The sequence below is a fragment of the Leopardus geoffroyi genome, chromosome B2 (assembly GCF_018350155.1).
Source record: "Leopardus geoffroyi isolate Oge1 chromosome B2, O.geoffroyi_Oge1_pat1.0, whole genome shotgun sequence".
NCBI lineage: Eukaryota > Metazoa > Chordata > Mammalia > Carnivora > Felidae > Leopardus > Leopardus geoffroyi.
In genome coordinates, this window is record NC_059332.1 from 20,615,296 (window position 1) to 20,677,369 (window position 62,074).

Below are 62,074 nucleotides of genomic sequence, written 5' to 3' on the forward strand. Positions count from 1 at the left end.
TCTTAGTTGTTATAAACTTATCAGCAACATCTCCAGGAGTATTTCACAGGCATCTATCATGGTATTGTGCTAGATCGCCTGGAAAAAAAAAAAAAAATCCATCCGGATTTTACAGCACTCCATTCTTTTAATATATGGATAGGTTTGTTTTTATATGTTGGTTATTTAAATCCCCCAAAGAGAAGAAGCTCAGTAACAGCCATGTGTTGTTTTTTGTTTGTTTGTTTGTTTGTTTGTTTGTTTTGGCTATCTTACAACAGATTTTCAGTAAGACTTTGGCAAGTGAAGGCTATGTTTAGCTATCGATTGTTTAGGCATGAGCAAGGACCACACACTGCCGAGTTTTATCCTTAGTCTCTCGGTCTAATTAAGATTGTGATTGGACATCTGATCTCAATAGTAGCTAATTTCTTACAGTGGGTGGCTCATTAATTTAATATAGATAACTCAAAGAAATTCTAAGGCCAGAAAGGCATAAACTTGACCTACCTGTTAGGAAGGGATATTAATGCCCAGAGCCCTAAAAATAGGATTGTGAATTTTGTGCATTTGCCTCCCTTGGGCTGGCCATCTGGAGGGCAGGTGGGAAACAACACAGCGATCCAGAAGCCCTAGGGTTGACTTCTGAATCATCTTCTCCATATAGAAAAACAGATCCTCATGGGAGAATAATACCTGGTCCTCTCCACAGAAGGCCTACACTTTATATGTATATATGAGACAAAACTGATTTTGGTCAGTGTAGAGTGTATTGTGTGATTAGTGAAGAATTGTTTTCCAAAATTCAGTTAATGTGGAAAGTCAAATATTTTTTTCTTTGCAGAATGTACTATGAACAGTTATGCTTTGGGACAATAATATTTGAGAACAGAAAAGTGATTAAGGAAAAAAGTGATTACATTGAACACATTTAGGGCAAATCATCTGTTAAAGAGGAGCAAAAGCACTCTTAATTACTATATCGTATTTTCTCAAATCTAAGGTGCACTTTATTATTATTACATGTTACCATTTCTGCAGTGGACAGATCATTTCTTACAGTGCATATCTGTATTTAATGTGGTAGTGTTACATTCCTTCCCCACCACCCCCAAAGTCTGTCATTCACTCATCATCTTAAAAATCAGTAGCATTGTGGTGCCTGGGTGGCTCAGTCGGTTAAGTGTCTGACTCTTGATCTTGGCTCAGGTCATGATCTCGTGGTTCATGAGTTTGAGCCCCGCATCGGGCTCCGCGCTGAAAACACGGAGTCTGCTTGGGATTCTCTCTCTCCTTCTCTCTCTGCCCCTCCCCTGCTCATGCACACACATTCTCTCTCTGTCTCTCTCTCTCTCTCTCTCTCTCTCTCTCTCCCTCTTTCTCAAAATAAATAAGTACACTTAAAAAAATTCAATGGCATCTTAGAATTTTTTTTTTTAATGTTTATTTTTGAGAGAGAGAGAGAGAGAGCACAAGTGGGGAGGGGCGGAGAGAGAGGGAGACACAGAATCCAAAGCGGGCTCCAGGCTCTGAGCTGTCAGCACAGAGCCTGACGCGGGGCTCGAACCCACGAACTGTGAGTTCATGACCTGAGCTGAAGTCAGACACTTAACTACTGAGCCACCCAGGCACCCCTAGAATTTTTTAGAAAATAAAGAAGCCAAGAATTAAGCAAAGATAAATTTTCCCACCTTTCTGCAGAGTCTAATTTTACATATTAAAGTTTAAAGATTAAGTATTTTCCTATCTGACTAAGTGGATGTCCTTAAAAGAGTATCCCAAATGAGGGTGATCATTCTACTCTGTATTTCTTTGATGAAGTCATCATCCATCATAACATTTAGAATTTTTTAATTATTTTCAGTTAGTAACTAATAATAGTGGCAAACAGAATATAAAATTCATTCAAAATGTTCCCATTTGGAGCCAGGCCTCTAAAAATCCCTGTTTACCTTCCTTAGCGACTGTCCTATAATGCATGCATGCATAGTGCAGGCATTTATGCATGTAAATGCTCTGTTTCCACCCCAACTGGGTGTCCTATCACATAATTCCCACACCAGCTACCTGATTAGCATCATACTCCACAGTTTTCTGTCTCTCTTTTTTTTTTTTTTAATGTTTTTTTATTCATTTTTGAGAGATAGAGAAAGAGCGTGAGCAGGGCAGGGACAGAGAATGAGACAGAGAATCCAAAGCAGGCTCCAGGCTCTGAGCTATCAGCACAGGGCCTGACATGGCACCCGAACTCACAAACTGCAAGATCACGACCTGAGGCGAAGTTGGATGCTTAACTGACTGAACCACCCAGGCGCCCCATCACACTCCACAGGTTTAAGGGCTCAGTCTTAGAAGACTTCCCTCACTTCAGACACCAGGTGAAAGCCCCATAACTTAAGGGTTCCCATGAGTCCCCCAGGTTCAATAACCCACTGGAGTAACTCCTAGAACTCAGGAAAACACTATACTTATCACTATAGTTTTAGCATAATGGATACAAATCATGGCCAGCCAGTTGGAAGACATGCTCAGTGCAAGGTCTGGGAGGGTCCAGAGCATCCCTACCAATCCTTGTGGCATCTAGGTGTACCACACATCAATGTGTACACCAATCAGGAAGGTCCACTGAGCCTGTGTCCAGAGTTTTTACTGGGGCTTCATTAAGTAGGCATGACTAATTAAATCATGGGCTGCATGATTGAGCTCAATCTCCTGGAGGTAGGGCTGGTCCAAATTCCAACTCTCCAGATACATGGTTGGTCTTTCTGGGGACCAGTCCACACCCTGAAGTTATGGGGTGGAGTGGGATGGGGGAGGGCACCTTGAGTCGTCTCATTACCGTTATCAGTAGCACCACAGCACTCTGGAAATACCAAGGGTTTCTGAACCTCTGTGCCAGGAAAGGGGGACAAGGATCAGATGTATATTCTCGATTATACTACAGGGTATAATCCAGATTTTGTGTAAGGCTCTCCTTTGTGTCTCTAATTCTGACCTTTCTACTGGCTTACTCACAGGCTACTGCAAGTCATTGGAAGCTGTCTTGCTTCCATCTAGCTCAGCAAACTCAAAATCATGCTTATCTGCCAAATTAACTTGTCCCAAATTCCCTGTAATGGTTGATAGAAACCACTGTTCTCCTGGACGTGAAGACTCCAAATTTTAGATTCATCCTTGACTCTCTCTTGTGATTAAGATTTCCTGTAAATCTTTGTCTGATTACATTATTTAGATCACTTTTCCAACCTTGTTGAACTAGGCCCCCTGATAGTAAGTGTTAAAAATCCAAACGCAAACAAAGCAAGTCAAATTCCACACACTTCACTTTGTCCTTTGTCCCATAGATTCTGATATGTCCCCTCTGGTTGAGAGTTTCTGGGCTGGATTATAGTCACATCACAAATATGACTTTAGACATTTTCAACTCTTCCAAATCAAAGATCATCAATAATGTTTCAAGGGAACTTTCTCCCTGTGCCTTTGAATACACTGCCAGTAGATATCAATTGATGGTAATACAATCATAGTAGAGGACTTTAACACTCCACTTCATTGATGGACTTCATCATCTACACAGAAAATGAATAAGGAAACAATGTCTTTGAATGACACATTGGACCAGATGGACATAACAGACATACACAGAACATTCCATCTTGCAGAGCACTTTTTTGAATTTAAACAAGGGTAGGGCTGGCATGGGTAGCTCGAGAGTGGCCAGAAGGTTGCAACACAAACTAATCTCATTTTTCCTTTTCTTCCCTCTTCCTTGTTATTCTATGTTATACATCCCACAAATGAAAATTTCCTGACCCACTTTTTTCCGGCATCCATTTGCTCATTTCATCCTTCATTTATTCGTTCATCCCGTGTCTCTTGAGCACCTCTAGGCCAGGCACTGTTCTAGTATCGGGACAGAGCGGTGTTCAATACCCAGCCCCCTGCCCTCCAGGAGATCCCAGTCTCACGGCAGGGGCAACAGGTAGGTGAACAGAGATACAGGATAACTTCAGAGTGTGGTAAGTGCTATGAGAACAATATTAAAACAGGCTCAGATGGTAGAGATTGATGGGGGGCAGTGTGCAGCTTAGGTTGGGTGTTCAGAGAAGGCCTTTCTGTAGGGGCAGCATTTGATCCCAAACCTGAATGACCTAGATCTTGTCTCTTCACCCCTGTTATACCCTATGTAAAAGAGAGGGGAAGAGAGAATCCTAGGATCACACTGCATGGAAACCACGGTACATAGTAATTGAGAACACGGGGTCTATTTGGAGACAAACAGACTTGCCTTAGTCCTTAGATCACAAAGGACTCTTTGATCTTAACTCTGAAATTAGGGAAATTGGGCCCAAATTTGTTTAGCTTGAGCTTGCTCTTAGTTCCCATCTGAGAAACTCTGGGCTCAGATAGCCCTAGCATTCTTTCCTGGAAGCAGAGTGTGATAAAACCACACACTCAAGCTGCCGTGGCGTCCTACATTGCTTCCCTTAGTGTCCCCAAAAGAGCCTCGAGGGGTCCATATGGGTTTCCTACTAAAGCGAGAGCTCAGGAGTGAGCCACTCTGCTTCTGCTCTTTTAGATTCCGTAGCACTCTCCTTCTCTCTCCCACTCCCCGCTCCTCTCTCCATAAATAAACCTGCCTTCTGTTTATTTAGGGTGGTGAGCGAGTTTCTACTTTCACAGCACACAAGGTCACACACAGTCAGCCTAAGGGCCCTCCTTGAGGTATTCTGCATTCAGGAATCTTTAGGGGGGGGGGGCACACCTCTGGGGATTAATAGGAACAGGCAGGGCAGTGACAGTGAAATGTGAAGAATCTGGGGGGGGGGGGCTGGGCATCACCGTGCAGGCATACGGTGCTTTTTCCTGGATGACTGAATGCCTTATTATTAAGTCACACAGAGGGGGAAAAGTCGCTTTTGGACTGGAACCAAATACGGGAAATTTCAACACCAGAGGCGGCTTTCTCCGAGTATTTTATAAGGACCTCTGTTTCACACTTTGAGCCAATGTAATGTCAGGCTTACAGATATGCTTTTGTTGTAGTTCTTAATTGTAACTCATTTGAAATACAGGTACATCGCTTTGCAACTGCTTTAATGCATCAGGACAACACTGTGTTTCATCCAAATTAATGTAACATTTTCAAACACTTTTTGTGGGGCACCTGGCCGACTTCAGCTCAGGTCATGATCTCACGGTTCGTGGGTTTGAGCCCCGCGTTGGACTCTGTACTGACAGCTCAGAGCCTGGGGCCTGCTTCGGAGTCTGTGTCTCCCTCTCTCTCTGCCCCTTCCCCACTCTCACTCTGTCTCTGTCTCTCAAAAACAAATAAACATTAAAACAAAAATAAAACACTTTTTGTACCTGTTTATGCCTCCAAGCTCAGGAATTTCATTCTGGTTTCCTATTCTTTTCCGTCTACCCAGCTCATTCTCACTCTGCTCCCACACCACACTGGACCTTCACTGTCTGGCCTGGCAGCGATTTCTCTCCCTCTCTCCCGGTCTCATTCCCTAAGAAACAGAAATGGAAACAAACAAATTAAAAGAGGTGCCGTCTCCGAGGGATGAGCTGGGTTTCTTTTCAGGTGTTTTCCCTTCTATGTCCTGCTAAACTGATGGTTATACCCAGTGTGAATCCACAGAGAAGGAGAAAGTCAACAGAGGAAGTGAATCCAAATCAGAACACTATCCTGGCTGTACTGCAGCAGATTTTGTAAAGATTTCATTAAATATCAGTCATAGCCTGCTCATGGATAATTAAAAGTTGCCTGTGGAGAGCATATTACATTTAAGAGAGTAAGTAGTATCGGTGCTAGAGGGAGAAACAAGCCAGCAGTCCCCAAGACCTCCCATCGACAGTGCCTTCAGCCCTCAAGAACCTGGAGGCCTCTGGGGTTCGTTCATTCCTGAAGCTCTGTCCCAGTACTGGCCAGCTCTGACTATTAGATAGTTCTTTCCTTTACTAAGCTGACATTTCTCTCTCCTCACTGGAAATAGTTCTGTGTCTGGTGGGGGGCACGCATACAAAAATAGGTCCAGTTTTTCTTTTGGGTGAAAACATCAGCCTGCCTTATCTCTAGGTTAAACACATTTGATTTAAGTGAATAATATTGATAATGTTCCTTCAAGTCCCCTCAACAGGCTGCTTTTTTTCCTGAACTCTTTCTGATTAGTCTCTATCCCTTTTATACTGACTGTTGTGTCCTAAACCTCTTCTTTTAGTGTTTTCTCACTGCACCTTTTTGGCCCCCTTTCCTCTGATAATACATTGGAGTGCTATCCACCAGCAGCTACCCCCACCCTTTACATTTGCTTTTAGAGATCTACTCCTTTTATTTAAAAAAAAAAAAACAACTACACATATTCCTAAAACCATAGATGATGTGAATAGGAATATATAGTCTTGGTGTGATTGGTAATTCATACGTATTTCTCTCTGGGTTTGGAATCCCCCAGGAAAGGCAGACCATTGGGAGAATCTGTCTTTCCAGATAGAACTCCTCCAAATGCCCCATGATACTGAAAATAGCATTTTGTATTTATATTGCATGCTATTTGGTAATAACCACTGTTCTAAAAGCTTTACGTGGGTATTCTCATATAATTTAATTCTCATAAATTCACAAGGTAGGTGCAGCTAAGGCTTAGGAGGATCACGTGGCTTGCACAAGGCTCTGCAGTTTACATGTTAGAGCCAGGATTATAACCCACCTCCCACAGTGATACCCTGCGGCGACTTCTGTGGTCTTTGTCATAATGCCTCGTACAAGTACTTGTTGTTTTCCTGATGATCAAGCTGACAGAAACCTAACTTTGTCTTCCAATGTTTCCCATCTTGACGGTTCATCTGAATGGCTTGAAGAAACTCCAAGTGTTCTTGAAGTTCCTGGATAACGATCCGTGGATTTGGCTCTTTTAGGACATGCATTTACTTCCTCATGCTTGTTCTCTTTTTTTTTCTTTTTTTTTTTTTTTTCTTTTTTTTTCAACGTTTATTTATTTTTGGGACAGAGAGAGACAGAGCATGAACGGGGGAGGGGCAGAGAGAGAGGGAGACACAGAATCGGAAACAGGCTCCAGGCTCTGAGCCATCAGCCCAGAGCCCGACGCGGGGCTCGAACTCACGGACCGCGAGATCGTGACCTGGCTGAAGTCAGACGCTTAACCGACTGCGCCACCCAGGCGCCCCTCATGCTTGTTCTCTTAACAAGGTTTGCAGTGCAGTTATCACAAACACATCAAAATTATGTAAATGTCTTTCCTACTAGATGAACTGTAATTGAATGACTGCTTTTTGTGTGTTTTTTTTATGTTTATTTATTTTTGAGAGAGAGAGAGAGAGAGAGAGAGAGCGCACAGTGGAGGGGTAGAGAAAGAGAGAGACAAAGGATTCTGAAGCTGGCTTGTCAGCACAGAGCCCGATGTGGGGCTTGAACTCACGAGCTGTGAGATCATGACCTGAACTGAAGTCAGACACTTAACCCACTGAGCCACCCAGGTGCCCCACTTTTTGTGTGTGTGTGTGTTTTTTAAATAAGCTATTGAGGTTCACTTTACATGCAATAAAACGTGTACACTTAACAGTTCAATGAGTATTGACAAATATATATATCCATGTAATACCACCCTAATCGAGGTACAGAGCATTTCCGTTAATCCAGAAAGTTGCCTTGTGCCCCTTTTTGTAGCAGATCTTCCCTCCACCCACCCAAAGGCAACCAGTAATCTAGTTTTATCACTAGATCTGATTCCTATCACTACACCATCACAAAGTAGAATCATACATACATAAATGGGATCTTCTATTTCTGGCTTCTTTCACTCAGCCTGATGTTTTTGAGACCATTTGTGCATTGTTCTATTCCTTTTTATTGTGGAGTGGCATTTCATTAGATAAACATACCACAGTGTTTATCCACTCACTCAGTGACAGACATTGGAATTGTTTGTTTTGTGTCTAATATGAATAAAGCTGCTAAAATATAGACAAGTTTTTTGTCTACAATGTCATTATCCTCTTGTAAAACCCTGGTTGCAAGTTAAGTGTATGTTTAACTCCAAAACGATTGTATCATTTTATATTCCCAGCAGCAGTGTATGAGGGTTTCAATTGTTCCACATCTTTGCCAACACTTGGTTTTGGTAGATTTTTTTTTTTTTTAACTCTTAGCCTTTTTAGGAGGTGAGTAGTGGTATCTCTTTGTAGTTTTCAGTTGCATTTCTCAGATTCCTAAATGTGTTGATATCTTTTCTTGTTATTTTTGGCCATCTGGTTATTTCTGGTCATTTTTGGTTATTTTTGTACATCTCTTTTGGGAAGTATCTGTTTCTGTAGTTTTAGATCTTTTTGTTTTTTGGTGGGGTTTATCTCATTAGTAATAAGAGATCTTTATATATCCTAGATAGAAGTCCTTTGTCAGATTCATTTATTACATTATTTTCTCTTGGCTTGTGACTTGCCTTTGTATCTTCTCAACAATGTACTTTAATTTTAATTTAATTTATTTTTGCATTAACAGTTTTATTTGAAATGAAAAGCAAAGTCAGACTTTTAAAAACAAAACGAGTCTCATTTGACAGTCTTTTTTTTTTTTTTTTTTTAAACAAATAGGATGCACTCTGCTGATTGGATTATATGGTGGGCATTTTCCATAAATTGAATGAACTTAATGTTTGTTTATTTATATATTTATATATTTATTTATTCATTTATTTATTTAGATAGACCCTGAGCAGTGGAGGGACACAGAGAGAGGGAGACACAGAATCTGAAGCAGGCTTCAGGCTCTGAGCTGTCAGCATAGAGCTCGATGCAGGGCTTGAACCCAGTAACCACAAGATCATGACCTGAGTCAAAGTCAGACGCTTAACTGACTGAGCTAACCCAGTTGGTGAATTATTTATTTCATAAATTGAATGAACTTAAATCAGCAGCTCAAGAGGTTGTTTTTCCAGCTTTGAGATATAATTATCACATGATCTTAGGTAAGTTTAAGGTGTACAAAGTGTTGATTTAATACATTTATAAATTGTAAAATGATTATCATTGTAGTATCACCTCCATCCTGTCACATAGTAACCATTTTGGGGGGCAATGAGAACATTTAAGATCTACTGTCTTAGCAACTTTCAGATATATGATAGAGTATTATTAGCTCTAATAACTACACTGTATATTAGATCTCTAAACTTGTTTATCTTATAACTGAAAGCTTGTACCCTTTGACCAACATCTTCCCATTTATGCCATCCCCACCCTTGATAACTGCCACTCTACTTTTTCTCCAACTTTGTCTTTTTTAGATTCAATGTATAAGTGATACCTTACAGTATTTGTCTCTTTCTGTCTGACATATTTCACTTAGCATAATGCCCTCAAGTTCCATCCAAATTGTTGCAAACTGCAGGATTTCCTTCCTTCTCATGGCTGAATAATATTTCATTGAATATATACATATAGACTATATCTTCTGCTAAGGTACTTACCATCTGTTGATTGGTACTTAGGTTGTTTCCATATCTTGGCTATTGTGAGTAATGTTACAATAAACATGGGGGTGCAGATATCTCTATGAGATCCTATTTTTACTTCCTTTGTGTATATATATATATATATATATATATATATATATATATATATATACACACACACACCCAGTAGTGGGACTGCTGGATCATATAGTAGTTTTATTTTTAATTTTTTGAGGAACCTCCACACAGTTTTCCATAATGGCTGCACCAATCTGCATTCCCACCAACAGTGCACAAAGATTCTATTTTGTCTACCTCTTTGCCATCACTTGTTGTCTCTTGTTTTTTGTTTTGTTTTGTTTTGTTTTTGTTTTTATATATGCTAGTAATTCTAGCAGGTGAGAAGTGATCATCTCATTGTGGTTTTGATTTGCATTTTCCTGATGATCAGTGATGTTGAACACCTTTTCATGTGCCTGATGGTCATTTGTGTCTTCTTTGTGAAACTCTATTCAGTTCCTCTGCCCATTTTTAAAAAGAGTTGTTAGGTTTTTTTTTTCTTTTTTGCTACTCACTTGTATGAATTTTTTTTTATGTTTGGGATATTAACCCCCTATCAGATATATGATTTGCAAATATTGTACAGTTATACAGTTTCAGGTCTTAAATTTAAGTCTTCAATTCATTTTGAGTTCATTTTTGAGTGGTGTAAGTTGGGGGTTGAAGTATAATTGGCATTAAATAAACTACATATGTTTAAACTGTACAGTTTGATGAGTTTTGACATATATACACCATTGAAACTATTATCATTATCAAGATAATAAACATTTCCATGAGCCCCTAAAAGAACAGTTTCTTTCAAAAACTTTTAGTTTTGAACGAGTTGCATTCAAGGGGGCCGGGATAAGTGTCAAAAAATGAGGTTCAAAAAAATAAATAAAAATAAAATTAGAATTTTTAGTTTTGAAGTTCAATTTACCAAAATTTTCTTTTGTGGTGATTTTTCTTTGTTAATTTTTTTAAAGAAAATCTGTGATAAAATGTTGCCTAACAGAGCAAAAGTTCTATACCATGTTTTCTTCTAGAAAATTTTTATTTTTAGCCTGTACACCTAGGTCAAAGAACCATCTTAAATTAATTTTTGAGAACAAGGAAATAAGATTCAAGGTTCATTTTTTCCTGTGTGGATATGTAATTGTTTAAATAACAATTGTTGAAAATGTTCTGTTCCCCCATGGAACTACCTCTGTGACTTTGTCAAAATTGACCATATGTATGTGGATATATTTCTGGATTTTGTATTTTATTCCACTGATCTACATGTCTGTCCTTTTAGCAATACCACACTGCCTTAACTACTGTAGCTTTATGGTAAGTCTTGAGATCAGATAGTATAAATTGTCCAACTTTTTCAAAATTACTTTAACTCTTCATTCTTTCATTTCTGTGTATATTTTAGAAATAGCCCATAAATTTCACACACACACACACACACACACACACACAAAACCCAGTGGAATCTTGCTTTGTATTGTGTTGACTCTATGGATATTTGGGGAGGATTGACATCTTAATATCCTATGAGCATGGTATATTTCTTTTATTTAAACCTTCTCATTTACGTAAGTCTTTTATTTCTCTTAGTAGTGTTTTTTGTATTTCAGAGGTCTTACATATCTTTTTGTTGAATTTATTCCTAACTATTTTTATCATTTTTGATGCTATTTTAAACAGTATTGTTTAAAAATTCAGTTTCTAATTATTTGTTGCTAGTGTATAGAAAGATAATTCATGTTTATATACTGACCTTATATCCTATGACCTTGCTAAATTTACTTATTAATTCTAGTATTGTTTTCATATTTGTTAGGATTTAAAAACTTTTATCATCTGCAAATACAGATAGTTTTACTTCTTCCTGTCCAATCTGTATGCTTCCTCTTCCTCTTTATTTTTTTATTTTTATTTTTGTTTTTTGCCATGTTCCACTGGCTAGGATCTCCCATACAGAATAGAAAAGAAGTGGTGATATTGGGCATCCTTGCTCAGTAACTGATCTTTGGAGAAATGTATTCAATATTTCACCATTGAATATGCTGCTTGCTATGGGTTTCTCACCAATGCCCTTTATAAAAATGAGGAAGTTTCTTCAGTTCCTTGTGTGCTTAGAGTTTGTGTGTGTTGTTTTAATAATTAGTGGATGCTGACTTTTATAAATGACTTTTCTGCATATCTTGAGATCATATGATTTTTTTCCTCTTTATTTTACAGTGTGTTGAATTTTTGGACTGATTTTTTGGATGTAAAATCTTGCATCCCTGGAAAAACCCTCACTTCATCATGATGGATCACCCTTTTTGTATATCTCTGGATTTTAATTGTTTAATTGTTTTAAGTTTGTTGATTTATTTTTGAGAGACATAGAGAGACCTTGTGAGCAGGGGAGGGGCAGAGAGAGAGGGAGAGAGAAAATCCCAAGCAGGCTCTGCACTGTCAGCACAGAGCCTGATGTGGGGCTTGAATTCATAAACCATGAGAATAGGACCTAAGCCAAAATCAAGAGTCAGATGCTTAATCAACTGAGCCACCCAGGTGCACCAATTGTTAATTTTTTAAAAGAATTTTTGCATCTTTTTATGACAGATATTGTGTTCTGCAATCCTTTTGTATTATTTTTTTAAGTTTATTTATTTATTTTGAGAGAGAGAAACAGAGGGCACAGGCAGGGGAGGGGCATAGAGAGAGGGAAAGAGAGAGAGACAGAGAGAGAGAGAGAGACAGAGAGAGAGAGAGAATCCCAAGCAGGCTCTGCGCTGCCAGCACAGAGCCTGACGTGGGTCTCAAACCCACAAACCATGAGATCATGACCCGAGCCAAAGTCAAGAGCCAGTCACTTAACTGACTGAGCCACCCAGGTTCCCCTATTTGTATTATCTTTGTACATATTAGTAAACTTTCCTCCTTTTGTATTTTCTGGAAGAATTGGAGATTACTATTATTTGTCCTTTAATAGTTTGCTAGAATCCACCAGTGAAATATCTAGGCCTCCAGTTGTCTTTATGGGATGATGATGATGGTGATGATTAAACTTCTTTTATCGGTATAGGACTATTTAAAATTTCTAGTTTTCCTTGAGTCAATTTTGGTAAGTTGTATTGCTCAACCGTGTAACAGCTATTCTCTGCTGAGTCCTGTGTATTATAACCCTATATATGTGCAGCCCAGCATTTGGCAACCTGAAGGGAACTTTCACACAGATTTTTGCTCACATACCTCCCCCAATCCCTAAGCATCTCTGTCTTCTCTTGTGCTCTTCCCCTATAGATCCCGCCAAGTGTAACAGCTCTTAGTGCTGGTCTCTGCCTCCTCAGCTTAAGGGAACTGCCATGCACTGTTTGGGCTCCAGCTCCCTGCACCATGATCAGGAAATTGTCCCTGGAAAACAGCCAGAGCAATCAAAAGACACACCCCATGAGTTTTCCTTCTTTCATGGCTCACAGTCTTGTACTATGCCAATGCCAGAAAACATTTGCTTCCTACAGTTTGTCCAGTTTTGTAATTGTTTACAGTGGGAAGGCTAGTCTGATATGAGGCTTTCTATTATGGTGACAAATAGAGATCACTTTTTGTGTTTATTATTAGTATTAAGTATTAAGTAACAGTGTGAGTGGGGATGTCCAAACTTCTATATGTAGAATATGTGACCTCTTGTGACCCAGCTTGTCTACCCTGTATATTCATCTAATCTTATCTGTTGCCACACTGCCAAGTATTTTATGCTTCAGAAAAACTATGCTACTTACTGTTACTGTTTGCCATGCGTATGCACAAATGAGGCTGGTGTACTTGTTCCCGTGGATCCTTGGGTGTTTGGTATGTGCTATCTTTATTGCCCTGAATGTTTCCTTCTGTTTCTCCACAAGGTAACTTGTGTTTTTCCTTCAGAACTTATTCTGACCCCTATGGCTGGATCACAGAGCCCTATGCTTACTCCTATCATAGCACTCAGCATAGCAAATTAGCATTGTCTGTTCATTTTTTTTTTCTGCCTCTCACATTTGTGGACAGCAACTAATTCTTATTTGTCTCTAGATGAATAAATACCTAGAAAGTCCTTAATAAACATTTGAAGAATGACTGGCCTAACACCATTAATTGGTACTTTAACTTAAAGCGTGTGTTGTAGTGTTTCACTGCTTAAAATAATTAGCTTTGTTAATCTAGCTTAGTGTGCCAAACTAGAAATAAATCACAGTCTTTCAAGGCCAGCTCTTGCCCTTCAACCTTAGGATGGTGGTATCCCATAGGCCAGACCCCATAGCAGCCTGGAGTGAGACATTTCATGACTTTTCACTTTCATGTTCCTGGATCATTTGATTCATGATCTTGGGCCTGGTGGCTCTTTGCTCTGGTAGATGACCTGAGAATCTGGCCGCTGTTATTTCAGCAGGACTCCTGGTGCCCCAGGTCCCAAGGCAGCCCCACACTGCAGCTTCCATTGCTTTAAGCATTCTGCAATGGCTGGATTCCTTTGCTAGAGATTAGATATCTGGCATTTGAACATCAGGCTTTCATTTTCTGGGGACTTCTTCTGTTTGCATTCCATTTTAGTGTGCCCTAAATTTTCCTTGTTCTTCTATCGGAGAGGAGATGATTCCTTTCTTGGGTGCATTACTTTCTTATTTCCATGAGCATTCTACAAAGGTTTGAGTGTCTTATGTCTTAGAACTGCACTAAATATGACATTCTGAATATAGATTCTCATTCTGAGACTAAAACTTCCTTAGAAGTGTGACTTCTCCCTCAGAAGAGTGACTGGTTAATCAAAACTTCTGCTTGCTGAGGGATTTTTGACTCTCTAGAGCTTCAGAGTTGGGTCTTTACTACTTATAAGGACAGGGGCAGGAGACGGGGATGGGGAGAGAAAGAGAGAAAGAGAGAGAGAGAGAATACGAATGAATGAATCATAGGCAGGCCATGCTCAGTATGGAGCCCAACACAGGGCTCAATCTCTGGACCATTATATCATGAGCTGAGCTGAAATCAAGAGTCAGATGCTTAACCTTTAGCTGAGCCACCCAGCTGCCCCAAGAGAATACTTCTATACTACAGAGTTTTTTTCTTTATCAGTTGGAAGAAATGCACCAGTAGAAATGTCAGAGACAATTGGAAGGATTATGTGATGACGTTCTAAATTCTTTACATGATATTTATTCTTTTCAAAACTTCATCAATTTGGATCACCTTTTTTTCCAGAAATTTTTTCACTCTCAACAGGTTTATTGAACGTGTAAGCATGCAGTTATATAGAGACTCCTCTTATAATTTTAGAGGATTTTCTGGTTATTTTTAGAAATTGAGAAAAAAAACCAAGGCGTTGGTTTTTCTGATTGTTTTAATATGTTATTTGGCCAGGAAACCCAGAAATCTCCAAATCCGGTCTTGGCCTACCCGGTCCTCTTTTCTGAAGGGACTCCAAGGGAAATACAAGAACGGGCAACAATAGCAAAGTGACACAGAGAAAAGTCAAGTCTAGTTTCGGCTGGGACTTTACTTTGGCACTGCAGAGTTGAATGGCAGTAGGCTACATTGGGTCTGCGTTGCACAGTCAGGCCTCCTGGATCATCGAGAATGTGTAGGACCAGAACAAATAGCTCATCATCCTACTCCAGTGATCCAGAAGAAAAGGAGATGAAGACACAGCATTTTCCCCAGTAGCGAGCACTGCCCCAGGACATTTCTGGCAAACCAGTAATTTCCTGCCCAGTTGCCACATTGGAGAAAAGATAGAGGAGAAAAAGAGAAAAGAGATGGCCAGGGTCTCCTGATAGCCACAGCAAGGGACCTGTGTCTTGGGGGTGGGGGAGGGGAATGGGGAAGGAGTGTACAAGCAATAACTTGGGGGAAATAAGAATTCCCTGAATTGTGCATTTTAAGATTTTCATTTATTTCCAATTTATTATTATAAATTTTAATGTTGACACTAGAGTGGAAACACAATTGCTTCTCAGCCTTGTCAGCCACTGATTTGCTCCTGAGTGAATGCAATATGCATTTTCAAGACAAAACGGACACTCACTTTCAAATGAGGCCTGGAAAGAGACAGAGAGTTAGAGGGTTGCTCTGTTCTGGTCTAACACTCTCGTCTTCATTTTTTATATTCTTTAATATGTCTGGTTCAAATGTGGTTTAGTATGGATGATATTTTACATGATCTGGGTGTCTTTCCTCCTTGTGAAATTCTGAGGTGGCAAAGCGGACATTCACTGACAAGACGTGAAGAATTGCCAGATGGGGTTTTCTCTTGACTTATGACCTAAACAGAATGCAATATATATATGTTCTACTTCTTGTCTCTAGGAGTTTAATATTCTAAATACTAGTACAGCAAACAATTCTACAAAAAATAGGTTTATGATCTAATCTCCATCATTCTGCCTTATATTACTGAAGATTTTATAAAATAAGTTGGCTAAACAAGAATTAATGTTTTTCCTGAAGTTATCTTTAGGGTACGCTCTGCTTCAATTGTCAGTCTTTTTCACTATTTATTTAACTGAAAGCCCTGTTGTTTTTTGTACATAAATTAATAGTTTTTGCAGACATTTTACTCTTGCATAGCAAATACACATCTACATTTTAACTGACTGAATTTCAACCTATACAGTATATGGGCAGTTTCATCCATGTTTCATTAAGTATTAACAATAAATTAGACTGGCATGCCTTGTTGTAAACTGATGTCATGCTACTTAGAAATTTTGGTCACATGGTCATGGATCATTCTTAAGGAAGACTAAAAATGAAATAGAATTCAGCTATTTGACCTTCCATATGGCCATGAGCAAAACAGAAGCAGCTTTAGGCCAGTTGAAAGTTGCAGCTGAAATTTGGTGCATCTTAATATTGACTTACATTTTTTCCTATTTTTTTTCTAAATAATTATAATTAGGATGTTATATTCTGTTTAACCATTTGTTATTTGGGAGACTTTGGTGGGAGTTCTTTTAACCAAAATTTTCTTATTACTTTTTTAAAAAAATGTTTATTGATCTATTTTGAGAGAGAGAGAGAGAGTGAGAGAGAGAAAGAGAGCAGGGTCGGAGCAGAGAGAGAAGGAGAGAGAGAGAATTCCAAGAAGGCTCCACACTGTCACCACAGAGCCCAACACAGGGCTCAATCGCATGAACTGTGAAATCATGACCTGAGCCGAAACCAAGAGTTGGATGCTTAACCGACTGAGCCACCCACACACCCCTTATTACTTTTAAATTTTATTATATTATCACCAAATTACATATACTTTTAACATATGATTCATTTTTCTATTTTATTTATTTCTTATGTATTTGATCTGTTTTATGAACAGGTCAAAATAGGTGTGTTAAAATGGTCTTACAATGATTAGTTTTGCAAAATGATCTGTGCATTTTTTAAAGCAAATTTTCCTATGGGTGTTTTGATACCGTGTTATTCATGTATTAAAAGTTCACTCTAGGGGCACCTGGCTGTATCAGTCGGTGGAGCGTGCTACCCTTGATCTCAGGGTTGTAAGTTCAAGCCTGACACTGGGTGTAGAGATTATTTAAAAATAAAATCTTAAAAAAAAAAAAAAAAGTCCACTCTACTGTTTTCTACCTATGTGACCATGGCAAGTTGCTTAAATTTTCTGAGCTTCATTTCCCTCTTTGTAACCTAGGGTGGTAAGACTTACTTTTCTACAGTCTTTGTTGGAGGATTAGATGAACTAATTTGCACAGAGGGAAGGTATACATTTAATAGTAGTTATTATATGTTCTTTGTGTTTTATGCACTTCATCAATGGCACTTTTTATTCTGTTTGATCCATTTTCAGTTCTGCTTGGTGTCAAATTAGTACTGTCATACTCGTCTTCTTTGGGTTTCAGTATGCCTGAAATCTCATTCTCTATTTTTTTATTATAATAAAATACACATAACATAAAACTTACCATTTTAGCCATTTATAGGTATACAATTCATTGGCATTAAGTACATTCATAATGTTACTATCCATTTATAGAACTTTTTCATCATCCCAAGCAGAAAGTCTATACCCACTACTTAATGAAGTCTATACCCCATTCTCCCCTCCCTCTAGCCCCTTGTAACCTCTATTCTACTTCTGTCTCTCTGAATTTGCCTTTTCTTGGTATCTCATATAAGCAGAATCATAAAATATTTGTCCTTTTGTATCTATTTCACTTAGCATAATGTTTTCAGAGGTCATTCATGATGTGGCCTATATCAAAATCTCATTTATTTTTATTGCTGGATAATATTCCATTGTATATATATATCTGTGTTTTGTTTATCCATTTCTCTGTTAGTGGACACTTGGGATTGTTTCCACCTTTGTCTGTTATGAATGATGCTGCTATGAATATTGGCATATAAGTACGTGCTTGAGTCCCTGCTTTCAATTCTTTGAGTATGTGCCTAGAGGTGGAGTTGCTAGATCATATGGTAATTCTATGTTTAACTTTTTGAGGGGCTGCCAAACTGTTTTCCATAGTGATGTCCTATTTTTTTTTTTTAAGAGTTCTGTGTTAGGTGTATCTGTTTTAGGTGTATCTCTTGTGATATGGTTGGCTTTTACTTTTTTTCAAAATTTTACATATACTTTCATGTTATCCTCATAAAACACACATGAGATATGTGCAATTACTTTTAACTTACAAAGAAATAAATGTTCACTAATAGAATAAATAATTTCCCCAAGCCACACAACTGATGAATTTCAGGGAGTTTAAGTGATTCCAGACCTCTAACTATGGAGTGCTCTTTTTATATGATGGCTCCCATTTCTCTCCCAATAGATTTTTTTTTAATGTTCATTTATTTTTGAGAGAGAGAGAGACAGAGTGTGAGTGGGGGGAGGGACAGAGAGAGACACACACACACACACAGAATCAGAAGCAGGTTCCAGGCTCTGAGCTGTCAGCACAGAGCCCGACGCGGGGCTCGAACCCATGAACCGTGAGAACATGACCTGAGCCAAAGTCAGATGCTCTACTGACTGAGCCACCCCGGCACCCCCCAATATATTTTAAGTTACTAAAAATGGGCCGATGTCTGATGCATTTTTATGATCCTCTGTACTTTGATGAGTATCTTGCAAAAAACAGAAAAAAAAAAAAAAAAAAACACGTACTTATTGGTTGGCAAATTCATCATGCAGCTCTCCCTTCTAGAATATCCACATTTCTGGGGCGCCTGGGTCGCTCAGTTGGTTGAGTGTCCAACTTCAGCTCAGGTCATGATCTCATGGTTTGTGAGTTCGAGCCCTGCATCCGGCTCTGGTGCTGACAGCTCAGAGCCTGGATCCTGCTTTGGATTCTGTGTCCCTCTTCCTCTCTGCCCCACCCCTGCTTGTGCTCTGTCTCTGTCTCTCTCTGTCTTTCAAAAATGAATAAACACACACACACAAAATTAGAATATCCACATTTCTGACCAACCCTTAACTAAATCCTGTGCATCAGCCAAAGGAAATATCATACTTCACTTAATTTATTAGACCATGGCTGTATACAACATTTTGCTGAGTCGCTGTTCTCCTAATGCACTTGCTTTCTGTTGGGCACTTGATCCTATGACACCTTATTACCTGCTTCATATTTCATGTATCATATATTTTCTAAGTTCATTATTCAGTCATTCTTTCCTGTGCCCGGTCTGAGATAGTTAATACCTGCAAAGAGGCACAACTTTTCTTCTTCAAGATTTTCAATTAATCTTTGATTTTCTGCAGTTTGAGTGTGATATATATACCTAGGTATAGATGTTTTTGGTGTTTATTATGGTTAGTGTTTTCTGAGCTTGCTGCATCTGTGGTTTAGTGGCCATCATTAACTTTGGAAAATTCTCAGTCATTATTTCCTCAAATATTTCTTCTGTTTCTTTCTTATCTCTACACCTGTTATTCCCATTATAGTTTCAGCATAGTATGTTCCATCTTTTTCATTCTTTTTTTCTGTTTATATTTCAGGTTTGGAAGTTTTTACTCATTGATTGTTTCACTGGCCATATCCAGTCTCCTGATGACCTCATCAACTACATTTTTACATTTACGTGACAGTATTTTTTCTTTTTTAAAAAAAAATAAAAAAAATTTGTTTTAAATACAGTATTTTTTATTTCTAACATTTCCTTTTCTTTATTGGCATTCCCTTCACTCTATTACCTATCTGTTCTTTCATGTCATCTACTCTTTCCATTAAAACCCTTAGTATATTAATCATTTAAATTTTTTTTTTAATATTTATTTTGAGAGAGACAAACAGAGCATGAGCAGGGAATGGGCAGGAGAGAGGGAGACACAGAATCCAAGCAGGCTCCAGGCTCTGAGCTGTCAGCACAGAGCCCAATACAGGGCTCGAACCCACGAGTGAGATCATCACCTGAGCCGAAGTTGGACACTCAACCAACTGAGCCACCCAGGCACCCCTGATCATAGTTATTTTAAATCACCAGTCTTATAATTCTAAAATATCTTCCATATATGAATCTAGGTCTCAGGCTGGATTTGTCTCATCACATTATGTTTTTTGCCCTTTAGCATGCCTTGTAATTTTTTGTTGAAACCAGGTGTGATGCATCTGGTAAAAGGAACTGATGTTGATAGATCTTTAGTGTGAAGTTTTATGTTTATCTGATTAGGAGTTAGGTCATTTTGACCCTGCGATAGCTTTGGTCTTAGAGGCTAAACTCTTCTCTCATATCCTTGTTTTTGTCTCTTTTGTTGTTTTTTGGTGTCCCTAGAAACTTCTCAAGTCAGATCTGAAGCTCACAACTTGTTATTTGAATTTTTCTTAGTTGTAATCCCTTTTTTTTTTTTTTTTTTTTACAGGAACTCTACTGATGTGGTGGTAAGGCGAGTAGAGAGAAGAAGCCTTCTATAGTCCTATGATTAGGTCTGTGTCTTTTAGTGAACTTGAATTGGGTATCTCCCTTCCCCCACATGGAAGGCTAGAGGTGGCTGCAGTTGGGTGTTTTCCTATCTCCAGGTCAGTTTGGCTTTGGTATAACCCCAGTGGGTTAGGTAAAACAGTTTCCTTTCAAGGCAGGCTTTATTAAAGAGAACAGAGAGCTCTGAGCATATTTCAAAATGATTATATTTCCACACTTTCTATTAGAAGCACTAGGAGACCACTGTATGATCTTCACTGTAAGAACTGGTAGGACAAAATGTGGGAGCTCTTCGAGGACTGGGCCCCCTTAGAGACTTTTTTTTAATGTTTATTTATTTATTTTTTGAGAGAGAAAGAGATCACAAACAGGAAACGGGCAGAGAGAGAAGGGGAGAGAGAATCCAGAGCTGGAAGCAGGGCTCAAACACACAAACTGCAAGATCATGACCTGAGCCAAGCTGGCTCAAGAGTCAGACACTTGACCAACTGAGCCATCCAGGTGCCCCCTTCAGAGAAGTTTAATTCTCAAGATTGTCTACATCAAACCTCGAACAGTCATTTGTAGTTTAAAATGTTCCTGCTGATATTGTCTCCAGCTGTGGGTTTCTGCCTCTGATTTGTTCCTGGTATGCTCTGATTATCTGGGTCCATCTGTCTGACTCGTTTTCAGGGCAGTTTGCCCTGTGACCTCAATTCTGATGGATCTAAGAGTTGTTGTTTTTCAGTTTGTTCAGGTTTGTTTCTTGTTATGAGTACAGAAGCAATGACTTCCCAGCTCTTTACATGTCAGGCTGGAAACCAGAAGTCGTATTTGTAAATATCTTCCCAAGTGATGGGATCTTTGTTGCTCTCTCACTCACCTGCAACGTGTCTAGGGAGCCAAGACCAAAATGATTCATGAGTCAAATAATCTCAGGAGAATGGCTGAGCAATGTTTATGTTTTCATGATGTTAATTAGCATGCTTTTACTTCCACTCAAAGAATTCCCTTTAGCATTTCTTGTAAGATGGGTCTGGTGGTAATGAAATCCGTCAGCTTTTGTTGGTTCAGGAAAGACTTATCCCTGTTTTGTTTGCAAAGGATGGCTTTACTGAGGATAGAGGCTTGGTTGACAGTTTTTTTCTTTTACTCTTTTGAACATGTCATCCCATTCTCTCCTGGCCTAAAAAGTTTCTGTTGAGAAATCTGCTACTGGTCTTTTGGATGTCCCTTTGTATGTGTCTGTCCTTGTCTCTTGCTGCTCTTAAAATTCTTTGTCTTTGACATTTGACAATTTAATTATAGTGTGTCCCCGTGGCATTTTGGACATCATGCACCTGGACATCCATTTCTCTTCCCAGATTTGGGAAGTTTCCAGCCATTATTGTTTTAAATATACTTTCTATACCTTTCTCTTTTTTTTTTCTCCCTCTGGAATTCTCATAATGTGAATATTGTTTCTTTTCATGGTGTCCTATAATTCCTGTAGGCTTTCTTCACTCTTTTTCATTCTTTTTTCATTTTGTTTCTCTAAGTGAGTAATTTCCAATGTCCTGTCCTCCAGATCACTGACTCTTTTGTCTGCATGATCGAGTCTACTTTTGCAACTCTTGAATTCTTCAGTTCAGTTATTGTATTTTTCAATTCTAGGATTTCTGTTGGGTTTTTCTGTTTGTTTGTTTGTTAATGTTTATTTATTTTTGAGGGAGAGACAGAGCATGAGTGGGGGAGGGGCAGAGAGAGGGGAGGACACAGAATCCAAAGCAGGCCCGAGGCTCCGAGCTGTCAGCACAGAGCCCGATGAGGGACTTGAACTCACGAACTGCGAGGTCATGATCTGAGCCAAAGTCAGACATTCAACTGAGCCACCCAGGTGCCCCTTTTCTGGTTTTTTTTAATGGTTGTAATTTTTTTTGTCAAACTTCTCATTTTGTTCATGCATCGTTTTCCTAATTTCATTTAGCTGTCTGTTTTCTTGGAGTTCACTAAACTTCCTTAAGAGGATTATTCTGAATTCTTTTTCTGACAGTTCATGGAGTTCTATTTCTTTAGGATCAGTTATTGGAGCTTTATTAGTTTCCTTTGGTGGTCTTGTGTTTACCTTATTTTTTAAATGATCCTTGATTCCTCATGTTGGTATCTGCACATTTAACAGAGTTCCTCTTCCAGACTTTATAGCTTTGTTTTGGCAAACCTGTCAGCTTCACCAGTCAGCTCAGTTGGGGATTCTGGGTGGGTCTACTGGTAATATTCTTGCGCAGGTGGAACCTACTAATTTGGTCTGTTTGGGGACAAGGCAATGTTTGAGCTCTGAAAATAGGGAGAGGGGAGTGTGCCACCAGTTGAGAACAGTTGGATAGGATTACTGGCTTGGTTCACTACCCAAGTGAGGTCGTAGTATGGGTTTAGCAGTTGGTTAGATTTCCTGGTCTAGCTTACAAATGCTCAGCACTGGGTAGTATATTCAGTAGTAGTTGAGGCTATGAAAATTAGCTTTCCTGCCCTGGGAGGGCAGCAAGATAGGACCCAGAACCCATCTAGCTTTGGAGATCTGAATCAAGCCAGAGTGTGCACTGAATTGCTGGTTAGGCGAGGCTACCAGTTTCACTCTGCAGATGGGGGAAGCCATGGCTGTGCTCTCTGTTCAAGTGCCCTGTACAGAGGGGTGTTGAATGGGCTATGCAGCCTCCCATATGCTCTGGCCAGGTACCCTGGTGGGACAGCCTGAAGGCTGCAATGAGCAGGTCTATAAATAAGGTCCCCTGTCTGGGCACAGTGGGGAAAGGAGCTCTAAAGCCAGTAACACTGTTTGTTTATTGTCTTAACTCAAACCAACCTGCACCACACACTCCCAGATGACACAGGGCCAATTGGCTTTGTTCTGCAAACTGTCAGCCCTGCCTGCCACCCCTCAGACTGAGTACCGTGGGGTTGTCATGGCTCCCAGGAGTTATGTCCAGCCCTTCTGGTCTGATGAGTCCTGAAGACACTCTCCACAGTGTGCCGGGCTGTGTCTCAGCTCCATCGACTGAGTGGGAAGGTCAGGGCCACTCCAGGTTACTCTGTTTTCCCAGACAGGATCCCCCGTGGCTCCAGGCCAGGAATGAATTAATCCCCCTGCCTGTGTGTAGTATGGAGATGCTGCACACCTGTATTGGCTTTGCTTTGGGGGCCGTCAGCTCCGCCTGCCCACCTCTTGGTTCATGGGCCACACAGCCTCCAGGAGGCTTTGGTCAGAAGGGATTGGAATACACTTTCACAGCGGGTGGGGTATGATTCAGTTCCTTGCCCGGGTGTGGACAAACCAGGCTCTAGGGGCCGGCAGAACTCCTTGTGTTGAGGATCGAAACCAGGCAGATCTGTACCTCACTGAGTTCCCCGGCCAGAGCGCACCCCTGACTTGGTTCTGCAGATGAGCAAAGCCGCTGGTTGGGATTAAGCACTTGGGCACTGCAGGTGAGAACTCAGTCTGCCAAGATTCAAGTGCTGGTTCTTGCAATTCCTCTCCCCCCAACTTTTCTGTCACAGTCAGATTTCCAGTGGTTGAGCGCCCACCCCACCCCGAGACTCCCCTGCAGTCCCTGTAGGGCAAGATCATGGTGGGGCCTCCCACAAAGCAACCCACAATGCTGAGGCTGGGGGCGGCCCTGGTTGACTTTTCCCACTGGAGAAACTAGAGGCTCAGGGGAGACGTCTCCATGTGCTGGTGCCCTGTCCTGGGGGAGGGGCAATGGGGTCAATGCACAGCCACCTCTCTTACCCAGCTAATGCAGCCTGTCTTGGTCTCTGTGGTGAGAGATGCTTCAGCCTCATACCTGTTTTTTAGGATTCTTTCAGTGGTGTCTTATTCCTGAATAGCTGTTAGTTGTTCCTGTGAGGCAGTGTGAATTCGGGAAGAGCCCCTGTCACCATCTTGGTGATGTCCCTTAGCTTTACGTTTAACCCACAGCTTTCTTTAATCTTAACTATTCCTAACTATACCAGTATTTCATTAGGGTTTGCTCTTAATGGTTTTCAAAAATACTCTCCAGTCTCCATTTTCTTTTTTTTTGTTGTTGTTGTTGTTGTTGTTGTTTTTCAACGTTTATTTATTTTTGGGACAGAGAGAGACAGAGCATGAACGGGGGAGGGGCAGAGAGAGAGGGAGACACAGAATCGGAAACAGGCTCCAGGCTCTGAGCCATCAGCCCAGAGCCTGACGCGGGGCTCGAACTCCCGGACCGTGAGATCGTGACCTGGCTGAAGTCGGACGCTTAACCGACTGCGCCACCCAGGCGCCCCTTGTTGTTGTTGTTTTTAATGTTTCTGTACTTTTGAGAGAGAGAGAGAGACGGAGACAGAGCACGAGCAGGGGAGGGGTAGAGAGAGGGAGACAGGATCCGAAGCAGGCTCCAGGCTCTGAGCTGTGAGCACAGAGCCCAACGTGGGGCTCGAACCCACAAACCGGGGGATCATGACCTGAGCCGAGGTCAGGTGCTTAACCGACTGAGCCACCCAGATGGCCCAAAAACCAGAGTTTTAAATCTTTCTAGGAAGTACCCTATCTGGAATTCATGTGAGATCTTTTTATTCTTACAATTCAAAAGTTTTGCTAGACTATGTCACCCACACCCACCACCAATTCCTGCCCTGGGTATTTTCTTGTATTTGTCATTACCTCTGAATAATGGCTGTAAGAGAGCTGTGTGATGGGATACAGATGGAGGGCTTTATTCTGGTTGTTTGAGGTAGAATAACCAAAGCATAGATGGCCAGTTTGCATCCACATTTAGGTTCCAGGTTTCAGACAGTTGGGTAGGCACGATGTCTTTGGCCTATCATTTTCCAAATATGGAAGACATAATTTGTGGCAAGATCAGCCTATTTTTTTTTAATGTTTGTTTGTTTGTTTTGAGAGAGAGAGTGGAAGAGGGGCAGAGAGAGAGGGAGAGAGAGAGAGAATCCCAAGCAGGCTCTGCGGTGTCAGCACAGAGCCAAATGCGGGGCTTGATCTCAGGAACTGTGAGATCATGATCTGAGCTGAAATCAAGAGCCTGACGCTTAAACAACTGAGCCACCCAGGCACCCCAGCCTATTTTTTTAAGGAACAGTTTTATTGACATTATTCATATGCCATACGACGCCCATTTTTAAAGCATACAATTCAGTGGGTTGTTGTATAGTCACAGATACGTGCATAACCCATCACCTCAGAAAGAAAGCCCATGCCCCTTAGCTACACCTTCCCTCTACCCACTCATCCCTGCCAGCCCTAAGCAACCACTCATCTACTTTCTATTTCTATACATTCGCCTGTTTTGCACATTTTATATAAATGGTATCATGTAACATACAGTCTTTTGTGACTGACTTCTTTCTTTTAGCATAATGTTTTTAAGGGTCATCCATGTTGTAGTTTACAACAGTACTTTCTGGTCACATCACATTCCATTATATGAATATTACCACATTTTATGTATCCTTTCATTAGTCCATAGACATTTGGTTTGTTTCCACCTTTTGGCTATTATGAATAATGATGATGTAAGCATTTGTGTAAAAGTTTTTGTGGGCATACATTTTCATTCCTCTTGGATAGATACATAGGAGTGGGATTTCTGAGTCATATTCTAACTCTGTGTTTAATCACTTGAGGAATTACCACACTGTTTTCTAACGTAGCCACACCATTTTGCATTTGCAACAGCAGCTTAGGAAGTTTCTGATCTTTTCACGTCCTCATCAACACTGGCTTTTCATTTGTGGCAATTCTTGAGTGTGTGAAGCGGTATCTCATTATGGTTTTGACTTGCATTTCCCTGATAACTAATGATGCTCAGCATCTTTCCATGTGGTTATTGGACATCTGGATGTCTCTTTGGAGAAATGTCTATTCAGATACCTTGCCCTTTTTTAAGTTGATTATTTGTCTTTTTATTATTGAGTTGTAAGAGTTCTTTATATATTCTGGATATGGTCCCTTATTAAATATGCTACTTGCGGGGAGCCTGGGTGGTTCAGTCAGTTAAACTTCCAACTTCGGTTCAGGTCATGATCTCATCATTTGTGAGTTCGAACCCTGAGTTGGGCTCTGTGCTGACAGCTCAGAGCCTGGAGCCTTCTTCAGATTCTGTGTCTTCGGATTCTCTGCCCCTCTCCTGCTCATACTCTGTGTCTCTCTCTCTCAAAAATAAATAAACATTAAAAAAATGCTACTTGCAAATATTTTCTCTTCCGTGTGTCAGCTTTTCACCTTCTTGATATTGTCCTTTGACATTTTTTTATTTTGATGAAGTCCTATTTATTTATTTTTCTTTTGTTTTGGTGCTCTTGGTGTTGTATCTATGAACCATTACCTATTTCAAGGTTATGAAGATTTATGCCTATGCTTTCTTCTAAGAATTTTATCATTTTTAGCTCTTACATTTAGGTCTTTGATCCATTTTGAATAAGCTTTTTTATGTGGTGTGAGGTAAAGGTCTCGTTTCTTTTTTTCTTTCTTTTTCTTTTTTTTTTTTTTTTCTATGTGGAAATCCATTTGCCTCAGCACCATTTGTTGAAAAAACCTATTCTTGTCCTATTGAATTGTCTTGGAATCCTTGTCAAAAATCAACTGGCCTCAGATATAAGGGGTTATTTCTGGATTTTGTGTTCTCTTCCATTGATCTATATGTCTGACCTTATGCTGATTCCACATAGTATTGATTTTTGTAGCTATGCAATTTTCGAAACAAGAAAGTGTTAATCTACTAACTTTATTCTTCTTTCTTAACATTGTTCTGGCTATTTAGGGTCCCTTCCAATTTCATATGAATTTTAGGACCAGCTTGTCTATGTCTGCAGAAAAGCCAACTGCAGTTTTAATAGGGATTGCATTAAGTTTTTAGGTAATTTCAGGAGTATGACCATTTTATCAATATTAATTTTTCCAATCCATGAATGCATACGTCTTTCCATTCATTTAGGTATTTTCAAATTTCTTTCAGCAATGTTTTGTAGTTTTCAGTGTATAAGTCTTGCATTTTTTAAAAATCATTCCTAAGTATTTTAGTCTTTTTTATGCTATTGTAAATGTAATCTTTTACCTAATTTTATTTTCAGATTGTTCACTGATGGTTTATAGAAACACAGTTGGTTTTTGTATATCACTTGTGTATCCTACAACCTTGCTCAACCTGTTTATTCTAATTTTTCAAGATTATTTAGGATTTTCTGTATGGGAGATCATGCCATCTGCAAATAGAATTAGTTTTATCCCTTTCTTTCTATCTAAATGCCTGTTATACCTTTTTCTTGCCTAATTGCACTGTCTAGAACCTTCAGTTCAACACAGAATACAGGTGGTGAGAGCAGGCATGCTTGTCTTTTTCCTGACATTAGGGGGAAGCTTTCAGTCTTTTACCATTAAGTCTGATGTTTGCTGTGGGTTTTCACAGATGCCCTTTATTAGATTTCAGAAAGTTCCATCCATTCCTGGTTGATTGTGTGTTATTATCACGAAAAGGTGTTGGAATTTGTCAAGTGCCTTTTCTGGATCGACTGAGATGATCATGTGCTTTTGTTCTTTTTTCTGTTAAGATGGTGTATTGCATTGATTGATATTCATATGTTGAATCAGTCTTCCATCACTGGGATAAATCCCACCTTATTTTGGTGTATAATATGATTTATGTATTGCTGGCTGTATGTGCTAGTATGTTGAGTATTTTTGTGTTTATATTCCTAAGAGATATTAGTCTGTAGTTTTATTATGATATTACTGTAAAGGTCATACTTTTAGAATGAATTGAGAAGAATTCTCATTTATTTTTGAAGTGTTTGTGAAGGATTGGTATTAATTATTTAAACATTTGGCAGAATTCACCTGTGAAGACATCTCTTGAGCTTTTCTTTGGTGGTAGTTTACTTGATTATCAAACTAGTCAGATTTTCTATTTCTTCTTGAGTCAATTTCAATAGCTTGTATCTTTCTAGGAATTTGTGTGCATTTCATCTAAGCACACAGTTGTTTATAGTATTCCCTTATAATCCTTTTTATTATTGTCAGGTCAATAGTAATGCCTCACCTCTTTCATCTCTGATTTAATCATTTAAATATACTCACTTTTTGGGTTAATCTTTCTAAAGGCTTTATAATTTAGTTGATCTTTTCAGTAAAATGACTTTTGGCTTTAAAAGTCTTCTCTGATGTTTTCTATTCCTTATTTCATTAATTTCTGTTTTCATTTTTATTATCTCCTTTTTCTGATTTCCTTAGATTTAGTTTGTTTTTCTTTTTCTAGTCACTTAAAATGGAAGTTTAAATTATTGATGTGAGATCTTTCTTCTTTTTTAATACAGGAATTTACAACTATAAGTTTCCCTCTACACATGGTTTTAGTTATATCCCATAAATTTTGATATGTCTTCATTTTCATTTATATCGAAGTATCCCTTAATTTCTCTTGTAATTTCTTCTTCAGCTCATTTCTTATTTAAAAGTGTGATGTTTAATTTTCACATATTTGTGAGTTTCCCAAGTTTTTGTGATTTCTAATTTATTTCATTACAGTTAGTATTGACATACTTTGATGTCAATCCTTTTGAATTTATTGAAAGTTGTTTTATGACCTAATGTATTATTTACCCTGAATAATGTCCCATGTGGACCTGAGAAGAAAGTGTATTCTGTTGTTATTTTATGGCTATCTGTTAGGTCTAGTTGGTTTATAGTGTTGTTCAAGTCTTCTATTTCCTTGTTAATTTTTTGTCTTCTTTTATGCGTTATTTAAAGTGGAGTATCAAAGTCTTCAACTATTATTTGTTGGAATGTCTATTTCATTCTTTAGTTCTATCAGATGTTGCTTCGTGTATTTTGGGTCTCTTTTATTAGGTACATACTTATTTATAATTATTATATATTCTTAATACCTTGACCCTTTTATATTTTTTACATGTCCTTCTTTATCTCTGTCCTTCATGACTATTTTGTGTGATAGTAGGATAGTCAACACGAGTTTTTTTGTGTGTTTACTATTTGTATAGTATATTTTTCTCTACCCTCTTTCAACTGGTTTGTATCCTTGAATCTAAAGGATGCCTCTTTTTTTTTTATTTTTTTTTTAACGTTTATTTATTTTTGAGACAGAGACAGAGCATGAATGGGGGAGGGTCAGAGAGAGAGGGAGACACAGAATCTGAAACAGGCTCCAGGCTCTGAGCTTTCAGCACAGAGCCTGACACGGGGCTTGAGCTCATGGACCGCGAGATCATGACCTGAGTCGAAGTTGGACGCTTAACCGACTGAGCCACCCAGGAGCCCCTAAAGGATGTCTCTTATAGACAGCACATAGTTGAGTCATTAAAAAAATTTTTTTTTAAATGTTTATTAATTTTTGAGGGACAGAGTATGAGCAGGGGAGGGGCAGAGAGAGAAGGAGACACAGAATCCGAAGCAGGCTCCAGGCTCTGAGCTGTCAGGCAGAGCCCAACGTGGGGCTCGAACTCAGGAGCCGTGAGATCATAACCTGAGCCGAAGTCAGACCTTAACTGACTGAACCACCCAGGCGCCCCATAGTTGAGTCATTTTTTAAAAATTTCTTATCCATGGGGCACCTGGGTGGCTCAACTGATTAAGCACTGACTTTGGCTCAGGTCATGATCTGGCAGTTCACAAGTTCCAGCCCCACATCAGGCTCTGTGCTGACAGTTCAGAGCCTGGAGCCTACTTTTTGATTCTGTGTCTCCTTCTCTCTGCCCCTCCCCTGCTCACGCTCTGTCTCTCTCTGTCTCTCAGAAATAAATAAACATTAAAAATTTAAAAAAATTCCTATTAATTCTACCAATCTCTGAATTTTAAGTATTTAATTCATTTAATATAATTACCAGTAAGGTAAAAATTAGCTATGCCACTTTCTATTTTTCTTGTGTCTTTTTTATTCCTCTATTCCTCCATGACTGCCTCCTTTTGTGTTGAATAAATGTTTTCTAGCATACCACTTGTGGTCTTTTTTCTCATGTTTTACTATGTATTTTAGTCATTTTTTAGTGGTTGTTTGGTAGTTACAATTAACATCTTACCATAACAATTTTATTCAAATTAATACCAATTTAATTTTAATAGTATATAAAAACTTTACTTCTCTATAACTCCATTCCTGTCTTCCTATTTTGTGTTATTATTTTCATATAAATTACATCTTTATACATTATATGCCCATCCACACAGATATATGATTATTGCTTTATTCAGTTGTCTTTTAAGTTATATAAGGGGGAAAAAAGAGGTGTAAAAAATACGTTTATACTGTCTTTTATGTTTACCCATGTAGTTACCTTTACAGATACTCTCTATTTCTTCATGCGGATTCAAATTACTGTATAGTCTTCATTTCACCCTGAAAGACTCTCAATTTCTTTTTTCTTTTTCTTTCTTTCTTTCTTTCTTTCTTTCTTTCTTTCTTTCTTTCTTTTGAGAGAGTGCAAGCAGGAGAGAGGAGCAGAGGGAAAGTGAAAAAGAAAGAATCCTAAGCAGACTCCACACTCAGCATGGAGCCTGCCATGGGGCTCAATTCCACAACCGTGGGACCATGGCCTGAGCCAAAATCAAGAGTCAGATGCTCAACCAACTGAGCCACTCAATGCTCAACTGACTGAGCCACCCAGGTGTCCCAAGAGTCTCAATTTTTAATGTATTTCTTAGAGCCATTCTGCTAGTGACAGTTCTCATTTATCGTTTATCTAGGAATGTCTTAACTTTCTCCTTTTGAATGATAGTTTTGCTGGATATAGAATTCTTTGTTGACTATCTTTTTCTTTTAGTGCCTTAAATATAGCATTGGTTTTGATTTCAACAGTTTCATTGTGATGCATGTAGGTGTTCATTTTTCTTAGTTTTGTTGAAACTCTTGAATGTGTGTATTAATGTCTTTCCTCAAATTTGGGAAGTTTGGGGCCATTTTTTCTTCAGTTACTCTTTCTGCACCCACCTTTTCCTTCTGGGATTCCCATTATGCATGTGTTGATATACTTAATGATGTCCTAGGGGGTCTCTGAGGCTCTGGTCATTTTTCTTCTTCTTCTTCTTTTTTTTTTTTTTCTGTTCCTCAGGCTGGATAATCTCAGTTGAACTCAACTGACCTTAGAATTCTCAAATTCATGAATTCTTTCTTATGCCTGCTCAACTCTCCTGTTGAACCATCTAGACATTTAAAATTTTCATTTAATGTACATCTTAGTTTCAGAATTTCTATTTGGTCCTTTTTATAATCTAGATTCCTTTATTGACATTCTCTGTTTGGTGAGACAGTGAGATATCATTCACGTACTTTAGTTTTTCTTCTTTGATATATTCAAAATAGCTGACTTAACGTTCTTGTCTGGTAAGTTCAATATCTAGGCTTCTTCAGAAACAGTTTCTATTGATTACCTTTTTCCCTGTGTGTAGGCCACTTTCTTTTTCCTCTTCATGTTTTATAATTTTTGTTGGATATCAGCATCCTTAAAATGTTCCAAAGCTTCCCTTTCTGGTTCAAATCCCAATCCCTCAGTAGGGCCTGTTAGGTCCTGCATGAGTTTGTCCTCACTGCCCCTCTGATTTCACTGCCTATTACTCTTGTTTCTGTCATTATACAGCCTCTCTGTCCTTCTTTCCATTCTTTAAATATACTGATCACTCATGTCTCAGCTCATTGGTGCCTCCTCATAGAGGTTATGCCTTCCCCAGCCCACCCTCCATCACATATCCCTGGCTTATTTTATTTATAACATTTAGCACTACCTGAAAAGATATTGTTCTTTATTTCTTTATTGTATATGAGCCCGCCCCCTCACAAGACTGTAAACCCCCTAAGAGCAAATGCCTTGTCTTTTCTCTCTGCCATATCTTCATTGCTTAGAATGCTTCTTTGGCATATAGTTAGACATTCGTTGTTAAATGAATTAAAAGCTAAGGTCACAGTTTCACAGGTTCCAAAAAGAGACACACTCTAGTTCTTGAAGAGGATTAGAACTTTGTTTTTCTCCCCTAAAATTTCTCAAATCTGTGTTCTAGCTATGCAGATATAGTTAATAAACTTTTTCTTTAAAGGCAGTTTTTATAATTGTTTCATGAAACTAATTACTATCTATATTAATTATGCCCCATATACAATCTTAGTCTCTTTTCACTCTTGGCCTCATATCTTAAGACCTCTGTTTATTTTAGAATTCAACTTTGTATGTTAAATAACCCTTCCTTCCCTGAACACTAGGAAAAAAATAATCACAGGAAGTTCTGGAGAATTTCAGTCCCTAAAGTGGGAGACCATAAGATCTGAAAGGAAATTGAACAATTATAACCTGTAGGGGACAGGACCTATGGAAGTTTGAGTTGTAAATTAGGCTCTTCAGCATACAAATCTATTCTTCATGCTATTACTTAATATGCTTAGTGCTGCATTATCCCCACAGAGTAAACAAACCAAATCCGTATTTAATCTTAGAAAATTTTCTATCATTCCCTGCCACTCTTATGTTTAAGAACCACTTTTCCTCTTATGGCACTCCTTGCAGAGATGAAATCTGTGAAGTTATTGTGAGTCCTTTATTAGTGTCCTAGTGGTGAGCACACCGAGGTGTGGCATGATGACTCATTCTGTGTAACTAACTCCACTCTATCCAGGAACTGAGCCGTGTCCATAAGTGTAAGAGATCCAACCCCAGATGTCAAAAAGTCAATGTTTATTTAGGAAAGGAAATATGTCATTGCGTGATTAACTCCTAGAAGCAATAGTAAAAACTTTTGAATCATCTGAGTTCATTTTAAAGTGCCACTTTTCTTCTTTACTTTGTAGTTGGGATTATTTACTAAACACTAGGTTTTCAGTAAGAAAACAACCTGAACACTTGTCAATATCAAGAGTTTCCTTTTGATGGTTAGTCCATAAAATTAGCCTGGGAAATTCATAAGTTAATTATTTCCTGCTTTGAGAGGAGCTTTTGAACCTTATCAAGGTTGTACTTGGGTGGATTCCACTGAGGTGTATTCTCCTGGAGGCAGGGAGTAGCCTGTGTGCATGGAAGGATTCTGGAAACCAGAACCAAGTGGCAGTGAATGACCCAGGCACGTTATAAGAAAAGGTTCATTCAAGGACTATGTAATCCCCACAGCCCTTCCATTGTAGATGAGTTGCAGGATGTCTCCTTGACTTGGCACAGATCAGGCCAAGAGTCACTGGCAAGCATGTTCTGATGGTTCAGTCAGTTACAGCATGATACTAACAGGGTCCAAGGACATCCTCTGATTCCTCTCAGGTCAATTTGCTTGGTTCAGAGGAAGAGAGTCTAGCCCAAGGTCATAAACCTTACCCTTGGTTATTCAGCTAAACCCAAGCCATTTAAAATTCTGTTACACAGTTATGATCTTAGTTCTATAGAAGATCATGGTAAACAGCCTGCAGAAGTCACTTTCGAAATGCTATCCTCTTGGTTTGTCCATGCTCCAAGTTTGTTTTTAGAGAGAAATATTTCTTAATGCGAATGAATAGCTACATATGGGAGAATTATACAGATTGTACAAAACATATCTAGACATTTGTTAGCCTATTCATTTAACCATTTATGTTTTAGGACAAGGTCCTAAGAATACAAAGCCAGTAAGAAATAATTCCTGCTGTCAAGAAACTTACAATGTGCAGCACCTGCGTGGCTCAGTTGGTTGAGCATCCAACTCTTGATTTCAGCTCATGTCATGATCCCAGGGTCGTGGGAGCAAGCTCTGCATGACACTCCTCGCTGAGCATGGGACCTGCTTAAGTTCTCTCTCTCTATCCCTCTGCCTCTCTCCCCAGTTCACTTGCTGTCTCTCTAAAATTAAAAAAAAAAAAAAAACACAAAAAACCTTAGAGTATAATTAAATACCCAGTTTTGATTTTTTGGAATATACAAACTTTTGGGGATGAAAACAATAATATGAAGTTACATGAAAGTCAAATATTCTCATGCAGTTCTACAAGTAAGCCTTTATTTTTTCCTTCTAATTAAAATTAAGATAAAAATAGTGGGGGAGGCAAACCATAAGAGAATCTTAAATACAAAGAACAAACTGAGGGTGGCTGGAGGGAAGCGGGGGTAAAATGGGTGATGGGCATTAAGGAGGGTACTTTTGGGGATGAGCACTGGGTGGCATATGTAAGAGATGAATCAGTGAGTTCTACTCCTGAAGCCAAGAATACATTGTATGTTAACTACTTGAATTTAAATTTAAAAAATCTATTTCTCTTGATGTTGTAAAATAAATATTTGTTTAAATAATTAATATTTTAAAAACTATTTCTGATACACATAACATATACACATATTAACACATATAAATTAGTTACAGGTGCTTCAAAAAAGGAATCTAGCTTGAGTATTCTATTTAAGAATATAGTTCTGGAATGACTAAAATCAAAAACACAAGAAACAATAGGTGTTGGCAAGGATGTAGAGAAAGGGGAACCCTCAAGCACTGTTGATGGGAATGCAAACTGGTGCAGCCACTCTGGAAGACAGTATGGAGGTTTTTCAAAAAATTAAAAATAGAACTACCCTACAACCCAGCAATTCCACTACTAGGTATTTATCCAAATGATACAAAAAGGCTGATTCAGAGAGGCACATGCACCCCAATGTTTATAGCAGTGCTATCAATAATAGCCAAATTATGGAAACAGCCCAAATGTCAACGTACTGATGGATGGATACAGAGGATGTGGTATACATATGCAATGGAATACTACTTGGTGATCAAAAAGAATGAAATCTTGCCATTTGCAACAACATGGATGGACCTAGAGTATATTAAGCTAAGTGAAATAAGTCAGAGAAAGACAAACATCATATGATTTCACTCACGTGGAATTTAAGAAACAAAACAAATGAGGGGCACCTGGGTGGCTTAGTTGGTTAAGCGTCCGACTTCAGCTCAGGTCATAACCTCACGGTTTGTGGGTCTGAGCCTTGCATGGGGCTTTGCACTGAGGGTGTTGAGCCTGCTTGGGATTCTCATTCTCACCCTCTCTCTCTCAGGCTTTCACTCCATCTCAAAATAAATAAATAAACTTAAAAAAAAAGAAACAAAACAAATGAGCAAAGGGAAAGAGAGAGAGGGAGAGGCAAACTAAGAAATAGGCTCTTAACTGTAGAGAATAAACTAATGGTTACCAAAGGGGAGGGGGTGGGGGTGAGTGAAATAGGTGATGGGGATTAAGGAGGGTGCTTGTTGTGATGAGTCCTGGATGTTGTATGCAAGTGTTGAATTACTATATTGTACACCTGAAACTGATATTACACTATATGTTAACTAACTGGAATTTAAATAAAAACTTTAAAAAAAGAATATAGTTCTGGAGAGTAGTAATTTTTGTTCATTTTTTTTTCTTACACATTTATTGTGAGAAATTCAGAATGCACCAATCAAAAAGAAGAAAATAAAATTATCCATATTCCTGTCACTCAGATACAACAGATACCACTCAGATACCACTCATATTTCAGAATATGTTTTCTAGTCTTTTGTTATGTATATAATGATAGTTAACATTTATTGTATATTAAAAGTTTTGCATACTGCTAAGCTTATCACATGCAGTAACTCATTTAATAAAGTTCAGGTGCTGCATGTGTTTTTTTTCTTTCGATTAAAAAATTTTTTTTTAATGTTTTTATTTATTTTTGAGACAGAGAGAGACAGAGCATGAGCAGGGGAGAGGCAGAGAGAGACACACACACAAAATCCGAAGCAGGCTCCAGGCTCTGAGCTGTCAGCACAGAGCCCGACATGGGGCTCGAACTCACAGACTGTGAGATCGTGACCTAAACTGAAGTCGGACGCTCAACCGACTGAGCCACCCAGGCACCCCTTTTTTGGTTTTTAAAAATTGAAGTATAATTAACATACAGTATTCTATTAGTTTCATGTGTACAACATACTGATTCAACAATTCTATGCATTACTCCGTGCTCACCATGGTAAGTGTAGTCACCATACAACGTTATTACAATATTATCGACTCCATTCCTTAGGCTGTACTTTTAATCTCTGTGACTTATTTATTTTATACTGGAAGTTTGTACCTCTTAATCCCTGTTATCTATTTTGCCCACCCCCCACCCCACCTCTCATCTGGAACCACCAGTTTTTCTCTGTATTTAGGAGTGTGTTGGTTTTGTTTGTTGGATTCCACATATAAGTGAAATCATATGCTATTTGTCTTTCCCTGACTGATATTTTACTTAGCATAATACTCTCTAGCTTTATCCATGTTGTCACAAATGGCAAGATATCATTTTGTTTTGTGGCTGAGTACTATTCCAATGTGTTGTGTGTATGTTTGTGTGTGTGTGTATCATATCTTCTTTATTCATCTATTGATGGACACTAGGATTGTTTCCATATCCTGGCTATTGCTTCCATATCCTGGCTGCAGTAAACATAGGGGTTCATGTATCTTTTCAAATTAATGCTTTTGTATTCTTTGGGTAAATATCCAGTAGTGGAGTTGCTGGATCATATGGTATTTCTATTTTTAATTTTTTGAGGAACCTCCATACTGTTTCCACGGTGGCTGCACCAATTTACATTCCCTCCAATAGTACACAAGGGTTTCCTTTTCTCCACATCCTCCCCAACACTTGATATATTTGGCTTTTTTGATAGTAGCCATTTTGACTTGTGTAAGGTATATTTGATTGTGGTTTTGATTTGCATTTCCCTGATGATGAGTGATGTTGAGTATCTTTTCATGTGTCTGTTGGCCATCTGGATGTCTGTTTTAGAAAAATATCTATTCAGGTCCTGTGCCCATTTTTTAATTGTATTGTTTGTTTGCTTAATGTTGAGTTGTATAATTTCTTTTTTTTTTAACATTTATTTATTATTGAGAGACAGAGAGAGACAGAGCATGAGCAGGGGAGGGGCCGAGAGATGGGGAGACACAGAATCTGAAGCAGGCTCCAGGCTCTGAGCGGGCAGCACTGAGCCCTACATGGGGCTCAAACTCACAAGCCGATAGATCATGACCTGAGCTGAAGTCAGACGCTTAACCAACTGAGCCACCCAGGTGCCCCTGCATAATTTCTTTATATATTTTAGATATTAACCCCTTATCAGATATATCATTGGCAGATATATTCTCCCATTCATTAGGTTACCTTTTTGTTTTGGTGATGATTTCCTTCACTGTATAGTTCTAATAGTTTATTTTGGTATAGTTTACTTTGGTATAGTTCCAATAGTTTATTTTTGCTTTTGTATAGTATGGTTTGGTATAGTTCCAATAGCTTATTTTTGCTTTTGTTTTCCTTGCCTGAGGAGATATAACTTTTTTTAATGTTTATTTATTTTTGACAGGAGAGAGAGAGAGAGCAAGAGCAGGGGAGGGACAGAGAAAAAGAGGGAGACACAGAATCCGAAGCAAGTTCCAGGTTCCAAGCTGTCAGCACAGAGCTCAAACTCACAAACCCTGAAATCATGACCTGAGCCAAAGTCGGATGTTTAACTGACTGAGCCACCCAGGTGCCCCAAGGAGCTACGAATATGTTGCTAAGGGCAATGTCCAAGAGATTACTGTCTATGTTTTATTTAAGGAGTTTTATGGATGCAGATCTCACATTTAGGTCTTTAATCCATTTTGAATTTATTTTTGTGTATGATGTATTAAAATGGTCTGGTTTCATTCTTTTGCGTGTAGCTGCCCAATTTTCCAAACATCATTTATTGAAAAGACTGTCTTTTCCCCATTGTATAATTCAGGCCTCCTTTGTCATAGATTAATTGATATAGATGTGGGTTTATTTCTGGGGTCTCTACTCAATTCCATTGATCTGTGTGTCTGCTTTTGTGCCAGTACCATATTGTTTTCATTAATACAGGTTAGTAGGATATCATACAATCTAGAATTGTGATACCTCCAGCTTTGTTCTTTTTTTCTCAAGATTGCTTTGGTTGTTTTGTGGTTCCACACAAATTTTAGGATTATTTGTTCTAGTTATGTGAAAAAATACTACTGGTATTTTGATAGGGATTGCAATGAACTTATAGGTTGCTTTGGGTAGTATGGATATTTGAACATTATTAATTCTTCCAGTCTATGAGCATGGTATACCTTTCCATTTGTTTGCGTCATCTTCCTCAGCATGTGTTTTGTGGCAGTTTTTAATTTAATATATTGTGTGTGACTTTCCATTTAATTAAATATTCTACTGAGGCATCATTTTAAGTGGCTGCGTGGTGTTTTTGTTTTTATTTTTTTTTAACGTTTTATTTATTTTTGAGACAGAGAGAGACAAAGCATGAATGGGGGAGGGTCAGAGAGAGGGAGACACAGAGTCTGAAACAGGCTCCAGGCTCTGAGCTGTCAGCACAGAGCCCGACGCGGGGCTTGAACTCACGGACCGCAAGTTCATGACCTGAGCTGAAGTCAGCCGCTTAACCGACTGAGCCACCCAGGCACCCCGGCTGCATGGTGTTTTAACCATAGATGTATTTAATCAAATTTTAAATTTTTTTGAACTTTTTTTTTGTTATTATAATAAGAGCTCATGAAACAAAACCCAACAAGCAAGAAAATATTTTGTAACCTCCAAGTTTATTTCCTTAGGATCCTTCAGAATATTTTCTTAATTCTTAGGAATAACTCTGAAAACAAGTGCTTGAACAATTTTAAGACTTTTAATGGAAATGCCGAGAGAATATTCTTTTTGCATTCAGGGTCTATATTTCCAGAACATAATGGACTTAATGATGATGTGATATTTTTCCATTATGTAAACAATCCATTAATTTAGTACACAGAGTGAACTATGTTACTCTTCTTGAGTTGTCCATTAAGCAGCTGCAGCTTTGGAGTTGCCAGGAATTCACCCAACCGGCAAAACCTTGGGACACTTTATTGGGCTCATGGTACCTACTTATAGCACTGGGGGAGGTGATGCATGTCCTTCAGCTCAAAGAAATGAACTCAAATAAATTTGTATAAGTTTAAATGCCAAATGAAGGCTTTTATAGGTTAAAACATACCCTGCAACTTCTTTACCCTGTAGCCCACTTTTATCTCTGTAACATTCAGGTTCTAAGACATATGATTGAGGAATTACCAAGAAAGATTAGAAGCAGGAATAATTCTAGTCCAGCAATGTGGGGATACTTGAACTTGGAGGTCACATCTGAAGATCTTACACCCTTCTGGGCTTGGACATCTTGAGATATACAGCATTCACCATCAGCCCTGGAAAAGTTTCTAGAAAGTTCTGGATGCTTTCAATATTGGCACCAAGGAGATTGCTTAAATCTTCTATATGTCCTTGCAAGGGTCCTGCAACTATTGATAAAATGAATACAAAGATCATATGTAATGTGCATGTCAAATAGTGAGGATATTCAGGAGTCAACTCTTAATATACCACTAACACAAAAGGAGATTCTGTTTATTTAAGACCAATGAAAATGCCAGTTTTAGCTAAATATTGGAGAACTGTAAAGATTCCTCTAGGGGGACAAAATAATAACAACAACAACAACAACAACAACAATTGTGGTCAAGGCAAATTTGACCTCAAACCTCTCCTTGACTAATAATATTTCCTGTTCCCTCATTGGTTTGGATTTTATTCTAAGACTTTCTTTCTGGAGTCATTTGGTACTATATCTGTGACTTTGTTTTTTCCCTTAGAGAAAATGGTGTAATGTAATTGGAGACTTAAAAAATATTTTCTCACAAAAATACTAAGTGCATAAATTAAAAACAAAACCCTAACTCATTGTTTGAGTCTCCTCAACTCCAGCCATACCTGAGTAAGACCTATATATGGATTCTACAGAAAAGGAATTAACTGGTAATTAGCTGGTAATAGTTCTTTCTTCTGTGCAGAATCCAACTGTAAAAGGTAGTTAAATATCACCTGCACACTGGGGGCCTTATCAGTACTTTGAAATTAATCATACTTCCTATGTTAGCTTAGAAGGTGGGGAAGCAGTCGCATATTTACTTTGGTCTGCTGTGGGCGCTAGTTGTGAGTTCTATTGTATCCCTCATTATATTACTTACAAGTCATTTATAATGGGCTGAGTTCATACTCTAGCTACAAATTACAGAGAAGCACTTAAAGTCACTCTGGAATAGCTTTTAAGGTAATAGCATTTTTTAAGGCTAAAAAAAGCTTCTTGTACCATCCATGGTACCTTCTATAAATGCCCTTTGATAAGTTTGTGGTTTTAAGAAATGAACTTTTTGCCTTGAGGTGGAAATAAAATCATGGATTTAGTTTAAAGTAGGACACTTTCCTGGTTTCTGTAGATTTAGCTAGGCCCAAGGGAATATAATTCCTGGAATCATATTTTAAGTCTCAATATTATACATCGAATTATAAATATTGATGTTGCTTTTTAAACAGGTTTTTCCATCAACAGCATGACTCTTAAAAAAGTGCCTACTCCCCCACTATGATTTTTATTGCTCAAATGTATCACGTGTTGGAATACACCTTTAAATCTATAAGGAAAGCTAATGATGATAAAACAGACATAAATTTACTTTCACAAAAGAGCTCTATTCCATAAAGTGAGGTATGACTCAGCTGCTGTGAAACCTATCAACTTATAATGTAGATTAAGTGATTACATTTAGTATTTAGCAATATCTTTGACTGTAATCAGTACTTTTAAATTTATTACTGCTGTTGTTTATGGCATATGTGTGTGTGTGTGTGTATGTATAATTCTTCTTAACATTGGAAATAATACTTTTTAAAGAAAACATGATTCTTCTATATTCCACAAGAGTGTTTGTAAGTCATGCATCCAACACAATATATGCCAAGTCCTTACAAAGAATTTTTGGTTAGAGATGATAGTAACTGTGAAAAGTCTTCTCTGTGCCCTTTTCAAGGGCAATTAAGCATCCAACTTTCAAATGGCACTGAGAGCCACTTGAGTTATTTAAGGATGCTTCTATTTTTAAAGTCATCTTTACTAACAGTCTTCGAGATACATGGAAATGCTTAATATAGGCTTCCCAAATTGTTGACGACGCCCTCTTATTAGTTTGGCTGCCGGTGCATGCACGCCTGTGTGCCCATGCACGTGTTGTCTGTCTTTCCTTCAGCGCCTTCATTTTCCTGCAAATTCCCACTGAGTGGCTGGACTCTGAGAAATTCCATGCCTTTGATATACCCAGTGGTGTCAGAAACTACCTCTTTGTGACAGTTGTGCCTTACGTAAGGATTTTCCTTATAGGTTCTCTCCTTAAGAGATGCTGGTGTTTGACTCTGTTAAACTAGGACTTCCAGGAAATGTTTGGGTAATTGAAGGAAGATGGAACTTATAATGGAGTCAGGGTAACTGGCTTCCTGGAATACACGTCTTGTACACACACATCTCTCCCCTGAGTACACACATGTCTTGCTTGCAGCACATTCACATAGAAGCTGCTCGTCTTCCCATGCGATACCGCACAGGCATGAGAGATGGGTGGACATCCTGCCTACTGTTCTTCGCAAGGAAAAGGAAAAGCAGTAAACTAGAGGCAGTTTTTCCACCCTCAAGCAAAAGCCCTTTTCTCCTTTCAAATGGAAGAAATGCCATCTTTGTCATTAATTCACAGATCTTTATTGAGGGAGGGTGCCAGAATGGGGTTAGGCCTTGGGGGAAACAAAATGGAAGAAAAACAACCTCTGACATCACTTGAGTTTCTAGTTTAGGGAAGGAGATAGACAATCCACAGATAACCCTGGGGAACACTCCCCAAAAGGGGTGAAGAGGTGGAATTAGAGAACAGAGATGTGTCTGCTTGACTAGGGGGTCAGAGAATCAGGGAGTGTTTCTGGAGGGAGTCAACAACACCTGAGTCTTACCCAACGAGCTGGCCTTACAGAAAGGGAACTTGTAGACCCGGCATGCAGCCTGGGCAAAGAAATGGACAGGAAACTGAGAGCATGTCCACTCTCAGGGGATGAGAGCCTTCAGGGTCTTGGAGGGTGGGAGGCTAGGAATGGTAAGAAATGAACGAGGCAGAGCCTAGAGATCAGGGATTTGGAATTGATCCTGGTGTAGTGGGAAGCCTTCATCAGTTTTCACCAAGGCTGTGATGCAATACAGTTTGCACTGGAATTTAAAGGATTGGCACTGGGCAAGACTAAATGGTAGGACATTGGTTAGGGGAGGCATGCGACCAGCAATAGAAGGCCACAGAGGTGGAAAGGCCCAGCTGAGGTCGTGGGCCAGAGGGATCAATGGAAGAGCAAGCACACTGAGAGCTAGTGAGGAGGTTGGATGGGTGAACTCAGAGCTGACTGGGCAAGACTGGTTCACTGTGCTCTCTGCTTGTGCAGAACAGTGGTCCCCTCCGACCCTCAGGGGGTCTGTTCTAAGACCCCAGCTAGTGCCTGAAACTGCAGATATTATCGAACCCTATACGTACTATGTTTTTTTTCTTGTACATACATACCTATGATCGAGTTTAATGTATCAATTAGGTAAGAGATTAACAGTGATAGTAATAGAATAGAACAATTACAACAATATAGCGTAATGAACGTTATGTGAATGTGGTCTCTCTCTCTCCCTCAAAATATCTTACTGTGCCATACTCACCCTTCTTGTGATGATATGAGGTGATAAAATGCCTACATGAGGAGGGGAAGTGAGGAAATTAATGTCGACTTTGTGACGTGTGTCAGGCTACTACTGACCGCCGACATATTGGAATGATCTGAGGATCATCTGCTTCAGGATAGAAAAAGAAAATATGGATGAAGGGGCACTGCTCTACTGGTGGCTCCCCCAAGTCAGCGAGCCCTCTCTCCCTCTCTCAGCACCACAGCTCAGGCCTCACCACTTTCCTTCTCTCTTGTCCCTTCTTTTTCTTCTCTTTCTCATCTCCCGGAGTACAGCCAAGTTATTCTCTCAGAGTGGCTTCCAATCTAGAAACTTCAGATTCTGCTTACCTTCTCCCCCTTGCTCAACCCCCTCCCTCCCAGTCACCAAACTGTATTGATGCTACTGAGAATTTCCCAATCTGGTTCCGTTCAAGCCACCACTGCTGCTACTGAGTCAGGCTTTTCTTTACTTCTTCATTCCTCCTTCTTCCTACCATCTGCCATTGAAATCCTTGTCAGCACTGATTAGCATGAAGAACAATTAGAGGTGGGAGAAAATAAAACTCATCCCACCTAGCCAATTTTCAATTTTGCAGACATTTAAGCAAAGAATTAATGACATTTGGGGAGGTTTTTGTTTGGTTTTGGTTTTTTTGTAACAATTTTTTTAATGTTTATATTTGAGAGAGAGAGTGTGAGCAGGGGGGAGGGGTGGAAGGAAGGGGGACAGAGGATCTGAAGTGGGCTCTGCGCTGACAGCAAAGAGACTGACTCGGGGCTCAAACTCACCAACCATGAGATCATGACCTGAACCCAAGTCGGACACGCAACCGACTGAGCAACCCAGGTGCCCCTTTTTTAAATAACAATTTAATCTGCCTTTTCAGTTCTACAAAAGTTTGATTGAATAAAGGAATTAGGACAATTTTTTTCTAAAACACAATGAATTATATAAATATAGGCCTTATTCTAAAATTACTAACGAAGAAACTACTGTCCCTTCCTGTCTCCTTTTCACCAAGAAAAGCTAACCTATTTCAATGAGGAACAAAACATTTTTTAAAAATGCACCCCTCTTGTATAGGAAAGTGATGAAACATTCTGGAAACAAAAAAAAAGGGGGGAGTTGCAAGGGATTACTCTTGATTATGACAAATAGCTAATTCAAATATTCTACATCATTTTATTTATTCTAAAATATAATGATTAAAGTGAGAAACAATCCCCTAAGCACAATGTGGCTGACAGTGCTCTTCCATTGTTTTTGTGTAGATAGGACAAGGTCCTTCGGCATTCTTGCCAAATAGTGTCCTGTTCAGAGCAGTCACTAATACCAGATCTTGTTAATAAGCACTAATCTCTTTTTAATAGACTGCGTTTGATGCCAGATTAGTAAAATAAACCCTCATCTCTCATGATGACGCTTTGTTCCTGAGAACTTTCTCTACTTACCTTGAGGACATTATGTTTGGAGATTTTTATGCTTCAGAATACATCTAGAAGACTTCTGCCTTGAATGGAAAAGGCTTTCTATATTGCTGAGACAGATGTGTTTCTGGGATGGGAAGGCACCAACTAAGCTATAGAAGCCATTCATAGGTGAAGAATAAGAATGCCTATTCCTTCTTCTTAGAGTTCAGCTTAAAGACAAACAGAAAAAAAAGGAAGTCCTGACACAAATATGATTATGAAAATGGTGATTTTAGAAGACCAAAACTGGTGAATTGCCCACATTTGTAAGAATATAGCAGTGATTTTAAAAACAAATGAAGGAGCTGCTATAGGTATAGGATACAATATTATTGAAATCTGGCAAATTTCCATCAGTGAAGTGCTTGAGAACTTCCATGACTATGTGAAGCTCCCAGGGTAACCTGGTCCAGAATTTGGGGGAATGGGAATGGGGTTCTTAGCAACCTGGGAGACGGCCTACCTTGATCCAAGGAGACCCCTCTTTTAGATGAAAGCATGTCTCTGCACAATGACCCCTGGCCCTAGACATGGTATAAGGAATCCACAGGAGAGTGGAATCTGTGCTGTGATGGCAGGAGACACAAAGCACCTGACAAGTGAGAAGTTTGGGTTCTAGCACCATCGCTTCCACTTGTTGGCTCTCTATCACATACAGCAAATATCTGAATGTCTTTCACTCTGACTTTTCTCATCTCTCCACATGGGGACAATAAGTGTTCTTATGTACAACTGAAGATTTGACAAGAAGAGTCAAGGGAAAAGATGGAAATGAGGGCACCTTGCAACGGGACTCTATAAAGATGAGGTCTTGTAGTATGCTTTGGTGTGTGCCTGAGGAGCTCCCCGAAGGCCAGGGAGTCTGTGAAAGGAAAACCAGATGGGAAGGTGAGTCACTTCCGGCTTTAGCTTTATCTCTATTATTGGCATTTTACGTAGTGAACATGTATTAGTAGATTACTTGTAAAATTTTAAAATCTGAGAGAGTACAGAAATAGGACTATGGCATTTTATAAAAGAAATATATTATCTGCTTTAGAAATTTAATGTAAAAGAAGTAATTCATTTGTTTTTCTCTTTGAAGATAGGTCCATGGTCCTCCATCATTCTGAAATCCCAAAACCTTTAAAAACAGAGTTTTAACAGAAGTTTTCAGCAAACTTATTAGATGATAAAAACATAACCTTAACTAAGGTTAGTCCTTATTCATTTTCTTTTTTTACGTTTATTTATTGGGGGGGGGGGGCATGTGCACGTTCATGGGGGAGGAGCAAGAAGAGAGGGAGAGAGAATCCCAAGCAGACTTCATGCTGGCAGTACAGAGCCTTGATGTGAGGCTCGATCTCACAAACCATGGGATTATGACCTGAGCCAAAATAAAAAGTCAGACACTTATCTGACTGAGCCACCCAGGCATCCCTTTTTCTTACATTTTTGGTAAATATGCATACTGAGAACATGCTACATCACACATAATACATCTGGTATATTCTGACCCTGAAATTTTCATATAAGGAACGGTGTACCTGAATATGTGTATTAAATTCATGAATAAAGCAAATACTCTAGTAGCTCTCTTTCTGGAGATTTAGTCAGGATAAATCCAGGAGCTTCAGGTCTGGTAACTTTCCTGAGAGCATAATTCAGTACAACAAACATTTACTGAGTTGGTACTTTGAGGGGAAAATCAAGATTAACAGGTGATTGTCATATAATGCAAGGAATTTGCATTATAGTGGGGAATGCACTTCCACTTAAATTTAATATAAATTGCATTGGAATCAATGTTGTAAGAGGACTATAATCAGAAGGGAAAGATGGGTGAGAGCCCAGAACTCCTGGGGTGGTGGAAGGGTCTAGACTGGGGGACAGTGAGAGAGAAGACCGGTTAACACTTTGATAACTTAATTCCTTTTTTCTTTAGGAGTAACTATTTGTGTTGTTGGCTTTCTTTCCGCAAGATCTAAGAGGCCCGGTGGAATCAATATTCCCAAAACGCTTCCCAGGGTTATGAGACCCGCTGAAAGTGTAAGCACTGGGAAATGCTGACCCAGTCATTCAAAATTATGGTGAGCAAGAGTCAAGAGTCTTCCCAACCAGAGTGGTCGCTGTTGCAAAGGGGCTCTCTCACCCAGGTTTCAGGAATTATAGTTGTCCCTGAAAAGGTAACTGCTAAAGCATTACGTTGATATCAAAACACATGGGTTGTAAAGCCACCGAAATGATAGTAGATGGTGAAGAAAGAAACGGACGATTAAAACATGATGAAAACCAGTTTTTCCACTAAATCTTAAACATGGCAGACTAAGCTCTGAGAGTGAGCAAATGGGAGACTTAGGGATTTTTTCCCCTGAAGCCTCATTTGTGGCAAGGGTGTCTTATGACTTTGGTGCCATTTGTTCCTTTGAAATTGCTTCCTTTTCTTTGTTTCCATTTTTTTTTAAGTTTATTTATTTATTTGGAGAGAGAGAAAGCACGAGCTGGGGGGCAGGGAGGAGCAGAGGGAGGGAGAATCCCAAGCAGGCTCCTCAGGGTCAGCGCAGATCCCGATGTGGGGGCCTGAACTCACGAAACATCATGGCCTGAGCTGAAATCAAGAGTCGGCCACTCAACCGGCCGAGCCACCCAGCTGCCCCTCTTGATTTCCATTTTTATGATTAGCAGCCTACATAGTTCCATAATGTGGATATACCATATCCAGAAGGACGGTGCCAGGAATTCTGCAGGTGGAAGCAATCCCAGGTGATGTAAAGAAGGCGTGATGTCCTTTAATGGAAGAGAATGTGAGCGTAGGTACCTACATGTCCAGCATTCCACCCAACACAGGAGAGCAGCTGCAGAATCAGCAAGTGGGAAGCACCGTCTTCGGGACCTGTGACAACTTCTGTGTACACGTGGCAGATACCGGCTCTGGCAGCCTAACTGGAAAGCCCAGACTAGCGTTACAGCCGAGAAAACTGCCCCAGGACTAACAGCAGGACAGAACCTACACCCGCCAAAACCTCAGCGTCTCGGAGCCCCATGTTGTGAGAGTTCTATGGAAAAGGACTCGACACTCTCATAATTCCACTCAGAGGGAGCTGTTGGTCGTGGCTCTGGGGACGCTAATGGCTGTTGTCATGGTCATCATTTTACTGTCGTGGCGGGTGCCAAACCAAAACAGAAAATGGAGAAGAGAACGTCTATGAAAACCTTTGAAACACACAAAACTTGTTGACTTAGTTGGAGTTGTATTCCTTCTAGCCGTATGCCTTCTTCTGGGCTGTCAAACTCGTAAGATTTGTGGGTGGCAGGATGATGTCATCTGTATTCAACAGCTTGTAGTAATTTCCACTCCCAGCCCCGCTCAAAGGTTGAGATTATTGCGGTAAATGGGATCTGAGCTTACGGATGAAAGCCTCACTTTTCTTTTCCATTGAGATCACAATACTGTCCCCTCTAGCAGGATGACAATTGTGCTGTCACCCACATTACATCATACTATCTCCCTCAAAATGGCCTCATCTAAGTGTGTGAGTGCAGCTGTGAAAACAAAACATATTTTACCGTGAGCTTTGTAAATCCTCAAGGCACATATTAATGAGTTTGCCTTTTAAAAGTAATATGAAAAAATGTAATGTAAGAGGTGTGGCCACTGTGAGTGAGTCAGGAGCAGGATTCAGGAGGTCAGAAGGCTGTGAGAGATCAGGGCTGGGTACGGTGGCTAGGCCTGGCTGCTGGGCTCGTCTCGTGGTCCTACCTGGCGCATGGAGGTGGCATTCCACTGCTCCTGGGTAGCCCAGGGAGAAAACTCCTTCCTGCCATGCCAAGTCGTGCGTAGACCACAGGATGGGGGGCTGCTTATATAACCAAGTTATCACCAGGTGATGATATCAAAGGGTGATCAAGTGATTGTATCATCTTCTGAACACAACACTGACCATACTGCTCTTGAGATCGGAAAGGCTGAGGACCTGCTCCAACTTCGGGTCCCAAATCTGGAGAAGCATCGACAAACAAATAGAACAAATGTACCAGAATCAGATATCGTCACCTGGCAGGGCAAAGCAAAAGAAGGTTCCTGATGTTGGGAATTAGCTTCAGCTGACAAGATGTGATGTTGATAGACAAAACTAAACGTGGATCAAAATCAACCAAAGGAAGGCTTGCCTCCTTGATTCCACAACTGGCAAAAGCCATCAAACTCACAGAAATGCGTACTTCGTGGTTACCCCAATGATGTCACCCATGCTTTCTGTGCAAAGCGTCCCTTCCAAGAAGCTGGGGACATACCTGCCCAGTCACAAATGGGGTGGGGTGTGAGGTGTGCGAGGCTGCATGGTGTCATGCTTCCCAGAGGGCTAGCTCTGTGGCTGGAGCTCTCTCTCCTAGAAACTTTGCTCGGTCTCTTGCTCTTTGGTCTAGTCTTTTGCTGTGTTAAGATGTGCAGAGAGAAAAATAAGAAAAGGAAGGCCACCATAATGTCAGACAAGGGGCGCCTCCTTCAAAGAGCTGTGCATGGAAAATCAGAATCTGTCTGGTCAGCTGTCACCTGTTCCCAGGATGCAGCTCTACCCAAAATGGAAGGATATGCTGAGGCTCATTCTCATCAAGGGAAGGGAAGACTTGCATGGTGTTTCACTTTGCTGGGGCTGTGTAACAAAACGCAACAGACTGTGTGGCTTAAACAACAGAAATTTATCTTCTGACTGTTCTGGAATCTAGAAATCCAAGATCAAGGTGTCAGCAGGATTAGTTTCTTCTGAGGCTTTCCCCCCCGCCCCCCCGCCTTGGCTTGTAGATGGCTGGGTCCTCACGTGGTCTTTCCTCTGTGCGTGTCTAGGTCTTAATCGCCTCTTCTTTTAAGGACACCCATCCTATTAGATTAGGGTCCACCCCATATGACCTCATTTAACTAATTGCCTCAGTAAAGTTCTCATTAACTTAAATACAGTCACATTTTGAGGTCCTGGGGGTTAGGACTTGAACATAGGAATTTGGGGAACACACAATTCAGCCCATACACAACAGAGACCTCGCACCTCGGAGTCTCTGTCTTCCACCAGCTAAACTCAGGCACGTTTACCAGCCTGACTAGACAGGATCGCAGTGGTAAAACTAGGGAGGACCACTCAAGAACCTCGGAGACCAGACCGTTTGGATTTGGCTCTGTCACTAGTCCCTTTTCGCATTTAAAAACAGCTCTTAATGTGTTCTACGAGGGACAAAGTTTAAAGCCACTGTGGAATTTTTTTTTTTTCCTAGGGAAAGAGTGGATTTCTTCCTTCACTGCTTCCAAAAGAAGTTTCCAGGGTGTAGGGCATTTCTTAAAATCCATATGAGGTCCTCAGTATTGTGTCTGTTTTGCAGACAAAACACTTTGCCAGGAAGTCTTTGGCAGAGGCAGCCCTGTAACTCAGAAATTCCAGACTCCTCAAGCCTCAGTGACACAGATGTAAGCGGTTACCAGTGCGGACCCGCGCTGCCTGACTGCACGTAGCAACACGATGCACCTAAGGGCCTGGGCTTCTTCCTGTGATAGAAAAGGGAGGCCACCTCCACGTGTGTAAGGACTTGGCTGGAACAACAGGAGTAGGACCACTATGTTTTGAAAAATGCAAAGAGATTTTTTTTAATGGAGCAGAAAAGCTAGTTACATCACTGGGGTTTGCCCATCATTAAATTCATTTGGTTTATTTTATATTATGTCTGACCTGCATGTGCGAGGCTGTAAATTCTTCTATGTTTGGTAAAACACTGAGCAAGAAGGCACAACTGACTAAATACTAGATATTCAAGACCTATCTTTTCTTTTCTTTTTTTTTAGAGAGAGAGAGAATGTTTGGGGGGGACAGGCAGAGGGAGAAAGTCTGGTTTTTTTTTAATGTTTATTTATTTTTGAGACAGAGAGTGGCAGAGAGAAGGGGCAGAGAGAGAGAGAGAGAGAGTGACAGAGAAACCAAAGTGGGCTCAGCACTGACAGCAGAGAGCCCAATGTGGGTCTTGAACTCATGAACCATGAGATCACACGACATGAGCCAAAGTCAGACACTTAACTGGGTGAGCCACCCGCCCTGAAAGAGAGAGAGAGAGAGAGAGAGAGTCTTAAGCAGACTCCACACTCAGCATGGAGCCCAATGCGGGGCTTGACCCCATGACCCTGAGATCATGACCTGAGCTGAAATCAAGAGCCAGACGCTCAACTGACTGAACCATCCAGACACCCCTCAAGACCTCATTTTCAATGTTGATCAAAAGGTACACACGTTCACAATTCTCCCATTACTTCTAAGTATGATGACTGAAGACCTGATTTTGTTGCTTTAATGCAATCAATTGTTAAAGTGTTTTAAACTATTGTTTTCTTTACATGGGTTTTTGGTTTTGTTTTGTTTTGTTTTTAAAGAGGGAAAATAGAAGGTAATGACATATACAGAAAAAAACGGATTTGGATCAAAACTCCTTTAAAAAAATTTTTTTTTAAACATTTATTCATTTTTGAGAGTGAGAGAGACAGAGCATGAGTTGGGGAGGGGCAGAGAGAGAGGGAGACACAGAATCCAAAGCAGGCTCCAGGCTCTGAGCTGTCAGCACAGAGCCTGACTCGGGGCTGGAACTCACAAATTGCGAGTTCATGACCTGAGCCGAAGTCGGACGCTTAACTGACTGAGCCACCCAGGCGCCTTTGGACCAAAACTCCATAAAGAGAAATTTTTATTTCTATGGAAACACAATTTTAAACACAATTTAAAAAGACAAGTAGTGAAAATATATAGTGTAAGTTTTTGGAAAACATTTCTCAAAGTTTCCATAAGGGTCTCTGTTTATAAACAACTTTAAAATTAATTTTGTTGCCTTAGGGGCCAGAAATTTAGATTCAAACAAGGGACATCTGGAGATGCTTAGTAAGTGAAATAGATATTCTGAATGAGGCATCGTTCTGTGAAAGTTAAGAGGAATACACTGATGCTTTAAAAAAAAATTTTATGTTTATTTATTTTTGAAGGAGAGAGAGAGTGTGAGTGGAGGAGGGGCAGAGAGAGAGGGAGACACAGAATGTGAAGCAGGCTCCAGGCTTCGAGTGGTCAGCACAGAGCCCAATGTGGGGCTGGAACTCACAAACCACGAGATCATGACCTGAGCCAAAGTTGGACGCTTAACCGGCTGAGCCACCCAGGTGCCCCAATACACCGATGCTTTTTTAGATGCTTAAATATACCAGCACTAAGTTTTGGGTGTTTTTTTTTTTTTTTAGAGATGAATGCTAATTCACCCTGAGTTGATGTACATAAAGTTAGTGTTACATTTCTATATTAGCTGTTTATAAAATAAAATATGTTAGGGGCTGAGGAGTCTTCCATTGGAAAGTGAAGGCAGTAGCTTTCACTAGAACTTCTCAACTCAAAGCAAACAAACTCATGAATAGGCTCCCTTTAATCATGAAGGCAGTGTCTAACTTACAGTCTATTTAATCTACAATGCAAAAAGGGAATGCAAGTTCTAATTTTTCAAGTTTAGAATGTGCAATTTTGGAAAGGCCGTGTTGTTTAAAAGTAAAGGAAGAGGAAGAAAATCCTGCTGTAATCACTGTGCCTAAGATAATTATGCTCTCATTAAAAAAAAAAAAAAAAATGTTCTGAGACTGCTATAGACCGAATGAATATTCATATCCAACTCCCCCCACCCCCACCCCAGGTTTCATTTGTTGAAATCCTAACCCCACAATGTGACGGTGTTGGGAGGTGGGGACCTTTGGGAGGTGATGAGGTCATGGTGGAGCCCTTGTGAATCGCACCAGTGCCCTCATAAAAGAGACCCCAGAGAGCACCCTTGTCCATTCTGCCACGTGAGGACACAGCAGGAGGATGGCCGCCTCCCAACCCGGAAGTGGGGCCTCCTCACCAGCCACTGAATATGCCTCCCCTTGACCTTGGACTTCCCAGCCTCCAGAACTGTGAGAAATAAACATCTGTTGGTTATAAGCCTCCCAGTGTGTGGTTTTCTGTCAGAGCAGCAGACTAAGATGGGCACTTTTGGGTAAGGAGGCTTGGCTTTTGGACACATTTTATTTCTGAACACTCCTCACCCACCAATTCCTAAATAAATAGCCGAAGAAATATAGAACTGGGAAAAGCATCCGTTTACACAGAGAGCTAAGGAAACAAATCATCAAAATGGCAGAAGTAAACTTGTCTCCAAATGCCTGGCATAGCTCCTGGGAAGTAAGAGGGTAAAGTCCTGGCCTCCGCGGGGTCTCTGGGCTGGGAGGGCTGAGTGCTGGAGAAAGGGGTGGGCTGTGAGACTAATCTGAAAAGCGCCCGGGGGAAGTCTGGCTGGATGTGCACACTGCTGGGATCCCCTGCCAACAGTGACCTTGCAGGATGCAGAGATCCAGGCTGCTGTGACTAGTGAAGAACTGTGGCTCGAGGCTCAGGAGAGTATGTCTCCCCCAAAGCATAAAGGTGATTGTAATTGTGGCAAGTGGCCCGGTGAACCTGGGACCCTTTCCCCAAACAAGAGGCTGCTGGGAGCAGTAGGAGCCACAGCCCAGGAGGGTGGCAGGTCTTTGTGGACACAGTAACAGCTGTAGAGAAAGATGGGGCTCAAGAGGCAGGTATTCAGATGCCAGAGAGGAGGCTTCGCTGGAACCCTGGTGCCCAGCAGAGTGGCTTCCCTGTAGATAGAGGAGAAATCACAGAGACCAAACTCTCTCATTGGCATAGCCGGTGGCTCTGATGCTCTGTCTGCTCCCTTCAGGATGGACCACTGATTATCAACAATCAGGAAGCAAGAATAAAGCTAATATGCTGTCTATGAAAAGATTCTTTATTATGAAATCCCACCAGTAAGATTCAGGGAAAGTGTATATTTTTAAAGAGTATTTATTTATTTTGAGAGAGGGAGAGAGAGAGAGAGAATGTGCCAGAACATGATGCGGGGCTCAATCCCACCGCCCTGGGATCATGACCTGAGCCGAAATCAAGAGTTGGACGCTTAACCGACTGAGCCACCCAGGTGCCCCGAGAAAGTGTGTATTTTTGAAAAACATTTGTGGCAAAAAATACAACGAATTTCAGACAGCAACTGCTCTTTACTCTCAACATTAAAGAAATCTGCTCTCCATCAAATTAGATGACCTGTAAAATGATGTGACAGTGGAAGATTATGTTGAGGTATAGGCAGAACCATGCAGAGAAATAAATGAGGTATTGAATATATGTTTTAGAACCAAGCAGATAATGTCAGAGTCAAGATGCATTTGAAGCCCTAAAGAGCAGAATCAACCCTGCCAAAAATTATTTCAGTGACACAGAAGACAGGCTGGGGGTGGGGGGGGGGGGAACATATGTGTGTGTATGTATATATATAATGCAAAAAATAATGAAAAAAAGGAAAAGAAGTATATGTGGGATTTCATGGATATACATGGAGATCCAGTATGTGGATAACTATTTCTGAAGAAGGCACCAGAACAAATGGACCAAAACAAAATTCAAACACATCTAAAACTTCCTTAAGACCTAAATCTCCCAATTAAAATAGCTCACTGGGTCCTAGGCAAAACGAAGAATTTCAAACTCTTAATATACCCTCATCAAAGTTCCAAAATTTAGGTAAAATTAAGAACTCTGTTAATGCCCTGATAGAAGATTACATACCAAAAAAAAATTTTTTTTAAGGGCGCCTGGGTGGCTCAGTCAGTTAAGCATTCGACCTTGGCTCAGGTCATGATCTCACAGTTTGTGAGTTCGAGCCCCACATCGGGCTCTGTGCTGACAGCTCGGAGCCTGGAGCCTGCTTCAGATTCTGTGTCTCCTCTCCTCCCCCACTCATGCTCTCTCTCTCTCTTTCAAAAAATAAAAATTAAAAAATTTCTTTTTAAGAAATGCAAACTTGTCTCAGAATTCCTTTTTAAAAAAAATAATATAGGTGGTAAAATTTATAAATTTTGTAGATAAAATCCATTAAAAAAAATACAGAGATGATGCAATCAATGTCCATAGAGTTTTGAGGGAGAAACTTCATGACCCAAAATTCCTTATGTAGTTGAGCTGTCTCTCAGTTGCCAAGAACATAAAAGCATTTTCTGAGATTCAAGGGCTCAAAATATACAATTCATGTACTTTTCATGGTGCAATGAATACTCAGAGAAGTAGTCCTTTGCTACTCAGATGTCTTCAATCCAGCAGCATCACATCATCTGAGACCTTGTTGGAAAGGCAGAATCTCACTCAGGCTTCACCTCAGCCCTCCTGAACCAGATTCTGCATTCTAACAAGATCTCCATGTAATTTATATGCATATTAAAGTTCCAGAAGTACTGCTCTAATAAACCAAGTAATTAATCAAAATGTAAGCCCCCCACACAAACAGTAAAGTCACAGCTGAGAACTGCAGTGAACACTTATTTTTTTTTTCTTTTTTTTTTTTTTTTTTTTTTAATTTTTTTTTTCAACGTTTATTTATTTTTGGGGGGACAGAGAGAGACAGAGCATGAACGGGGGAGGGGCAGAGAGAGAGGAAGACACAGAATCGGAAACAGGCTCCAGGCTCTGAGCCATCAGCCCAGAGCCCGACGCGGGGCTCGAACTCACGGACCTCGAGATCGTGACCTGGCTGAAGTCGGACGCTTAACCGACTGCGCCACCCAGGCGCCCCATGCAGTGAACACTTAAATACCATAGAATAAAATCTTTTTTTTTTTTTTTTTTTTTTTAAATTTTTTTTTCAACGTTTATTTATTTTGGGGACAGAGAGAGACAGAGCATGAACGGGGGAGGGGCAGAGAGAGAGGAAGACACAGAATCGGAAACAGGCTCCAGGCTCTGAGCCATCAGCCCAGAGCCTGACGCGGGGCTCGAACTCACGGACCGCGAGATCGCGACCTGGCTGAAGTCGGACGCTTAACCGACTGCGCCACCCAGGCGCCCCAAAATCTTAATAAATGTATATTAAAAGTCTACATACACATTTTATAATATAAAAGCATAACCTGAAAATTAATGTCTACAATTTAACATAAATAGAGAAGAAGAGTTAATGACAGGAAATAAAATGAGCCTGTTACGTCTTTATGGTTCAAAGAGATTCAGTAGAATTTATTTGAGATGTTTCATCCTTGATGTGATAGACAAATATGTATATATTCAAATATGTTCTTGAAACTCTTAAATGAAACCTAAATTATAAATTAGCCATGTAACAAACTACTTGAGAGGGAAAAACTCATAATTCACAATGTAAAAGAAAAAAATAAAAATTGAAGAATGAACCAGAATGCATTCTTTGTGGAAATAAATGTAAATGGGACAAGCTCCCGTACTCAAAGAATTAGTCAGATTTTTGTCAATGAAAATAGTTTTATTGCTTATCTTTAAAGAAAATGGGAAGTACAAAGCAGACACAAAAACCCTCCTGGGATTCCATTATGTGCAAATAATCACTATAAATGTTCTAATGATCATCTTTCCACAAAACAATTCAGTTTTTACAAATGGGGCAATACTACACATGTAGTTTTGAAACCTACCCATTGGAAATGATGTGTATAGGTATATTTGTTATTGTTATTTGGTGTGGCTTGATGTAGTTTGTTAATTTTGAGAATTTTATTTTCAGTATTTTTTCTGCAAAGTTCTCTCTCCTCTTTGAAGGCATCTTTCATGCCTTTCAAATTTTTCATGCCTGAGACATTATGGTTTTCTTCCCCCTAGTATTCATTTTGACTTTCCCTTACAGTTCCCATTTATCTGCTAAAATTTCTCATCTCCTAGGACTATTGTATACTTTTTTCCCCTACAGCATCTAACATATGAATTATACGTATTGTAAATTCCTTATCTGATAGCTCCAATATGTGGTTTACCTCCGAATCTGGTTTTATTTATTGCTTTGTCTCTTGTTGACTTTGGTTTTTTAATTTACTATTATTACTATTTAATCTCGTGCACATGTCTTGTAATTTTGGGTCGAATGTTGAATTGAAAGGAATTGAATACACTTTGTTTGAATATCGTGTATAGTATAGTCAACATTGAGGTAGTGTGCCTGCAAAGGGGCACACCTCTTCTGTTAGACCATTAGTGTTGGGGGTTGAGGAAATAGGCTCAGGAGTTCAGGGAGGTTTGACTTGGGCCGTTGTTATGGTTACCTTCCATGCACCATTGGTTTCAAGTCCTCTAGCATTACCTTGTGCTTAGGGTGGGGCTGGGGTTCCAGACGGTTTTTCTCAGTGTTCCTGTTCCACCGTCAACTTTCAGTCTTCTTTGCCTATGCCAAAGGAGGGGACGTTGCTCCCCATGCTCTTGTCCCCTCCCCAGAAGTTCTTGCTTATTACTTGGTGCTTGCTAGCCTGGTGGTGGGGAGCGGGAAGGGGCAGGTGTTCTGCCCCTTCTGTTGTGCTGGTCCAGCTCAGTCTTAGCCTGGTTCTGTCTGCCTGGGTCTCAAGGGTGGAGCTCTCCTAGTGACCCTACCTCTCTTCCCCATGATAGCCAAACTCTCCTGTATCCGTGGTGAGTCTTGTATGGGCCAGTTCCCCGCCCCTCCTTCAGATGTGGGAGATCTCTCTTCATACTGGTATATGATTCTGGACCCAGAATTGCTTCCTGCTCCTTCTTCAAGGGTAGAGGATGTCCCTTTTTCTTTTACCTATCCCCTAGCTGCCCCAGTTTCCCAGTGTCTCAGGAAATTGAAACTTTAAAAAAAATTGTTTTTAACGTTTATTCATTTTTGAGAGAGAGAGAAACAGAGCATGAGCTGGGGAGGGGCAGAGAGAGAGGAAGACACAGAATCCTAAGCAGGCTCCGGGTTCTGATCTGTCAGCACAGAGCCTGACACAGGGTTCAAACTCACAAAGCTTGAGATCATGACCTGAGTCGAAGTCAGATGCTTAACCAGCTGAGCCACCCAGGTGCCCCAAAACTTTTTAATAGGGGAGAAGAGTCCAATCAGGTTTTTGTGCCTTTCCTACAATAACAGCCACTCCTGCCCCAAGTCTTGGTCTCCTGTTCTGCTCCCACCAACCACTTTCTCGGGAGCCTCTGGTGGAGGTCTGTGTAAAAGATCCTGTGTATAGGGGCACCTGGGTGGCTCAATCGGTGGTGGCTCAGTTGGTTAAGCGTCTGACTCTTGGTTTTGGCTCAAGTCATGATGTCACAGTTGGTGATATGGAGCCCCGCGTCTGGATCTGTGCTGACAGCAAGAAGCCTGCTTGGGATTCTCTCTCCCTCTCTCGCTGCCGCTCCCCTTCACTCGCTTCTTCCTCTCTCAAAATAAATAAACTTAAAGAAAATTAAAAAAAAAAAAAAAAAAGACCCCCACGTGTGAGTGCAAACTCCATTTGTGTCTGTGCTCTCGGGTTTGTACTCGCACTAGCCCACATTTGGCCTTTGCAATTCATTAAAAAAATTTTTTTAAGGTTTATTTATTTTGAGAGAGAGAGAGAGACAAAAAGGGAAAGAGAGAATCCCGAGCCAGCTCCGCACTGTCAGCACACAGCCCCCTGTGAGGCTCGATCTCATGATCTTTGAGATCATGACCCGAGCCAAAACCAAGAGTCAGATGTTTAACTGACTGAGCCACCCAGACACCCTGCAATTCATTTTAAAATCTAACTGAATTCTTCTTACCCACAAGTATGGTCCCAGCATTTCTTCCCCCTGTGCTCTGCTGTAGATGAGCCCATGCTTGTATTTCATCTTTCCTTGCACGAGCCTGAAGGATATTTGTTTTGTCCTGTGGCCTCAGTTCTCTGGTGAGTTCATGAAAAGTTAGTGTTAGAGTTTATCGTGGTTTTTTCTGTTGTCGGGGTGGGGAAATATTTTTTTCCTGCTTTTTACATCCTAGGTGGAACTAGGCATGGTTTGGAATGCTTTACGTGTAATAACCCACCGCTTCCTTACAACAACAAACCTATTAGGTGGATACTATTCTAGTCCCCATTTAGCAGATAAAGGAACTCAAGCACAGCAAATTTTAATTACCCAAGGTCACAAAGCCAGAAGGGCTAGAGCTGAAATGCCAATCGGAGCTGTCTGATACAGTGGCTGCACCACTCACCACTAAAATATACTGTTATGCACATTGTGCATTGTGCATGGTCTGAATATAGGTTTGCTTTTTTGTTTTGTGTTTTTGTTTTTTTTCTCAGTCCCCTCCTAAGGGATAGCAGGGTTTTTTCCAGTAGTTTGCTATTATAAACAATGCTGCAATGAACTTGTGAAGTTACCTCCCAAAGAAATTTAAGGTCCTCAACTTATTGCTGGGTCGAAGGGTATGCTTATTTAAATTTGAACTATCTATTGCCAAATTGCAACTAAGAAACATTTTTTATTTTTTTAATTAATATTTTTGAAATATTTATTTACTTTTGGGGGAGCTCAAGCGCAGAAAGGGCAGAGAGAGGGGGACAGAGGATCCGAAGTGTGCCCTGTGCTAACAGGCTTGACAGGTTGACAGCAGTGAGCCCGATGTGGGGCTTGAACTCACGAACTGCGAGATCATGACCTGAGTTGAAATCCGATGCTCAACTGACTCAGCCCCCAGGTGCCCCAAGAAGCGTTTTTTTTTAAAATTAAATTTAAATTTTTTCCAATTACAAAATTACAAAAGTGATATGAAGGCAGAATTATTGCAAAAAAAAATCAGATGACAACTGCTACACACACACAACCACAGCCCACTCCAATCCCGCCCCTCTCCTTATATCGGTCACTATCACAGTTTAGCATGTATAGCACATAGGATTTTGAAAAGCAGAGAGAGGGAGAGAGAGAGAGAGAGCACATTTCATGCAGAGAGCATAGCACAAGCAGCATCTGGCAGAGGCAATAGGGAAAGCAGCCTATCTGGAACAGAGTTACACGATGCTAGAGACAAGCTAGTAAAAGTGGAGGGAGCTGTGAACTGCAGGCAGAGGATGTGTGGAGTCGTGGAGTAGGAGATACAGAGCTGTTCTTTACGTGGGGGCAAAGCAGTGATGTGACAAAACTGGCTTTTAGGTGATTTTAGACTATCTTTATTAATCTGCTTCTTATTTTAAAATGATTATTTATTAATTTATTGGCCATTAATTATTAGATTATCTTGGCAAAATTGGTGACCATGGAACTGGCAGTAACTACTGAGATCCTGGGGGGAGCAGCCAGGCAGGATGTGGTGAAGGCCTGAGCTGAAGAGTGGTAGTCGAACTCGGGGTACCTGGGTGGTCCAGTCAGTTAAGCGTCTCGACTCTTGATCCTGGCTCAAGTCATGATCTCATGGTTCGTGAGTCTGAGTCCCACGTTGGGCTCCACACTGACAGCATGGAGTCTGCTTGGGATTCTCCCTCCTTCTCTCTCTCTTTCAAAATAAATAAACTTTAAAAAAAAAGTGGTAGTACAACTAGAGAGAATGTGTGGAATGAGACTTCTCAATAAACTGACAGGTGACCTACTGGAAATTACCAACATATCAAAGACATAATGAACTTGTGTATTGTACAGATGGCTGAACATTGTAACTTCTTAAGATTACTGTCCTCTCCATTTACTCAGCTTAAATTCCATACTCAAGAGCTATCGTTTCTTCCCTCCCTACACTCTCACCCTGTTTTCCCCTCTGCCTTGCTACCTCACTTGACTAAACCACCAACCTGGCCAAATTCAACTGCAGTCCCCTGTGGTTGCCCCACACAGCAGATTTTCTGCAGAGGTGAGACTGGAGAAAATCCGGGAATGTCACATTGACTTCAAATGGGTCTTCAAGGCCACCAGGCAATCATACCAAACTGCCCTGGTCCTTCACACTCTCATCCCTTTCTAGACCTTGATTTCAGACTTCTCTTCCCTCCCCAAACCTCCCATACTTTCCCCCCCATCTTTGGTCTCAGCTCATGACATTGCTTCCCATTTCTGTGACAAAGTAGAAACAACCAGAAGAGAATCGATGCGGGTTCCCACCACAACCACATCTACCCACCTCTCCAGATCATTGCCTACCCCTGGGCCTGCCCTCCTCTTATTACAGGCAACTTGTGGTGTTCCTTGGGTCAGCCAACCTCTCCCCCTATACAGCTGGTGACACCCCCATACACACTCACTCAGAAACAGCGCCCCAGAAATTCTCCCTTCTCTTTCTTATACCATCACTGTGTCCTTCTTTTTTTGGATCAGCCTAGAAATGTGCTGGTTTTTCTTCCATGTTAAAGAAACAAAACTCTCTTGGCCACACTCTCCCCTCCAGTTACTGTTGTGTTCCTTTGCTTTTTTTTACAATAGAAGTTCTCGAATGTGTGTGTGTGTGTTTTTAATTTTTTTAAGAGAGAGAGAGATTGCGCAAGGGCAAGGGAGGAAGAGACAGGAGAGAGGGAATCTTAAGCAGGCTCCACATTCAGCACAGAGCCCGACATGGGACTCCATTGCACAACCGTGAGATCATGACCTGAGCTGAAATCAAGAGTCGGACACTTAACCAACTGAGCCACCCAGGCGCCCCTTGGATGTGTTTTTATACTCATTTCTCTGACCCCCCTCCTCCTGCCCCTCTTGAAGCCAGTCAAATCGGATTTTTGCTACCACCTCTCCACCCAGACTACCATGTTCAAGCTTGCTGTGACCTAAACACTGCCAAATTCAGAACCAAGCGTTAATACCCAGTCACACCTGACCCGTCAGGAGGATAACCTGCAAATGTGCTATCCAAACTGGGACATATATGAAAGGAAATGGGGTATGAGTAATGATTACACTTGGTCCCCTGGTGCAAACGGGGATCGTCCAGGGCAAGCAAAGACATATTAGCAGATTTGCAACATCTGCTCCCTCGCTCTTCTTTGAAACATTTCTACTCTTGGCCCTCAGGGCAAGAGTTATCAGGCTGTCCTCCTAACTTGCTGGTTGCTCCCTGTTAGTCTTTGTTTTGTTTTGTTTTTTATATTCCTCCTCATCTGCTGGTCTTCTAAATGGTGAGAGGTCTCAGGGCTCAGACCTTGAACCTCTTCTCTTGTGTAGACCCTCTCCCACAGGGATCTCATCCTATCTCACGGCTTTAAATGCCATCTACATGCTAATCGCTCTCAAACTTATATCTGGCACATCTCTCCCCTGAACTCGAATATCCAACTGCCTACTCTGTGTATCTACAGACATCTTCAGTTTCATGTGTTCCATTTTGAGTGACTATATACCCCCAAAACCTGTTTCCCATCAAAGTGAAAGACATCTCAATCCTCCCGGTTGCCCCAGCTAAAAACCTCAACGTCATCCTTAACTCATGTCTTTGTCACACAACCCTCATCTGCTCAAGCAGCAACTTCTACTGGCATTTAACATCGAAAAGTGTGAGTCACCAGATGGGGTGGCCGCAATCGTGCCCTAATCGTACCTTACCTCCGCCCCCCTGCCCTCTTTGTGTTCCTCAGTACAACTCTCCGCACAATGTTGCTGGACAGGAAGTCAGGGCCTGTCATGGTTCCTGCTGAAAACGCTCCAATGACTTCCTTTCTCATTCATGAAAGCAGCATTCTCACTCCGACCTGCCTGACTCTGGCTGCACCTCTCTGACCACCTCCCCCAATATGTGCCTCCTTCGTCTGTTCTCTGTTCGGCTGAGTCCTCCGCAAGGTTGCTCTGCTTCCAAATTGTCACCTCTGTTACCCCCTCACTGCCCTCACGTCTTTACTCAGAAACCACCTCCCCAGTGAGCCCTTC

At 40.3% G+C, this 62,074-nt stretch overlaps 1 long non-coding RNA gene across 1 annotated transcript; it reads left to right on the forward strand.

The window, feature by feature from the left end:
* The first annotated feature begins 20,339 nt into the window (after window positions 1–20,339).
* Window positions 20,340–52,372, forward strand: LOC123608061. The gene is made up of 3 exons (XR_006717068.1): window positions 20,340–20,389; window positions 45,493–45,602; window positions 46,333–52,372. It is a non-coding gene; the product is annotated as an uncharacterized LOC123608061 (long non-coding RNA).
* Window positions 52,373–62,074: the final 9,702 nt, after the last annotated feature.